The 71,943-nt window shown below is 40.6% G+C and overlaps 4 protein-coding genes across 4 annotated transcripts; 2 read left to right on the forward strand and 2 right to left on the reverse strand.

Moving 5' to 3' along the window:
- The first annotated feature begins 9,721 nt into the window (after positions 1–9,721).
- On the forward strand, positions 9,722–14,734 carry LOC117746505 (spindlin-W-like). Its single transcript, XM_034555687.1, has 5 exons — positions 9,722–9,842; positions 10,452–10,493; positions 11,130–11,389; positions 11,980–12,213; positions 12,908–14,734. Exons 2-5 carry the CDS (start codon positions 10,474–10,476, stop codon positions 13,111–13,113), a joined length of 720 nt encoding a protein of 239 aa, XP_034411578.1. The 5' UTR covers positions 9,722–9,842; positions 10,452–10,473; the 3' UTR covers positions 13,114–14,734.
- A 12,396-nt stretch (positions 14,735–27,130) lies between these two features.
- LOC117746732 (fizzy-related protein homolog) lies at positions 27,131–35,211 on the reverse strand. The gene is made up of 14 exons (XM_034556034.1): positions 35,045–35,211; positions 33,882–33,955; positions 33,357–33,485; positions 33,120–33,183; positions 32,109–32,239; positions 31,931–32,016; positions 31,667–31,850; positions 31,346–31,411; positions 30,938–31,040; positions 30,615–30,799; positions 30,279–30,512; positions 30,010–30,114; positions 28,660–28,752; positions 27,131–28,527 (listed from the first exon to the last, which is right to left on the reverse strand). Exons 2-14 carry the CDS (start codon positions 33,948–33,950, stop codon positions 28,486–28,488), a joined length of 1,491 nt encoding a protein of 496 aa, XP_034411925.1. The 5' UTR covers positions 33,951–33,955; positions 35,045–35,211; the 3' UTR covers positions 27,131–28,485.
- A 603-nt stretch (positions 35,212–35,814) lies between these two features.
- On the reverse strand, positions 35,815–39,095 carry plekhj1 (pleckstrin homology domain containing, family J member 1). Its single transcript, XM_034556366.1, has 6 exons — positions 38,715–39,095; positions 38,460–38,527; positions 38,268–38,334; positions 37,944–38,034; positions 37,556–37,619; positions 35,815–36,934 (listed from the first exon to the last, which is right to left on the reverse strand). Exons 1-6 carry the CDS (start codon positions 38,806–38,808, stop codon positions 36,842–36,844), a joined length of 477 nt encoding a protein of 158 aa, XP_034412257.1. The 5' UTR covers positions 38,809–39,095; the 3' UTR covers positions 35,815–36,841.
- Positions 39,096–39,814: 719 nt separating this feature from the next.
- Positions 39,815–42,718, forward strand: sf3a2 (splicing factor 3a, subunit 2). Its single transcript, XM_034556518.1, has 8 exons — positions 39,815–39,925; positions 40,679–40,968; positions 41,054–41,100; positions 41,309–41,418; positions 41,537–41,586; positions 41,815–41,955; positions 42,035–42,103; positions 42,215–42,718. Exons 2-8 carry the CDS (start codon positions 40,771–40,773, stop codon positions 42,476–42,478), a joined length of 879 nt encoding a protein of 292 aa, XP_034412409.1. The 5' UTR covers positions 39,815–39,925; positions 40,679–40,770; the 3' UTR covers positions 42,479–42,718.
- The last annotated feature ends 29,225 nt before the right edge of the window (positions 42,719–71,943 follow it).

A 71,943-nucleotide genomic window follows, 5' to 3' on the forward strand; every position in this document is an offset into this window, starting at 1 on the left:
TATTAAGACAATGGATGTGTTATCAAATGTTCAGTCCCTTTTTTTCTAATTGAGAGTCATTACAGTGATGAGATGTTATTTTTATGTACAAAACAATTAAGTAATGAGACATAAATGATTAATGGGAGCGAGGAGGGCAGAGGCGGTGATGGAGTACGAAAAGGGCAAAGGGGATAAGGAGTGAAGGAAGCAGAAATGAGAAAAGGGGATTATTTACAAAAAACTCATCTCTGAAATTGCTGAGTCACTAGAAGGGTAAGCTGCATCCCAGCTTCCTTCTGTCTTTTCCTCACCCACAAGCTCCAGACCAAGACACACAGCTTGTGCCCACCCACTGCCACGTCACCAAACACACACTCACGCACAATCACAACCCAGGATGAGGCATATTGTTACTCCACAGCTATCCTGTGGTATAATCGCTGCTTTGTTTACGTCATGCGGAGTCTTACAAACAGACCAGGCTGCATTAAACAGGAAAAATTAACATTTATTCAAAACTTAAGCAGCAGATTGGAGGCCTTGCATCAGATGACACATATTTGATATCACATCCTGATATGTTTTTCTAATCACACAGAGGCTTCACATTATTGCAGGTTCCAATATTTACCAGAAAAAAAGCAGGTTGGAAATGTAGCGCTATTTTAATGGTCAGCCTCTAGTCAAAGCATCATGTTGATCTGACCATATCACTGTTCCTTTTGTTTCTGCAATATCTGGATGATGCTATGAATTATCGTTCACATATGTTGTGCTGTGGCTATAAAAACCTCTGACTTGGTATGAAATTCAAACTCATATGCTCCATTTACTGGAAAGCTTGCTGCCCTCCGGATTAGAAATTAGTGTGTGCAAATCTGTGATTGGCAAAGCTTGATAATCCTAACTATTACACTGCTCAGTGGGCAGAAAGCATTTATTTGATTGGTCAGGATGGATTAAATGTATAGCAGTACTTGCCAACAGTGACTATATAACAACAGCAGTGTGTTGGAAAGAAACTACTGCAAATTACAACAAGCTATAATATATATTGTCATGAAAACTAGAATAATGCTAACTAATTTGGGCTCTGATTTGGTGCATTTATAAGTGATGGTTTTACAGTTGTGGAATGTAACAAAGTGCATTTACTCAAGTACAGAACTGTTTAAAACTTGAGTATTTCTATTTTATGGTACTTTATACTTCTGCTAGTGCAGTGCCCATTCAAAACGTGCTAGTTCAGAGCAGGTTGCTGCTTGCAATTTCCATGTCAGTAAAAAAAAAACAACACTTAATACACACAAATGCACACAAAAATAAATGCACACATACAAACACTATATACAGCCATCAGATTATCTCCTATGGAATCAGCATGCAGCATCAGCAATCCATTGACAGAGATGCACCCCCTGCTGTTTAGGAAACAGTGACAGGAAGAACACACACATCGTGAAATTCAAAAACATACTGTGAGAAACAAAAGGAGAGGAGAGGGGAGAAACAAGAAGAGAGGAGATGAGAGGAGAGGAGAGAGGAGAAAGGAGGAGAGTCTGAATTGAAACAGTATGACTCAGGGCTATGAAGTCAGAGTGGGTTTATGCAGAGATTAAAGGATGAAGAACAAGAGAAAGCGTGGGCAGACAGATAGAGAGTGCACTCAGTCCAGTAGCCCGCTGGGAAGTAATACAGCGCTGTTACTCATCAAAGTAAACTGTAATTAACATTATATGCTATAACACCTCTGGATGGTGAAGTGATCAATACATTCAGTGCTGATTATTATCTCAGCGGGGAATCATAAACATCAACTAATTTCTTAGAGTGCGAGGAGTAAAGGGATGGACGTCTGTGTCCTCTGAGGTGGCTATCATGGTGAATGAGGCTGACCCGTAAACACGTAAACAGACAGTGTCAGATTGCATCTCCACCACAGCTACTTTGTCCATCAATGTCCTGTAAAAGTGTCCTTGAGCAAGACGCTACCCCCCCCCCCCCCCCGCTTACTTCAGTCCCTTGGGATTGGATTGGTAAGAATGGACCTTGATTGAAATGAATTTGAAAAAGTACATTTTGTGCAGAAAAAGCAATATGGGGCGACTATGGGTCAGTGGTTAGCAGGTCCATCTTTCAATCAGGGGGTTGGTGGTTCAATCCCCGCCCTAGTCGATGTGTCCTTGAGCAAGACACTTAACCCTGAATTGCTCCCCGTAGCTGTGGGTATGAATGTAAGATGTAAAGTGTCTTTGAATACCTTAAAAAGCACTAATTAAATGGATTATTATTATGACCTGTTGGTAAATTTGGAAATTGTTTATTTAATTTCCACTATCAACAGCTTTGTTTTATGCTTTTAAGCTAAAATGTTCTAACGACCCACTGTACACTACTTGCTCAGCACCAAACAGCAGGCAGACAGACACAGTTAGCGCCTACTGTGGTAATGTTGTGCTTTCGCCAGGTGACAGAAACACAACTCCAAACAAATGCTAAAGTCACTGTGTTGATTGACCCAATTAATAAGAGGATTTACTTATTATTACACCGACTGGATATAATTATATTGAAACATTTTGTGTTGTGGTTGAGTGCTGGGTGGCAGAAGCTACGGCTACCTTCAGCTCTCAGATGGGACCGCTGTTAATCGTGTGTGTTACGTGCCAGTGTTGTGTGTTCTCCCCTCCCTCGTTTTCCCTTCAGGTGCCAATCAGTTGTCACCTGTACAGGCCAATCCGGCTGCACCTGGGTTCCAGAAGGCAAGCTGGCCAAAAGGGAGGAAGCCTGAAGAGTTTGGGGGGTTGGGTAGGTCCATTACTTGGCCAGATAAATGTCGTTGCACTAAAGAGCAGTAGAAAGAGGCAGTGCAGTTGTATTTATATGGGTACCGGCTCATGTAGGTATCAGAGGAAATGAAATGGTGGACAAGCTAGCCAAACAAGCATTAAAGGAAGACCAAGTACACATAGCTATTAAGCTATCCAAAGCAGAGGGAAAGAGCATCACCAAGAAAAATATCAGCAGAGTATGGCAAGAGCAAAGGGATCAGGAGACGAGGGGGAGGCACATACACGCAATTCAAAGTAAAGTGAACAGTGTGAGATACAGGGGAGGAAACAGGAGAGAGGAAGTGTCAGTGGCAAGACTAAGAATTGGACACAGCAGTCTGCACAGTACATTGCATTTGATGGGGAAACATCCAACGGGTCTCTGTGATCACTGCCAGGCACCAGAAAGTGTGCATCATGTCATCATCACATGTAGTAGATACAGCTCACAAAGGAGGGGCATGCTGGCGGATATGGAAGGACAAGGGATGGAAGGAAGAGATCTGTGGAATATTCTAGAGTGGGGATCAAGTAAGCTGGGAAGAAGGTGCTTGAACAAGTTTTTGAGAGCAACAGGACTGATGGGGAAGGTGTAGGAGGTGGGATCCGAAAGGTGGCAGTAATGCAACAGTAAGGATGCAAGCTGCCGTTAAAAACCATAGAAGAAGAAGAAGAATGAGTTTGGGGGGGTGGGGGTTGGTTTTTTGTGGGATGTACACACTGACACTGCTAGGTGTGCAGGTTTGTGGTGGGAGGTTGAGGACAGTAGGTAAGTTTGGGGTACCCTGTACATTTGTGCACTCACGTAGGTACTTTGTGTCTAGAAACATTAGATTATTGGTTGGTGCTCCCTCTGTATTGTTTTGATAGAACTTTGTTAGAGAAGCAGGTGAAGCCATTTTGTTTTTTCCTAGAGGTAGTTTGCTAGGCCTCGTTTTGTTATCTTGATTTCTATTTGTTTGGCACAACCACAACCCGACCTCTACCACTTCATAGAACCTTTGTTTTTTGTATTAACCGCATGAGAATAAATCTTATTAGAAACCATTAATCCCACTTTTGACTTCTTTTCACATATTCTTTGACTGCCATGTGTTCGTCCCCCCCCGCCCCCAATACATCTTGTAAGCTCGCATGTTCACACACAGCTGTAGAACTAGACGAGCAAAACACCTCAAGGAGACGCTAACTGTCAACCTGACGAAACAGCCCTTCATTACATTAAATTAAACGCATGCAATCCAAAGGTTAATCATTCTCTCATCAGAAATGGTGAATTTAGATCTTTCGTACCTGTATTTATTAGAATACATGAAGATGTGCTGTCATAAGCCAAATACAGGTGCCTCTTTGAGAAAAGTCTTATTTAGACACAACATTTAAAAATATATACAAACAAACATGTGAAACAGTCTCAGCAGCAAAGGGGCTTTAGCTTTCATCTACATGTAGACTAGCCGGCTTCCATCCGAATACACAAGCGCTTTTGTTTTGTATATACTGTTCTGTCTCTGAAAACTATTCATAATGATCAACAGGTTTGATCTTATCTTGGCTCAGGTTTTGTTGAACATGTTCATATTTGCCAGAGGATATAAAATGTGTTTCAGACAGAAAAGCAACCTTGTTAATTAACGTCATCAGCAGCACATTTCTTTTTTAGCTCAACACCTCGCTTCTCTCTCACACGCCCTCACTCACCCTTGCTAAATTTGGTTTGACTTTATAAGTCTGCAATGCAATCTACCTGCAATACTTGACAACAACCATATACAGGATTTCTCAACAGGATGCTGGAGAAGTCATTTCTGTGCAGGAGTGGATGAACTGAGTTTTTCCACTAACCAATAATGGAAATGGTAGCGACTGACACCTGGAAGACTTGAAGAGTTGGAAGGAGAGGAGACCTTTTTTTGGAGACGGTATGGCGTCCCAGGAGAGACGGCCGCTGTGGGCTCCCCTTCTCAGATGGCAGCAGTTGAGAAGCTTAGCAAGAGATGTCAGTCAGGAGTAAACATAATTTCTAAACATTTTTATATTTCCGGGCCTTGCGTATGCAAAACAGTAAGTATAAATTGACAAATTCAAGTGGCTGAGATGTAACAACTAAAATGTGCCGAGTTGCAGTTTCTCTCCATTTGTCATTTTGCCGTGAAAAGTGAGTGACCTCCACTGATTTACTGAATGCCTGCTGAGAGCATCATGGTACTGAATGTAACAAAAAGGAGTCAGCCCATTTCTCCAACATCCAGGCCTTTCTGTTGCTGTGACAACAAGGCCAAAACAGCCAGACAGCTTTGTGTCGATACAACACTGGCTTTCTCTTGAAGACTTTACAAAGCACCAAACTCACCGTACATCAATTTAGTCTGTAAACTAATGTTACCTATATGTTGTGGGATGTCTTGAGTGGTCGGGATCGGCTTGTGAGGCGTGGGTGCACAAATCAGGACGACAAGCAGTAACTCAAAATTCTGTATTTAGCAAAAGATAAACTTAACTGCGGCAGAAAAGCTGCTACACAAAACAAACAAGTATTCTCAGTTTTCTTCTGGTTCATTGTCTTCAACGTAACATAAACATTCTCCTTCATCTCGTCTGCTCCTATCCTTTGTTGTCCCTCATGTCGGCTCCTCCAGGGTAATCAGCCACCTCTCTTTCAGCTGGGCAGCAGCCTTGGCCCCGGCTGCTGACTGGCTATTGAAGTTCATTAACCAGCTGCCGTGATGGGTTGTAGTCACTGCTGCAACCACTGGGAGGGGATGCATCTCCCATTGATGACACTTCCTCTCATGACATCACATTAGTCATACTGTTTTAATCCAGAATTGGATTATCCGAAGGAGAAAACTTCAACTAACCTGCTGCTCATAGAGTACATTTCTCTTTGTGGGTAAAATAGGCTAAATCTAGTTGCCGCAGTGGAGTTGAGACCATAGTGGCTGGTTGATGATGAATTCAAGAAGTGTCGGTGAGGTTAACCTGAACAAAATGACCTTGTTGCATTTGTGTCCAGCCAATGTTTAAGGCAGACATAAGCCCTCCCGCCCGTTCCCATTCCAAATTTGGATCTGCCACTAATGAGGTCAAATTATGTATTCATCATATTTTATTAATTCTGCTAACTTTTCAGTTTCTGTAAATTTCATTCCCCGACATGAAGGTCTAAATGCGGTTGGAATGCTTTCACACTGCCAGGAATAAGATTTGGGGTACTGAATCATTTATTTTAGTCCACAAGGTTTTTCAATTTAAACATGATTAGTCTAAAAATACTGGAATCAGTTTTAAAACATCCATCCCAAACTCGCAAATTGCCAGGTACCCAAGGGCATTCTCAGTGTACACTCAGAGATGTGTCAATGAAATGCACACAATTTGGGTCAACAGCATTTTCACACATTTCAGCACACAATGTGTCCGGATGGATGGACACAGTTCATGTATTCTCTCCGGAGGAAGGCAGATTTGTTTATTAAGATGAATACACATGTATATGTGTTTGAAATTGTAGCAAACCCTGTTACCATTTGGTCCTCATAGAAAGCAGTTGTGTCGGTCAATCTGAGGTTGACCTTGAATGATGACCTTACAGTGAACAGCTCTGTCTATGTTGCCAGCCCCCATGTTGTTGGTGTGCTTTGCCAAGTAAACAACAAGGGAGAAATTGTTCATATTATAGTGTCCATTATTACTGTGTGTATGCACTTTGAACATGTGCATGCCTATGCTGTACAATTAATTTAAGAGTACATGATTGGGCAGACTGACCCTTCAACAGACCTTTAACATTGATTAACTTAAACCCTATATGTACAAGATTGTGTGGCAGATTGTATTCAGCAGCTTTAATATTGTAATCTTTAATATGTAACGATCTTAAACTTGGTCTTGAACTCAAACATACTTTCTATTTAAACATTAAACAAAGTATGTATTACAGTTATGAACCTTTTATGAGGTGAACAATGTTTGTCTGTAAATAACTTTAATCTAAAAAGTATCTGTTATCAGGGTACTTTTGTTTTTATATAACATGGTGATTCAGTTACTTTATTATCAGATTACTCTTGGCTAACTGTTAATATTATTAAGCCCTACAGATTTTGTGTTACCATAATGGTTTTTTTGGGACATTATATCCTCAATAAATACTGTTTGTGTACCTAATCTTGATGAGTTATTGGAATATGTTTTTGTGGAAGCTAGAGTTGATGGGTTTTAGCTTTAGATTTTGTACTTAATACTTTGTATTTTTACACATGTTCACACGTGTTGTCCCTGAACACACTCGCTTGACGTGTTAACATTCTGCACAACGGGTAATTTTGACACCTCTCGTTTGTTACAAAGACTGATTTAATGCAAACATCAGATTGTCTTGCCATCTTTGTCTATATGTTGCTTAATTTGTTTTCAGAAAAGGCCAAGAACATATTTTTCTTTTTACTGCTCTGTTTGTTTATAACATATGTATTACGTATGTTATATGTGTCAAAGTATTGGCATTTTACATTCAAAATTATATAATTTACCATAAATGGGCAAATAAATGAAATAATTAAAATAAATGGGGCTACAATACATGAAGGTTAAGGATTACGCAGTGTGTTCACTTCACAGGTGAGTCATATACACGCAGACACACACAGGTGGTTTGGCACAAGATAAAACCAGACACTTTCACCCTGAAATAGCAGTCAGACAGGCACCCAAGGGTACTGCATCATTCACTCTCCCCACTGGTGAGTCCATCAGCTGAAGTCTGTTAAAGAGCCTGTGGCTGAGTTTTTGTGTTTAGTGTGACATCTTGTGGTGGAAATTAGCATTTCAGCTACAATCTATGACAGCGTTTGAGTATTGAAGCACATCCTGAAGTGTATATTATAATAAGTTAAATGGTTGGGCATTGTAAGCTATGCCTTTCAAAATTGTCCTGAATACCTTGACTGTAATGAATTGCTGTAAAATTACGGTGGATTTACAAATGTATCTTACAGTATTTATACAGTTAAATATCCATCCATAAATTTACAGTTAACCATAGCGGCAGATAACTAATTCATCAGCAAAATACAGTATTTTCTATGAAGTTCAGTGAGTCACGATCCATCAACATCATAGTGTTGACTATAGGCTAATGTTTCTGCTAGGATGATAGCACATTTTATTAATCAAACTGCTCATAGCCCACTAATATTGTTTTGAGTGACAGATGTGATGTTGACTTTGCACAGCACAGCTTCATCCTTCTGAGCATGGCCACGCGGAGATCTACAGAGGAGTCGAGGTAAAGTTATGCTTATTGTCCAGTATTGTTTTGTCTTCATGATTGTTGAACTGTTATCATCTCAGACAATGTTTAATTTGGTCTGTTTCATGACATCAGGTTGCTAAAATTGGTGAAGCGAGCTCTGTAATGTTAACCTGCTCGAGCTCAAGTAGCTGTAGTAACGTTAGCTATAGCCAGCAAAGTTAACGTTTGTAAAGTTAAATGCAATTAGAATATGAAGATGTAACATTGGTTACCTAAGGTTACCTATCTGTGCTATTATAGAGCGACTGTAGAACTGCAAACCAGAAGGAACGGGATGATTTTCAAAAAGTAGTGGTTCGGCAAATGTCAAAGTGTGTCTCTGAGACATTGAAGAAGTGAGGCCGTCAAATCCTCCCTCACTGTTCGCGCTCTTTCCTCCTTCTCTTCTTTTTCTCCTTTACACTCATGTAGTTCATGCAGATCACATTTACATGTGTAAAATGTGTAATTATCTTTTTCTTCTTAACATGCAGTACCTCTACAGTTTTGGAATACTTCGGAATACTACTTAGTTTCTAATATTATTTGTCTTACAAAGTAAACTGTATACATGAGTAAGGGCATGTAATAAACTACAGCAATATTGTATTGAATAGTTGTGCTTTCTAATCTTTATTTTATTTTTTTAGTTGTGAAAAAAGAAATGTAAAAGTAGAAGATTTGATTACTCTTTCTAAATATACGGTAACATGCTGGTACTGTAAAATTACTGTGAAACCCACTTATTCTCCAATCACATACTGTAATCCAATATACGCTAAATTGCCGCTAAAATATATTACAATAGCTGCTTCGTAGAATAACAGTAAAATACTTGTCTCTGTTGTTGTATTGATTGTGTCAAATGACACAAACGATATAAGAAAAAAAGTAACACTAAAATTCCTGAAAATCTCACTCTTGAATTACAGAAGATATTTGAGCTAAAAAGAAAGTACATTTCTAAAACACGTAGCTTGCAGTTAAATTGTATATAAATAGTCTTTCTGCATGCCTTTCTTTTGTTATAAATATCTCTCAGCCTTTAACAATCCAGCTATTTGTTCCACATTCAAAGACTAACACAAAATTAAAATCAATTGGTTTTTTTTAAAGACAACAATTATTTGAAATATGTTGAAATGTATTTATATTTCCAATAAAGATGTAATGGGGGAAAATAAAGATCCGGAAAAAAAGATATGAGAAACCATCTTAAAATAATGATTTAGCATTTCCAAAATAATGAGACACTGAGTCAAACATGTTTCTCATTATTTTGATAAACGAATTCATTATTTTGAAAGAGTTACTTATTGTAATGACTCACGTGATGTGTCGGAAATGGACTTCCGCAGAAGCCAACGACTTAAGGAAGAACTTGCGCTTGCTCTGTGGTGAATACTGGGAAATGTAGTTTCAGGGCTTTTGTAAGCTTCGCCATATCCTCAACATCTACAAGAGAACAAAGTGTTAATTCAAATATACAAGTGGCCGAAAATACATAAAACACTGGAATCAACAAAGATTACACTTTGCTCCAAATCACAAGGAAGAACCAGAGAAGTACATCAAAAAGACTACAAATCCCAGAGTGCTTTGACAGCTGCGCGTTCCTTCTGGTAGTCGTAGTCCACTAACCAGTATCGTTTCCGTGTATCTACCTTACGTTAGTGTTAGGTGGTGGAATCTGCTCAGTAAAGACAAACACATGTGAAGTTATTATTGATCAGGTAGGGCGAACATTTTATTCTGCCGTCTCCCGACAATCGCACCTTTCGATCTTGTTAAACATGATTAAACATGTCAGTTAGCTAATGTCTTGTGTTCAGACGTCTGTTAATCTTGAAGCTACAACCAGTGTGCAAAACCGTCGCATACATGGCGAGGAATTTCCTTTTGTTCAGCTAGCTAATGTGTAGAAATGCTCTAGTACAAATCTCAGAAATGCAACTCACTAGAAACGAACAGCCACTGACGTGCTTCATGACGCTGGCTGTCCGTGTCCTACTTTAGACTCACGGTGGCCTCACATTCTCGACGACACGTCGACATTTATACAGCTCGCCTTGGTGAAGTTACACATGTCCGTATTTGCCTTTCGGTTGGCCGTGTAAGCACATATAACCGGTTAGATCTGCGCGAGGCTCGTTAGCAGTTCCGTTGTTTACATCCGGGAATGCGGGTCTGTTGTCTAATTTGCATGGTTGTGGTTGACTGAGCTCGGGGCAGCAGACCTGCTGATTAACCTTAAAACAGCTGGCACTATTTTAATGAATATGTATTAAGGTTAGAGAAGACTATGCGCGTGTTGGCTAACTGAATTGTGTTGTGTCTCGCAGGGCGCTGTGACTTTATGGAAACATGTCAAAGAAACGGGGCAGGTAGGATCTGATATTACATTACATTAGGATTTGATATAACTCTTTGACCCAGACGTGTTGTATGAAAGTGCACCGAGAACGACACAGCAGGACATAGTCTACTGTGGTCTGTGACAACCCTTCAAAAATAATAACTTTTCACATGATCTGTAATCCAGTATTCCCCCTTAAATTAAAATCACAGGCTAGTGGCTTTAAACTTAATTAAACATTATTCTCAAACTGTTTACCATCGTTTGTACTATGCGCTTTTTTATTTCAGCTCTTGAAGATCAAATCACATTTAGATTGAGTACAGGTTGTTGCAATATATAATCTATTGTGATACATCATTTGTTTGGATTAATAAACATGTTTGCTGTAATTTGACAGCACCATTGGCTCAGATAAAGCGTCACGGTGGCACGTGTAGACACACTAATGTAAGGTGTCATCAGTGGGAAGACACTAAACATGACAGCAATGGGTTAAGCTGTAGCATGACATGTGACTATAAAGGCTTAAACATTTGTGTGCATTTTTATAATGTCACTGTTTGGGACCAATTTGGCACCCTGGATGTTTGAAAAAAGGCCTTTTAGGTCTACAACCGGTAGACATAATCTAATATGGACCTCATTCCCTCCGTGTTCATAGGAAGCGTAGCAGTGGAGTGCTGGGTGAGAGCTCGGCGCCGACCCTGAGCCCAGACCCAGACAACCTGCTGGGCCGAAGGATTCAGCACACCTGGAGGGAGAAGGGTAACTTGACTAAGTGGAAAGGCACCGTTCTGGAGCGCCTAACTGTGAACAGCTCTCTCTACATGGTCAAATATGATGGCTTTGACTGCGTGTATGGCATTGAGCTCTTCAAAGACACCCGGGTGTCCAACCTGCAGGTGTTGACAGAGAAAGTCGGTGAGTGTGACATCGTCTATCTCTAATTATGGACATATTTTGTATTTGCTTGGATGTGCATATTGTAAATAGTAAAAGGCTGAGAAGTCATTTTTAGCTTGTTGGATTTTGGTAATTACTCTGGTCACACTTGGTTTGTTCCTCTGGGATAACGTTGCCTTCAAATAGCACTATTATGGGCTTTCTTAAGACTCACTACCTTGTTATAGTTGTTGTGGCTGACAGAATCATGAAACTCATCACTTATTGTATGTCTTAAGTATGAATGAGTTTGTTGTAAAAAGCAGACAAATAATTAAGAAAGTCATGGGTTAACTTTAAAAAAATAACACTTTAGCCCAGTTGAAGGAGAAGAATAATTAGTTGTATTGGATATATCAGTCAAACATTCTTTCTGGTTAATCTAAAACATTTCTCGACTTCAGTGAGCTAATATAAAGCTAACATTAAGCATATGATAGTCCGTTAAGGTCCTTTGTCAGTATTGTAAGATAATATAATATAATATAATATCATTTTAATGTACTACTATACTGGGATCTATACAGTTTTCCAGTTAACAGGCATTTTAAAGTGTCTTCTTCCTGCAGTGAACAATAAGATCAAGGTGCCTCCCGGGGCGGAGGAGCTGGTGGGCCGGGCTGTGGAGCATCTGTTTGAGAAGGAGGACGGTCAGAAAAACGAGTGGCGAGGCATGGTGCTGTCCCGAGCCCCCGTCATGACCCACTGGTACTACATCACTTACGAGAAGGACCCGGTGCTGTACATGTACCAGCTGTGGGACGACTATAAGGACGGAGATCTACGTGTCCTGCCCGAATCAGGTAAAGTAACAAGAGATTTAGTGCTCGTATGCCTAAAACTGTGACTGTTTTATATTTCAGATGGTGGGAGGAAGAGGGCAGGACAAATTTACATAGTCAGCATTATGAAACACTGCAATCTGTATGCTGCCTTCTTCTTCTTTTTTTCTGAACATAATTTTCTGAGCTTCAGTGAGAGAGTATATTCTGTCATGTACACTTGTGCCTTATCATGAAGAGACAATGCTATGGACAATTAATTATAGGAGACAAGAAGAAGTGAATACATTAACTGGTTTAGTGGAGGACCAGGTTCAGCTTCAGACTGCAGATACTTTATCATCTTAACCTTGCTGTTATCTTTGCACATTTTTAAACTTGGCTGCTTCTTTCATTTTTTGTATTGACACACACAATTTGGGAATTCAATTTGAAGAGGTTGCTAAACACTCACGGTAGTGAAAAAGGCACATATCACACATCTTATGAATATTTATGTCATATACTGTGAGAATGTTTAGTTTCCTGAAAAGTGGAATCGAGGCCTTGTTAGTGTTTGAGAACGTTGCATTTCAAATAGGGATAAATCATGAACTACTTTGAAGTTAATAACGAAGATACATTGATGCAGCATTGTAAAAAAAACCAATAAAAGAATAATTTACTTGCTCCTGTTCCATTGTACTTATTTTGTTATCATCTGTCCGTCACCCAGAGAACAAACATCTGCTACCAGCAGACAGGAAGCCAGGTGAGGAGCCAGAGAGCCTTGTGGGTAAACAGGTGGAGTACGTCACAGATAACGGTCTGAAGAGGACGGGCTTGGTCATCTACCAGGTCCCAGCAAAGCCCACAGTGTACTATATCAAATATGACGATGACGTTCACATCCACGTCTATGATCTTGTGAAGACCACCTAGTACTGACTGTCCCGAATCATCTACAGCTGACGACTCATCTGTGACCCGACCAGTCGTTCGTTGCCTGTAAAAGTGTTACAGATTTCAGTTTTCCTCCAGATCTTCGGCATGTGCCAAAGATCAAAAAGCCTTGTCTTTCATTTTTTTCGGCCTCCAGTGGCTTCTTTCATTCTCACATCACCAGACATTTAATTTGTTGGATTCTCAGTGTTGAAGGCACAATGAGTACGATGTGTCGGTAGCCGGTTTGTAAACAACATTCAAAGTTGGCCCGTCGTCCCTGGCTCAACAAGGGTTATGGTGCAGATTCGCTCTCCTTCTGAAACGTCTTTGTTTGCTAGGTATTTTGCAGGGGGTTTTCAACGCTGTGTTGTAGCGTCCTCTGGGTGCAATCTGACACTTGGTCGCTATGTTTTTATCGAGATTGATGCCCAGAAAGCTTCCAAAACACAGCAAAATGAAAAAAGAAATAAGAAAATACAGGCAAGGGGAAACAGGCTGTGTGCAGATACAGACACCGCCGCACACTGCTAATTATCGGTGACGATTGTGAGGGATTATTTAGATTTGAGTCCATACATTATGTTTTAGAAATATCCTACTCATTGTGCCTTTAAGTTAACTTTAATGTATGACCTTTAAGTCCTCTTCAGTGTAAATAAAGCAGGTCTGAGACCGGTTGTATAGCCCAGCAGATGAAATGGAACTAGGCTTTTGTTTGGGTTATTTCAAACTTGTATAGTGCAACTTTGAAACTCCCAAATCATACTTTTTGTAAGCTACACATCAAACTAAAAATAATTCAGCATTCTTACCTTTACCTCTGTTATATGTCTGTGCTATTTATTTCTCTTGGAATATCTGGCTGTGTTGCTGGTAACTTTGCCTGCTGTGCTTTTATCTGTGTCTCGTGGTAGGCCTCAGTTTGTTGAATATAGAGGTAATATTCATTTGACCATCGCCGTTCTGTGTTTAGCCATTGATGCAACTTGACTGTCTCACATTTTGGAAATCAAACACAAATTATTATGAAAAAGTAATTTATACATTATGATAATATAAGAAAGATACTGATGTTGATGTCGAGTTGTTTCAACAGTTCACACTATGAAGTTAAAATTGGCTCCCAACATTTTTGGAATGAAGTCTGTTATCTGCCAAAAAATTACTGATGTGATACGAAATATTCAAGCCTCAAAATATTGTTCTTTGTGACCCAGAATATGTTTTGTTCTGTACTGTGTATATAACTGGATACATTTTTATGAACTTGAAACAAAGCTGCTTGAAAATGATTTCCCTGTTGCGTTATTGTTAAATGCTGTATGTGATATTTTTCTCATTTGTGTGAATGAGTTCCACCATGGTGGAAAGTACAATACATTAATTCAATCAAATAGTGAGCACATTTATGAAATTAGCATATTTTTTTACCCTGTGATTGCGCTGTCTGAGGAGATTTGATAGTGGTTATTGAATGGCATGCGACACATACGCTATAATTAATAATCCAAGACCATATGACCTGCAGTATTGTGTCTTACTACATATTGCCGATTTAGTGGCACACCTGATCCATTCAGAATGTAAATTCATTTTAATTAAATGTCGTACCTGTGTTCATATTGACCATGTAACTGAATGGGAAATTCCCCTCTTAATGAGAGCCGTTTCTCTTTGATTTTACTTGATACAGTAAGTACTTAACACATAGGGAATAGATACTATAGACATTTTGTCAAAAATAAATCCAAAGCTGTTTTCCCAATAACCATCTTCATCTTTCGCGCTGTAGACATTACAGTATATACTATCTTGTATGAGATTTAACAACCTACTTTGCTCTCAGCGAGAAGAAGTTCACTAACTGGGATCAGTGAGCTCCTACAGCTCAGGTGTGACTGTGTTTTTGAGTGTCAAAACACCTTTAATTGCTTAGGAACAGTTCAGTCAATCTCCCTGTGTAAATACATGTACAAAAGAAAAAAATAGTTAAATTGGATTTGGAAGACACAGCATGCAGTTCAGGTTGATATGTGTAACTGCAAAACAAGAACAAACCTCGGGAATGATGGAGTTTATTGTGAGGTGTTTTTGGGTCCTTTTCATGCTCGAGGCCTGTGTGTAGTGAGCTTTGACTGCGTCAGAAACTTATAGACAAACGATCTCTCTTTTTTTATTTAGCTTATTAATTAAACATTTAGATTTTGACATCGACTTCCATGTTTACTAGTGCGGCAAAAGCTGTTTTGAGGGGCTTAGATAATAATGGTTCAAATCAGGCGATTACACATAAAATAAGTGTAACAAGAAGAAAAACTCTTCTGTGTGGAGTTTGCATGTTCTCCCCGTGGCAGCGTGGGTTCTCTCCGGGCTCTCCGGCTTCCTCCCACAGTCCAAAGACATGCTGCAGGTTAATTGATCTCTAAATTGCCCATAGGTGTGAATGTGAGAGTGAATGGTTGTATGTCCCTACATGTGCCCTCGATGGACTGGCGGCCTGTCCAGGGTGTCCCCTGCCTTCGCCCTATGTCAGCTGGGATAGGCTCCAGCGCCCCCGCGACCCTAATGAGGATAAGCGGTATTGAAAATGGATGGATGGATGGATGGAAGAAGAAAAACTATTTGTGTTGTGTGTCATGCTTTAAAAGGTTAAGTAACTAAGGATATAGTTTCCCTAAACGGTGTCCTACTTGCTCAGCTGCTTCACTTTTTGTGCACCTATTTTAATCAGATTCCTGATTAGCTTCTTTATTTAAAGGCCAATACAATCAGAGGGACAGAAACTATTAACTTACACAGTTGATGATTTGGTGCCAGAATCATTTAAATGTCTGTTTATTTATACAGCAGTAGACACACTGTCGAGATATTGCCACAACCCTTATTGATTACTTTGTAATTATCATAAAGTGGGCTATTACTGAAAAGATGCCACACACATTGACAGTGCAAAAGGCTGCTATTTTGAAATGAAAAGCTTTCCCCTGATTTCTGAAAGCAGCAGTTGTGTGTCCTACTGTGCTGTTCCTTTTCTTGATCATCAACAAAACGATATTAGAGATGACCCTGCTTAGATATTAGTAATTATTTAATGCCAAGCACAATCTACCATAAGGTGGAGCTTATGTATCATAAAAGGGTTGATCAGATGTCAGTCTCACTTTTGATGACGAGCAGACGTGTTCTCCCCTGACTCCTGCTCTACCAGGCCACACATGCAGCCACATGCTGACTACTGACTGCCTCTCCCTCCCCCAGAGTCCCTCCGAGGTGCCAGGGTGCTGGTGCCAGGTGCCAGTACAGACAGCGGGGGGAACAGTTGGCATACCATCACGCCAGGCTTGGTTCCCAGATAGTAATGACAACGAGGAGGGAGTAGATGCACAAGGTCTGTGTTCTTGAGAATGTGTCTGATGCATTTTGTCACCTGTTGTGCACTTCCTTTTACACATCCGCTACTATTTTCTAGCATTTTCATTCTTTGTGAAACCATCAGCCCGGACTCATGGTGACTGCTTTCATTGTTCGGACAGGTATTTCACTCTGGAACATCTCTTCTTACAAGGTATAGTAGCTTTGATTTTTGATCCAGGCAAAACAGGATAAATAAAGCACCACATGTGCCGGGTTATGGCTGTGACATGTGATTCTGTCCTTTGGGGCCCAACAGACTGGACAGCTATGCAACCTGTTCCATTGATGCCTTTATTGATGAAGTATATAGCCAGAGTGAACTATAAAAGGGTCAGATTCACTTAGTGGTTTGTATATGTATATAGCTTATTTCATACATTGTTCTTATGGTCTGTGGTGCTAGAACCAACAATATATCAATTACCTTTAAATCTCTTTTAACAAACGAGACAGAAACGTCTGAAAGCATAACGCTATTTATACACTGGTATGAAAAATTTATATATAAAAGGTTGTAGCACAATATCTTTCTGTGAGTTACATTATTACAGGACCTTCTGCGTAAAACCTTGAAACTTTGTCTGCATTCTCATTGGCCAATAAACAAATGCACTTGACTCTTTTGTGTTGCTTAGCAACGCAAGCCAGTCCCTGGTTTTTATATATGAAAAACCAGCATGCCGCCAATCTGGAGACCTACAGGGTGCAGTGTGAATGAGACCAGCCACGACGCATATTTAATTAAACATTGCAAGCTTTTCTGAGTGAAAAGGGCATTGTGTGTTATTAACGGGGGATAATGACATGATTGATTTCTACATGTAGTGTTAGCGGAGATAAAGATGATTTGTTATTCAAATGTATCTTACATTTGAGTTCATGTCAGCTTTGTATTTTAATGACGCTAAATCAAACAATCCTTACCTTGCATTCATCATCAGATAACATTTCCGTAAATATAGTGCCTTTATTAAGATTGCGTTTTTCCCATTTGTGGCGGGTTTGATTTTCTGTTCTTAGCACCGTTTGCCATTCGTAACAAAAATGAGGATCCTGTCAGGTCACTCATGCAGGTATCGTGAGGGAGGGAGAGGCAGATAAAGTATATGGTGTTTAAAAAAAATAATGTCTGAAGCCTCAAGTCTTGATTTCCTTTTCATCCAATCTTTTTATATTACCATTTTCTAAGAAATAATTGTGCTCACCTCCACTGTTTTTTTATATCTTGAAGCACAGCTGGAAGAAAATTGCACATACTGCAGAAGCATAATGATTTTAAGTCTTGAGTCTGTTACTATGCATTTTTCGGTTTGAGATACATTTGCTGATATGTGAATAAGGCATCAGAGCATTAGACTTCTTAGTGAGTAGTGACTTTAGATATCTTTATATTTGCTCAGGTCTGTTTACTGATATTAATCAAAGCTCAGAAAAGGCATAGCTCTGCATCCACCCTGTGAGCAGAACAAAAACTGACTGCAAAGTGCAATAAAAAGAAAACAATTTACAAAACTGGATGGATACTGTGCATAAGTGACTCATTCCCTAATTACTTCTGATCCTAATGGGCCGTTAGCACTGCCACTATGTGCACTCTTTGAAGCAATGTGTTAATCCCCATGCAGGGAGTCAGGTCAGCCTCCCAACACTTCCTTTAATAATTGGGATGTGTTGCCTGCTTGATTCTGGTGATATATTCAACATTTGGTGGCATTAAACTCAAGTTGCATGCATTCCTGTATTCTCACACCACTCTGAGGACCTCTCCTGCTGGTTGCACTTCGTACACCTGGTCACTCAAACTCACATAAAGGAAACTACCATCACTATGGGAATCAAGTGCTATCCACTGTCCATTACAGAGACTGGGGCAGCAACTCACGTCCACAGAGGGATTTTGACCACTCTTACTGATGGTTGATGTGTATTTCTTCCTCTAAGTGCTCAAAGTGTGAAATAAAGCTTTCTGGAGCAGGCCATCTCATCTAACAGGAGTAATATGTTTGAGTGGAGAATGGAGAGTTAGTAGGACACAAGACCATAAGACCAGGGTGTTTTTTTATTCTTCTTTGGGATTTTCTCAGCACCCGGTGTGTGATGTATATAGTGTACGTGTTCATTTAACGCTGTCATGTTGATGCTGATGTGAGGAAATGCAGAAACACTTAAAAAGTTTTACATTCAGGTTTTATTTCCCCAATATAAAAAGCTCAAAATGCAGATAAATTAATAAACAATGAACAATTATTATTTAAATGCAAATATTACAGTTTCTCCCAGAGGTTTTGGAGTGGTTGTCATTGTTTGTGCATCAGTTTCATGAGTAGCATTGCTTTTGTGGTGCTTTTGATCGCAATTTTCCAAGTAAATAAAATTGTGAAAATTAAGGACCAGTCACAGGGGCATGCAGGCAGGGATCATAACATTTTAAGTAATTTTTTAACGGGTTACATATTGTTTAAACAGGAAACCTCAGTTACAATGCCAACATTGAAATGTGAACACATTCTGTATTGAAGAGCCTTGCAGGTTAAAGCGGACGTGGACTGAAGATCACTGCTTGTGCTGAGAGGTAGACTGGGACTTGTTGTTCTTTGATCAGCTTCACAACAAAATCACTAGTCTTCCACTTAGCACCACCAACCCCTTTCCAAAGAATCTTCTCCTTTTGGTTTGAAGCTCCACATCCACTGCTTCAATCTGTATTAAAAGAAAAAAAAAGTTGTAACACCACAGGGCATATAAATACTTAAGTTGGTATCTTCCCTCCCCAGTTAAACATGATATATTGATTCCGCATTGTCACCCAGAGATACAGAGCATTTCAGGATATACATGTGTCACAGGTGTTGCAGAGCACCCAGTGGCTCCTGGTGTGTTGACAGGTGGTGAACTTCAAATGTCGGAGATGGAAACACTACATGCAATTCTCATCTCTATGTTTTCCTCAACCCATTTCTCTCTGAAGCCTGTTGACATTCCATCCCTCCTTTGTTGTTGTAATGCCAACCTTTCAGCTCCTCTCAAAAGAGGGAGACTGGAGGATGAGGAGGAGGTGGGGGGGGGGGGGGGGGGGGGGGGGGGGGGGGGGGGGGGGGGGGGGGGGGGGGGGGGGGGGGGGGGGGGGGGGGGGGGGGGGGGGGGGGGGAACAGAGAGGATCACAGCACTTAGAATAAACGTTGTTCACCATATGCAATGAACAGAAACCCCAAGCTGTGCACAATTTGCAATTACACCCCATTTAGAATAAGAAAATGGAAATGAGAACACAGGCCGTCAACTCAGTGATATGTGCTTTCTTTCCAATAAGTCTCATTTGGACTGAAAGGGAAAGAGGGAGAGGAAAGAGACAGATAGATTGTCCTGCATCTCCAGTATGTTTCTAAGCTGGTAGCTATGCAACAAGACTGGGAGTCAGTGGAAGAGGGGGATGGGAAGATGGGGACAGTTTAGTGAGAGGAAGGAAGCAAGGACGGAGGGAAGGGGGGTCTGTTAGTGTAAACTAGAGAAAAGAGGAGTGCTGGGCAGAGACAGCACTATATTTAGACCAAGAGGAGACCCAAGAGGAGATAATCAATAATATAGTGTTGATTAAAAACAATTGACTTATTTTTGCTGTTGCTCTTGCAGGCTCACCTTCAGGCATCTACCTCTCAAAAACCGTCCATTATGTTTCCAAGCAGCAGGGACATTTGAATGCTGACCATTAGGTTTTGTTAATATTCACAGGACGTCTCAACATGATTTAAAATGTAAGTTATAATAAAAGCGACAAATAACCCTGTTGTTCCGTCCAGATCGCAGCTAAAGAGAAATCAGGCTCTCATCGTGGGAGCTGTCCAGTGTCTCGGTGCTGAATGACGCCCTACTTCCTCCACGTCCATCTCCTCCTCAGCATCTCGCCTCGACTTCGGCCCGGGAAGAAGAAGAAAAACCCGCCACCTGTTGCTGCACCGAAGTTTTCTCTCAGGAGGTTGGAAAGCCAAAAGACCTCTGATATGTGACACATTTAATGCTCCTCATTTAAAAGTAAGGTCAGATGTCTTTTTTTCTCTCTCAAATCACGGCAACATGACGACATGATAAACATTCCCCCCACCTCGCAGCCAAGGCAGGAAGAGGAGGAAGGGATTGTCATTTGATTTCCAGTGTAGACGCCGTCGGGATTTCGTGTTTTCCTTTAATGACTCAGAATCTATTATTCGTTGTATTTATTTTCTTGCTTCATCATATTAGTTTTTCAACCCTGAAGTGCAAAAGAGAGGAAAGGTTGTGGAGCGAGAGGCATTGCAAACATATGCATATTTTACCATTGAATAGCCTAAACATTGCATTCACATGGATAAAAGGAGCAGGACAAAGGCTGTAAGTGGAGGACTTACCATCGAAAGGAAACAACAGGTGATGCCGACACAATGTGGATGCCGCGTGGGCTGGATGAGGAGACACGTCTGCGTCTCTTTGGACTGTTGGGGTTTGGCGGTTGAAATCAGCCACGGTCTGGGGCTGTTGCGCCCTCCCATCCGAGCTCCACGTACTGGTTATCATGATGTCACTGGGTAGGTTGGAGGAAGATGGATCAGCGTGTTTATATACGTCTGCTGACCGGAGAAGACAGGGAGGAGGCGGGACGAGGCGGAGTGACGACTGCAAAGGGGAGGCCAATTGACGCGTTTTTTTCTCCCTCTCCTCCAGACCTTGTTAAGGGTGGCGGCCCCAAACCAGCAGCCCAATTTGCCAAATTATATTCTATGAAGGTTTAGGATGCATATGAATACAACATGTGTTGGTTTAGGATGTTTGTCGATGATACATACCTTTTTATTTGGTTAAATCAAGGCCGTTTTCTAACTTTATGTCAGCGCGTAAATTGAAATCTGATCGAGGAAACATCACACACGTACACAAAAATACACGTTCAATTGAAATGTGTCCCAAGCGTGCAACATACTGAGCACCATGGGGTGAGGAGCTCAGAAGTAATTGAATTAAACCTGAATTGTGCAGATCAAGATTATGCATCAGTTTAATTGGTGAGGGGAACAAGAGTGACGTGTTACATACCTTAAGGGCAGTGGAAATTGTAATTGGTAAAATGAATTGCTTTGGAAACAACGACTGGGCTGAATACAATTTAATTTATCTTCATGTGCAGACACATTCACACATTGAGTTGTACATGCTTAGTTTGACCCTAATTGGTCTTTTATGAGATTCAATACATTGTTGCCATTTTAACAAAGCTGTCTGCTTTTACCTCAAAACACAACACACAGTAGCCACACTGGGACAACAACTTAAAATGACCATAGTCAACAATAAAACCTTCATGCACAAAATAATAATACATGGTTAAACAAGCATTCCCAGGAGTATCCATCAGCATCACAAACTACGCACAACTATGTATATTTGTTATACATGTCAGTGTCTTGTGGATAACAACTGATCTAATTTGTCTAAATATTTGATATTATTTTTTTGTACCTCATTATTTAGTTGTAGGCTTGTATAGGGAGTGATTTAAATGTGCGATTGTTGTACTCTAAAGAGTTTGAGTTTAGTATTATTGGTGTAATGATTTATCATCCAATGAGCATTTTCATATAGCCAGCAGTGGTGTCTGGGATCCTTCTGGGCTTCATAACTGACCACTCCTCACTCATCTGAACCAGATGAAAACTGCCAAACAATGAAAAGAAATGCTGATGAAATTTAAATTGGTCTATGTAAGGATTAGATTATCTCCTTGTGAATTATAATTCACAATTATAATAATCACCAACAAGCCATAGGTTATTAAGAAGCTTTTAGACACTTGGCCTCTGCCTTATGAAGGTATGAGGAATCATTCCTGTCACAATAATTAAAAGATGTTCCCATGCAGACAATGACTTGAAAACTAATACAAAAGAAACCTGTTAATAATTCCATGTGAGTCGTATGGTTACTTGTTCCCAAGTCTACATTTTAGAGCTCCATCGAACTACTGTTTACGCTTTAACTATAGAAAATATCAAAATGATTCTTAAATTCTCTTCACAACTTACCAAAGTCCTCTGGGGTGTTTTGTTGTTTTGTTGTCAGTATTCAGTTTATAGTAAATTGCAGAGAAAGTGAAGCAACTATTCATATTTACAAGGCTATACATTTATTTTATTTAAGGAATCTCTGTATGTTTGTTTGTCTGTAGTATAAAGTAAGAACCTCATCTGATGTATTCTATACAACGTGGGTGCTGCAGACCAAAAGGAGTGCCTTGTCGAATTAAGTGTCATTTGGACACACTTTTAATACATGGTTGGTTCAATATTCATACATTTTGAATAAACCAGGGAACAGGGGCGGATTTTCAGGGCTTTGTGTGCTCGAGCACGTCGTCAGCGACATGCAGACGCTCATTGACTGCAACTCACTTTTGCTGCAAAATAACTTTACAACCAAACTTTTCTTCACTTCCCTGGCGTCCAGGAGCACGAGCAGATAGCCTCCACAGGAACAGCACCACTCTGCCAATGCAACTTAAATTGTGAGTAAAACAAAACAACTTGTATACAGTCTATAGTTTTTGCCATACTAATTTAGAAGAGGAATAACTTTTCTACCGGCATCATAAGCGGGGCCCGGCTGTCTTTGCCCCACAATGGCCTCTGCTCTGCTCTTTGCTCACACTGCGGTTACCGCTCACAACCACATAATACTCACAATCCTCACCCACAACATCGCCGCGGAAGCGTAGCGCCCACCCTCCGGTCCCCCCCATGCTATTACTGTTAGCTCTGTCAGCATGTATATACTACTCTGATATACTCTAAATGGGTTCATAACTTAATTAATTGTAAAACCAGTGTTTATGACCACCATTAACTGCAACTTGGGTATGTTTTGGGGCGGATTCAGTGATTTGAAGACACAAGCATGCTTTTGAAGTTTATTATTACATACATATAACAAGATTAAAAAAGTTTTCATATCTAAACATCATAATCTATAGTTGTTGCGGCCCCTTTTAATTCTAGGCACTAGACCGTTGCCTATGTTTCTTTCCCGTGGACCAGAGTGTATTTCACTACTATATGACTTGAATCATCAATTCTTGTACACTGCACTAGTATTGATCAATTAATTATGTAGTCATCACAGCCGGGCTTGTCACAGTTTGGCTGTGGAGGAACACCCAATCAAATCCCAGTTGATGACTGCAAAGGGGCTGCTGGGGTGAGTGAGTAGTGTCTATTTGTGAATAACGCTCATGAGTGACCCCCCTGTGCTCTGAAAAAATGACAAAAGAAGCCTGGGTGGCTGAAGCCATTAGTTCTCACAAAAGCCTTGTTCCTTTGATACCTCTGTAGGCCGTTTATCAATACAACTCAAGAGTCTGGCTTATGGAGGAACCTGGGGGAAGATCCTGCTCTCTGTGTTGTGAGGCTTTAGTTGTATAACGAACACCACACTCCGTGCCTCTTGATAGAAACATCAGGAGGTCGGATTATGCATATTAGCAATCCCCCTCTGTCCTACTGTCTGCTTTCAGGGCTTAATGTTAACATCTGCCCACCGAGAGCCACAGATGAGCTGGAAGACTGTGTTGAATGTCTTCCATTCAGATGATTTATCTGATCACTATAATGGACTACGTTATTTAGATGACATTATAATGGAGGGCAGAAAAGCTCAGGCTCTCTGATGTTGAGAGGAGCTGAGTCACAGAGGACTACAGCACCTGATCTTCATCACAATGAAAAAGACTACAAAAAGACCTTTAGTTTTTTCAGTCCACCTTATTAATAACCAGCCAGTTTTCAGTATTAACCATTTTCTGGTGTGTGTAAATTGTAATCAAACCACAGGAGCGGATCCATTTAAGATCATTTTTTTTGCATTTTAGTCTGTAGTCTCTCTGGAAATTGACAGCATTAAACATACAATACCTCATAAAGTTGCTGCTTAAACCAACAAGAGGGAGTTTGGTTAGACCACAGGGCACAAGCAGAGGTGTTGGGAGGCGGTGCGCATTTATAATTGTTTGTGCTCTGGGTGAAATTAGTGTGGCCAGGACTTGTAATATGACAATTAGCAGACTTGCAGGCAACAAGGTGAGACAGGATGTTTGCAGCCATTAAAATCTCAAATATTGTATGCGTAACTGAGGATACAATGAAACCAGATTTTAAAAATGTGGGATGTTTCACTTTCTGCATAGCTTGTTAAAAAGACAGGATACTCCTTTAGTGAGTGTTACATCTGATTATCACCTTCAGGGCCTCGTGGTAAGGCTGACAGTATGGGTGTGGTAGCAGCAGTGTAGTGTCTGCTCATAGGATGGCTCCCTCTGGTGGTCACTTTGAAACTTTGGAAAAACAGGTCAATTGGGTGGAGAAAAATCAAATGAAGACAGATTATTGTAAAAGATGTGAATTATTCGCTATGGCTTTCACAACCACTAGAACCTATGACTTTACAGTAGAATGCTACCACTAACAAATAGATGTGAAGATATTCGTGTGTCCTTGAAGAACAGAACAAAGGTGTGCCATAATTCAGATTAACTTCTTTTGGGATATTCTGAAATCACAATTGAATTGAAACATTTAAGAAAAAGTGTGGTGATATTCTGTTTGTTTTCTTATAGTTAACAAATACCACGAAAAACATAAAACCAGCAATTATTTAGTCCTGTGTACCTTTCTGAGTTATTTTGACTGCATGTGGCATTCAGCATCGAGCTCATTGGTTCCTTCCAAAGATGTTAATGGTTAAAAATGGGTAAAACAATGTATAGTTTCTTTTCTTCTTGAAAAGGCAAATCATTTTTTATAAAAAAGCTGGGCACTGTAGTTTCTAGCTAACTTTTAAAGGTGCCATTGATAACATTAATAACATTCCACCAAGAGATGTTGCACTTTCCCTCCCCTGGACCATTGCATTAACCTGAACAGCCATATCAAGACAATCACAAAATCAGCCTACTATCACCTGAATAATATATCAAGGATTAGAGAACTTGTGTCTCAACAGGATTTGTAGAAACTTGTCCATTCATTTATCTTCAGTAGACTTGACTACTGTCACGGTGCGTTCACAGGTCTCTGTAAAAAGTCAGTCAGAAAGTCCTCACGACTTCGAGTCCTCACTGAGACCAGGAGAGTGGATCACATCACTCCAGTTCTGAGGTCTTTGCACTGACTTCCTGTCCAACAAAGAATTGGCTTTAAAATCGTGCTGCTGGTTTATAAAGCACTGAATGGTTTGGGGCCTAAATACATTTGTGATCTGCTGCGACCTTATGAACCATCGCGACCCCTCAGGTCGTCTAGTCTACTTTCTGTTCCAAGAGTCAGAACTAAACATGGAGAAGCAGCGTTCAGTTCTTCTGCTCCACATACCTGGAACAAGGTCCCTGAAAGCTGCAGGTCTGCTGAGACCCTCAGAGACCCTCAGCTCCTTGAAATCCAGATTGAAGACTTTTCTGTTTGCTGTTGCCTTTAATTGAACACGATTCAAAGATATCAATCCAGTTGTGTATCCAGGGTTTGACAGGATTGCTGGAAATTCAGGACGTACACAGCGACTTGAAGAGAGTAGGCTACACATGTTCTGCACAATCATTTAATAAATGAGATAAACCGAGAACAACGGCTCATTACTTCTCACCCACCCTCTTTTCAATCTCCACTGACACACATATTTGTTGTTTGAGAGAAGAATGTAGAGTATTCTTAATTTTTACATGTAACTGGTGACAACGCATTAGTTAAGGGTGTAAGGACTATGTTGGTTGTTGTTGGTTTTGTTAAAATATGCAATGATAGCTAATAGCTAATATGTGCTAACGTGAGTTGTCCCTTTTTGACCGGATTAGTATCCACGTAGTCTGCAGCCTGATGGAGACCCCATAGTCAGTGAGGCAGAGATAGCCTCCTTTTGTTCCTCAGCTCTTGGGATTGCAACTGAAGTAAAGCTTCGAACCGTCAAATTCATCCATTTATCTTTTTTATTCCAAACTAACTGGCAATTTGATTACTGACGACAGAGATGCCACGTGATACCGACGTCATTATACTATTGGCTCATTAGTCTCGTCAGAAGCGGCAACCCAACATCAGATATCTTCCACAGAGATAAACAAAACATTTATTTTGGACTAGTCTATGTTTTTTAAATAATGAATTCATAACCATGTTTTTTAGGAAAAGCTAATTTCTAAAAGCTCTGTGGAGGTTATCTTTTATTATTATACGTCTACATAAAAATGTTCAATCAATACGAGCTTTCGCCAGTAATACATAGTGCATTTGTTGAGAGAAATACATATTTTGTTCTCCAGTGAATATTTACAGTACCAAAACACAATTAGGAAAAGCTGCAGTGCCCCATGTTCATGGTAATGAAGGAACATAGTGAAGCATTGTGGATTATTCATGTTTTTTATAGTTATGAAGCTATATAGTTTGGCTACGCACCAACTACTTGTTTGTCAGATCGGTTATTGATCTTGCCTGGGGGAGATAGAATGATACAACGATGATATCGCCCATTTTACTCCACAGTAGCTGATTTTACTCTCAAGTTGTAGCACAATAAAACAGCGACGATATATAAAAGGTACAAGATATGATCGTTTAATTGTTGATTATCTCTCAGTTCAGAAATATTTATTTTTAAACATTCTTTCTGTAATTCAAGTTTGCAGCATTGTCTTGATGTTGAAGTGGCATTCAAATAGATTTCCTCAGTCTAGCAGTGAAACTGCCCATCAACTTCCCCCAGATATCGTAAACAAACATGCCCTTTCTGTACAATAACCTTTCTTCACAACACAAATAAATAGCATTCGTTTTAAACGTGGCACGCTAATTGACTCAAACAATGGGAAAAAAGATAATCAAAATTGGGGGGGAAAGTTGCAGATATGAAATCTTTTTTTTCTGATATATAACAAATTGCGTGACTTCTCAACACGGTATGAAGTAGCAAAAGACAAGTGCCTCGAACTTGAATATCTTAGCAGACACAGCACAAAGCAGCATTTCCACTCTGATTTAACCCAAAAATGTTTTTACTGTGTGCTTTAGTTACTGTTACAAACAACACTGTGTGTATTATTTTGGATTCATTTTCCACTCAAGAAATTAGGAAAAGATGAATGAAACACAAGTCACATTCAAATCTCCTAATTTACCTGTGGATAACTTTTGTAACCAACTGCTCTTATCTACAGTGTTACCAAATATTTATTTTCTTCTAAGATGTGCCATTTGCAATTAAAAGATGATTCTTGAGATTATAAAAAAAATGAGCCGATACTGCTTAATATTAATAGATTAAAATTAACTTAATAGAAGATTTACAAAAGAGATCAGGCCGATTTGTCCGAACCTAGTTAAGCATTTACAGTTATCGAAACGGCACAGGATTATGTAATTGGTTATCAGTGTCCATGAAACATTATTGTCTCTTAGTAAAATTAAAAAAGACAAGCCTGGAATTTTTTTTTGCAAACATACTCCACAGATCACACCAAAAACTGCAACAAAAAAAGCGCAAAATAAAATAAATAAGACAATCAAAAGGACAAACTCAATATTTGGCAGGAAAGCACAATGTCAATCTGTAAACAAAACATAATCACACTGGGAGAGAAACGCCTCCCACATTGTCCTTGTCATCAGAGATCCCTGGTCTGTTGGAGGAGCCAGTGGCTCCATCATTAAGGAGGAAGTGGAATACTGTACATGCGTATCTCCTCTGCCCTCGACACTCAGGCTGTGCATCACTCCAGCTCCTTCCCACCTCCAGCTACAACTTGGCTAAACAACTAGGAGCGATCGAGGGGGGCCCTCTGCAGACTACTGAGGTAAATACTCAAAAGAAGGGGCCCATTTATAGTTTGATACATGCAAAGTTAAATTCCCTTCCCGACATTATGCCCTCGTAGTAGACTGGCGCGTCAACTACCGGATCCTGGTGAAGAGGTTCAGCACTGACACGGATTCCTAAAAGAGGGAGGACGATGGAAGGAGGTGGTGAGACAAAGACCCCTGTGAACCAAACATTACAGACAGAGAACGGTAGAGAACAGAGAAAGGGATCTTCAACATGAAATGAGAAATGGAGAGGATAAATACCTTAGTGGATCTCATCTTACTAAAGACGTTCCAAAAACGAAGTGTTTCATCCCCAGCTCCCGTTACAATGGCCTCTCCATCAGGGGACATGGCCTGCAAACACACGCATTATTACACACTGAATATACAGTATTATAACAGTACATCAATGTAAGGGGTATTGTTTGGGGTTCTGTTCCATAATTTTTTGGGACGATTAACAATTTAATTTTCACTTCATTTCAATTCTTTAAGTTGTGACGTGTGTGAGAACTTAAAACAATTCTTTCGAATTGAAATTGTCTCTGAGAAATTAATATAATTTACAAGTTATCCAGACCTGTTGTAGTAGTGTGCAAAGTATATTTCATTACTTTATTCATTTATGTAGGATTTGAAAACCCTGCATAAATGATCCTTCAAAATTGGGATGACATTATCCTATTTAACTCAACATTAATTCAAAATTCAACATTATTGCTAATATAATTCTAAATGTAATCATATAACCTAACAAAATCGGCAAACAACATTTTACAAAATGTATGCTATTGTATAACACTACAATATGAACATCTCAAACTGCAAAACGACAAATTATCTGACCGCCTCCCATTGATTTATCACCTTGCTGTGGTGAGGTGTTTTTCATATTTAATAATTTCTTCAGCATTAACAGGACTTGTTATTTTTCCCCAATCCTTGGCTTTAGCAGGTGCCTTAATTCTGCTGCTGACACTGTTAAATAAATATATATATATGCAGTTTCCTTTATGTAGCAGGGTTTCATTATAGGATCTATGGGGAAAGACATGTAGTATATAGCAGTGGTTCCCAAACTTTTTCTGTCAAGACCCCCTTTGATGATATAGGAACATCGGACGATTTCTTTCTAAAATAAGTACATATCACTTCACAGTTTATTCTTCAGTTTGTCTCTTCCCTCACTCTCTCTCTCCCTCGCTCGTTCGCGCTCTCTCGCTCGGGCACGCGCTCGCTCTCTCGCTCTCGCTGGTTTTGCCACAGTCGGTCTGTGACATGAGCCGCTCTGGTGGCGTGGTTGGAACACAGTGCATGTCACGTCGGTTATTTTATATTGTTTTACCGGTGTATGTGTGCGTCTGTGTGTGTGGGTTGGTGATGAAGCCGCGACCCCCACTTTGGGAACCACTGGTATATAGTATGTTTGTGTCGTTAATCATGCTAGTTCTAACACAGGTGGCATTCAACATGTTTATGCTGGTCTAACTCCAATGTGGCACACAAAAGAAGTAAGAGGAAGTTAAGATAAGAATACGAATACGAAAATGTCCTTGTATATGGCCCATTGTTCTGCAGACAGACGCACAAATACACAGAGTATATACTGACCAGGTAGAGTACTCTGTAGGAATGTCCAGTAAGTTTGGCCACTTGAGTGAGAGAGGGATACTTCCACACCAGGATCTGGTTCTGGGAATAACCATGTGTGCTGACCTGCAGAAAACAGTGTTTTTCACATATTTACCAACACACACACACATTCAGGAGACACCTCAATTTAGTTGAGAGTTACTGCCTTGTGCAAATAGCAGCTTTACGATGGAAATGTAATTCAGAAGATGCTGTATGATCGGCGAGCAAAACGTCCGGCGACTCACCAGTTCATTTGTGTGCTTGGACCAGGCCAGGTTGCAGACCTGAGACCCGGTGTCGGTGCACTGTAAGGGCTGGCCAGTCAGAGTGTTCCAGAAGCGGATGCAGCGGTCGGCGGTGCCGCCTCCGGAGGCCAGCAGGCCGTGCTGGTGGGGAGACCAGGCGATGGCCTTCACTGCAGCCAAGTGCTCTGTGTACTGCTGCACCGGGAGGACGCTCGAGTGGTTCCACACAAGTAACTACAGGCAGCAGGTTGAGGGGAGAGAAATTCTGTTTTATGACAAAGTGGTCCCGATACAGACGTGTAGGTCACAGACAGGTGAGATTCTCCGTCTACATACCTTGTTGTCATTTCCACCCGAGGCTAGCAGCTGGTGGTCTGTGCTCCACTTGAGCCCACAGACCTCCTGCCTGTGTCCTTGGAGACGGCGCTCTGACTGGAGAGGCGGGGCCCTGATGTCCCGCTGGAGGATCACTCGATCGCGGCTCCCAGACGACAGCTGGTCCGCATTCCAAGCCAACGCACCTGGCAGCAAAGAATGAAATCGAAGGAAAGATGATTCACCAACCGGGAATGAGAGATGTTGCTAAACAACTGGGAAAAGGTGGTAATATCTACTCCAGGGACTGTCTCCGCCTTTATCGCTCCAGCCACTTAACTCACCCACTCTGGCTGTGTGTCCCTCTAGTACGGAGAGCTTTTTTCCTGCTGCTGCATCCCAGATCTGTACATAGCCTTTATGAGTCCCCACTGCCACCAGGTTACCCTAAAGATAGACAGCACACTTTGAATACCAGACTCACGATAATGACCAAAGAGAAAACGAAGAACAGAAGTTTTAAACAGAGCCTACAAACCACAATACCATTTGCTTCTTTACACAATGTCTGCTCAAGTAACCGCCTTTTTCCATGATCCATCTTTGGCAGGTTAATAAGAGTAACTTTGTCAACAACTCGATTAGTAAAAATGTGAAAAGCATTTTTGTGTGCAGGTTGTACTACAAACGTATTGGAGATAATGGATTTTTTTTTATGTAAAAAGATGATAATAGAAAACAGACAAACTCACCCTCTCTGACCAGCCCACCGACGTTACAGAATCACCTTCTACGGAAAGGTCGCATAGACGTGTCACCTAAAAAGATGGCGAGGGAAAAAAAATGACGTCCAAGAGGCAGCTTACTTACATCTTCAGACTCTTTTAGTTAATGTGTGATACACAACCAGTGGAACCTGTGATTCAGAGCTCCAGTGTGATTGCAAACATTATTTGAGAGACAGAAATGTATACTCTTAGCTCCTTTTCAACCGCAGTCAAGACATCTGCTAGATGCCTCGCTGTCTCATTGCTTTGTTCAATGCACTCTTTGTGTTGACAGATCACACACACCTGACTGGTGCAGGCACTCCACAGGTAGACACAGGTACCCAGTCCAACACTGAGCACATTCAGAGAGGACCAGTCCACTAGGTTGAGGTAGAAGTCGTCCTGAAGCTCTGGAGCATCCAAGACTTTGAAAGGTATTTTAGATATTTTGCGCGTAGGTTTCCTTGGCGACCGCAGCAGCTTCTGGCTGCAATGCACAACACAAGTAAGTGAGGAATACGATGCTACTTTTCCAAAACGGTAGAGATGACATGGAAACATTATTACCTGTTGCTACTGACGGGCGATAGAGAATATGGAGAGACTGTGTTTCCATCCTCTTCTGGCAGAGCCCTCTTTGCACTTATAGAATACTACAAAATAAAAATGGATGGTTACTGATTCAGAAAGAAAAGTCCCCATGAAACTAGTGCATTCAAAGTTGCAGCCATGTGAACTATTTTACACTAAAAAGGCTTCTCTTGGCTGGAGTAGATGGCTGCAGACGGCGGTCTTCTGACTGGGGGTCCTGGACTTTCTCGATGCCCGCTCCTAACAGCTCGTTCTTCAGCAGAGCCGAGTAAGCCAGACCATCCGCTGGAGGCAAAGGAAGCGACAGAGGGGAAATCAAACCAGGCTGTCGAAATGATTAAGTTCAAACACTCCTCCCTTTGCAATTTTACAGCCCTCTCTCCCATTTTGAAGATCAGAGAGAATGTTTTCACAAAGCGTTGTTTCGTCCTTATCTCCAGTTTCCATGAGCCTGTCCAGGCTTAGTAAACAAGAAAAGGTCAAATTATCAACTTCGACTGTAGCAGACAGGCACATTTAGAAATAAGGGGACAAGAATCACACCAGAGAGTATTTGTCTTATTAAGGGCAGTCATAGGATAACTCAGGATTGCAACCCTATCATAATATCTTTCCTATAATAACTTAAGTGTCACAGTAAAAGGTAATTCTGAAATACATAATATTCTGAAATATTCATCTTTAGAGACGATCGACATGATAAATCTCCATGAATTTTGATAATCAATTTGATATTTCAGTAGTTTTTCAAGAAAACATTCAAAGCTTGCAAATGTCTAATTTCTTATTAATTTATGAGAGTAAATTTATAATAATAATAGTATTCTTTTGTTAATTTGCTGACATTTTTTATAGACCAAACAAGTAATGGATAATGAAAATATGTGTTACTTTAAGCACTATCCATCCCATCCATCCATCCATTTTCAATACCGCTTATCCTCATTAGGGTCGCGGGGGCGCTGGAGCCTATCCCAGCTGACATAGGGCGAAGGCAGGGGACACCCTGGACAGGCCGCCAGTCCATCGAGGGCACAACTTTAAGCACTAGTCATTTTCAATACATCACAGTAGCAATGAAACTGAAGAGAATAACATTGTATCACAATCTATTATTAAAACATGCCCCATGCCTAGTTTCTCAATAGAACGGTGGATTGATTACCTTTGTTGCTGTCGGTTGTGCCATCTTTGGTTTTTCTGTTTTGATTGTGTGACTTTTCAATTTCCTACATGAGAAAATTGAATAAAAAGCAATCATTGAAAACCAATTATAGACAAGCACAAGAAGAGTAAAAAGGGGTTGGGTCCCTTTGGGAGCAATAATAAACACGTTGATCTTGAGAACACTGTTCTTTTGGTAGAAAAGACAGTGAAGTCCTGGGTGTATTGCGGCACTCACATTGATGCGGTGGAAGTTAACACTCCAGTTGGCTCCAGCCCGGGAGGGAATAAAGCGATCACCGTGCTTACTCGGGGAGGACAGCGGGGAGCTTGTGGGTGTTAGAGCCCTCACTGCTCCTGCCGCTTTCTACACAAGTTGGGTGAGAGAAGAAAACATTTTCTGACTACGCCAAATGCAAACAGGCCTTGGACAGTGATGTGAAAACTTGGTCAAAGCAGGAAGATCATTTAGGTGGCAGATGGTGCATTTGTCTGAGGTGTCAACAACAGGAGGCATCATTCACAAAACCCAGTCATTTGGCTGGTGAGGTCTTGTTTTCACTCAACACTCGTGACATTGTCAAAAAATAAAAAGAGACTGGCCTGTTAAAATGTTTGATCTTCCAACACATGGAGAGCAACACCATCTCCACCCATCTATGTCCTTTGCTAGTTGATAATCCTCTTTGGGAGGCGCTATCATTGTGCAATAGTGGAGGAAACAAAGCTCCTTTATGTACAAGTGTGTGTATAATTTACTTACTGTGGGGCTTGCGTTCTCATTTTGAATGTTGATCTGCCTGAGCAGCCTGCACTCATAGTCCTGATCCATGATGCCTGAAAACAGGTTAAGACTGATCAACACATTTGTAAAATCATACAAACAGTCTATTTAACTTACAAATGACTGTTGTGCAAAAGATTTGACACCATGTAGGTTTTTTAATAAATGATCATTTTCAGTCAATCAATTTTGATATACTTCTTATTTCTGTTCAATTAATTAAGCAGTCTATAGTATTGTATGTATATATATATATATATATATATATATATATATATATATATATATATATATATATATATATACGTTTAACAACATCAAAACAAGAACATTAGTATGTTCATATTTAAGAAGCTGGAACTTGCTTTTTTTTGCATTTAGCTTGATAATTAAGTAAATTAATTAATAATAAAACACATATTTCAATCTAAATACTGTATTGTATAAAGACAATAAAACCATGGATGGTTCGTCAATACTTTTGTTATTAGTTTTCTGTAGATGAACTCATTGATTAATACACACATTGACTGCATATATATATGTTGACAAAATAAACGATCCACTAAACTGACTACTGGAAGCTAACCTGAGCATCACACTAGGCGGAGGAGGTTGCTCCGGTATGGACGTATACTGTTGCGCTAAAGAAAGCAACAGTACCTTTAACTGGGTGGTAATAACAACTTGAAAAGTGACCTTCAAGGAGCAATTGTGAATATAATGGCAAACAACTGTTAAACTCCCGTGCCTTCATTTAAACCCGACTTTAACTCGCGGCATATCCAATGACAGTAGTTACAGAGTTACAATAGTTACTACAGTAGCTAGTTACATGTGATCAGCTGCGCGGAGGCTCCGTCTTCTGCTAACAACATTAACGTATAGTTAGTTAACTAACTAGTTAACGTGAGCAACTTGTAACGGCAGCTGTAAAACCATCATGACTGAATGTTTTTACTCGCTGGTTCCACGAAACAACAAACTCGTGTGTGGTGGTACTTATGGATCTGTAATCGCAAAGTTATTTAAAACCCAAATGATTCAGTCATCCAGCATACAAAGCTACGCTAACACTAGCTTTCCAGCTAATACATTAGCGACATTGTTTGTTCACAATCTCCTCTTTCATTAACACCCACCGTGCCCGGAGTAAATCTTCGTGTTCCGCACCGTTAAAGTGTTTTTATTTGCAGTGTTAATTCCAGTTTAAATGTCTTGTTTTATTCGTTTGACTCTTTAAAACAGAGCATGTAAAATACAATTGTTTTTCTTTTGCCGATCGTTCAATTTGGGTCCGCTAAGCATCACGGGAAGGATGTGACGTCACAGTTTTTTGAATCACACATTTTGCGTTGCTAAGGAAACGTGTCCCTGTCACGAAGACGGACAGTTATGTCCTCTCTTTGTCCAACTGTTTTGACAATTGAGAATATTGACAATTGTATGGCCTAAACATGATGAAACTAATATTCCGAAACAAAAATCATTTAACATAAAGCTAATAATATAGCTTCAGGTTTTTAGTTGCTTATCAGTCCCCTTATAATGACATATATTTGAAACTTAATTATTTCTTTTTTATTTGCTTGTATTAATTAATGTGTGCATATTAGTGTTGTTAAATGCATTTAGTGTTTTAATCAAATGTGCACATCATAACTGATTTGTCAAATGATCAACTGAACTGGCACAAAGGAGGGAAGAAGCCTGTGTTTTTCATGACAAAGTAGACACGGTGGGCATCGTGCGGCTTCTTATCGTTGAAGATGACTGTCATATGGACACACGTTGCAGCACCATTGCCAGCCGTCGAACGGTATTGTTGTACTGACCATTATACACAAATTTATAAAATAACCTTTTACTTTTGACGAATTTATTCTAGTTAACAGACGACAAACCACATTGATTTACAGTATCTTTTTAATTGTTTTATTAGTATAAAAGGGATGCAAGGAAAACACAAAATCTGACATGATGTAAAAACAGACTAAACACATTTCATGTGCAAAAGCTTAAAATTAAAGACACATTCTGTTTGTGGGTGGACTCTGGACTGCTCGTGAAAAGTGGTGTCAAGAGCCCAGTCCATCAGCTTACCTCAAGGAATCTGATTCAAAGTGCCACAGAAAAGATACAGTACTTTCAAGTAAATTATTGGAAATCTAAAAAAGAAAACCCTCAACACCCAGTAATATGTGCAAAAGTATAGTTTTTAAAACTGAATAGTCTAAATGGGCAAGATGATAAATATATAGTGGTATAGCTAAAAATACAATTCCATCTTAAAACAAAACTGAAGTAAAATGGGTGGCTCAACTCAGCAGATCAAAAGGGCCCATGCAGTTTAAAAACTGAATTGGGCAATAATCATCAGCTTCTTAAAACAGCATACATTGACTTGATTAACATTATTCATATGTCCAGATTTGATTCTTGTTAAACCCAGTCATGCTCATATTATGAAGCGTCCTAAAAGAAAGTCACAGCCTCAGCTCTACAGCAGAATTACAATCAGACGCTGACAAATCCCATCGTCTAACACTAGAGTATGTCCAAAAGAAAACATAGTATAAAACATGTGTTGTACTGACAAACAAGTAACCAAGAAAAGGTCTGAAAAAAAATACAGAAAATGGCTTGAAAAATCCCCTCAACCGAAAATAACAAATTGTCAAGTTCAACAGTCCTGTGTTGCCTGTTATGATTTCGCGTTATCAACCCATTACTTTGCATGGCTGCAGATACTGTATTATAACATGTGCATAAGAATGTCTCTGTAAGTCTGGAGCACCACTAAATACATTCAGAGCAGTGAAGATCTAAAACAAGGTGTGCTTATGGTAATGCCATGGTTTTCACACCATTGAGGATTGTTGGAATGGCAGGGCGAACTAAAATGAAAGGAAATGTACATCTGGGCACAGGTCTCTGGTCTACAAGGAGGATGTATCCCGAGGCATAAGTTGCAGGCCATTGTTGACCTGGAAGCGAGTTTCATCTGATATACCGTACTGCTCCAAGGGGTCCTGGGGAGAAAGGAGAAGATGAGTAAAGACTGTAATAAAACAAATGTTCAGTGTACAGAGCAAATTCCGTTATTGACGCAGAATCAAACTTTATATGAAATGTTCAGTTTGGGTTTTGATATCTTTAAGACTTCTGCCTCCTTCTTTCTCCTCCTTCTTATTCCCTCCTCAGGCTCCTCCTCCTCCTTCCTCTCTCCTCCTCCTCCTCCCCCACACACATGTCACTTTAACATGCACTTTAACTTAAACACACGTCACATGTAACATACACTTTAACTTAAACACAGATGTCACTTGAAACACACACCTAAACACTTTAATGTTATTTGTTGTCCGAGCACTTTATCTTATACTTAATACACACATTGCACTGTTGCTGTCGCGTTGATTGTTGTTTGTCATGTCTAATGTTGCACCTTCCGCCAAAAAAAATTCCTCGTTTGTGTAAACATTCCTGGCAATAAACGGTTTCTGATCTGACAATACAGGTTAGGGGAGTGGAATTAGTGGAGTGCAGTAGCATGGCACAAATACACTTTCACAACTCCTATCTAGTACAACACTGTTTGATAGAAGCACCATCTGTGTGGCGTTTAGTGCCTCTGCTGTGACGGACCTTACCTTGCCAGTGAGCCTGTGGATTTCAGTTCGATAGAATATCAGGTTCTTCCTCATGAACTCGTAACTGCAAGATGAGATGACAAATGTATTTGACTTTAGAGGAGGGAAATCATCCAGTTTGAGAGCATTATTGCTTTCCCAGTAAACACAAACAAAGTGGTGATGAATCATTTGAAAACTATTCAACTCAAGTCACATTTTTGACAATGTGTCTCTGGAAACAGCTACATCATTCACTTGTGACAGTTTCACCCATGTGAGTCTATTACGGCAGGCTAAAACACTTCTAAAAAAGAAGTGTAATCTTTCCAGATTAAACCGAACATACCCAGACATGTGTATATGATTATGTTGTATGCTGTATTAGGATGGAAAGAGTCAGTCCTACCTGGCCTTGATAATGGAGTCGACCCACTCCCCACACTGCTCTTCTGAGTTACACTCAAATAGATATTTCCTCTCTGCTTCATCCAGAAATACTACAAAGAGAACACATAACATTACTCAGAAATACATTTTAAAAATGCACAAACTGTAACTGTAATATACAGTCATAAATAATGGATACATGTTCAGTGACATGTCAACAATGCATTTTGAATAGCATCAGCACAAACGTGAATCCACTCATTTACACTGACTTAGAGAGATGTTAACTCAGTCAGCAAATGAGAAAGTGAGGGTGAGACATGAGAAATGTAAGTAAACTCACCAATGGAGAAGACCTGAGTGTCCTCCCTCTCCACCCGACACTGCTCCAGCAGCAAAGCTCCAATTGGCTGACGAATAAAAAGTAACTTAATGTTGTTGGTTCCTCTTTCTCATAAGGAACAAGTAACAACAATAAAAACAGAAGGCAAATGCCGAGGCAATAAATTAAATAAGGAGTATTAATCCAACTGACCTCCTCCTCATCAGTTCTGAAATAAAAGAGGAAGTTAACGACGAGTTTCACCAGCCTCTTCTTTACAACTGTATAATAACAAAAGATAACCGAGATGAGATATCACAACACAGACTTTACACAGCCGATGAATAACATGAACTTGGCATATGTTTGATGGTTGCTGGTCCGAGCATTAGCTTCCTGCTGTCCATACTAGCTACGTGAAACGGAAGTGGATGTGATAAGAGCTGGAACAGGAATAAACCGTGTTACCGTCTCCTTTCTTGGGCCCTCGCATTCCCAGCTCGGCTGCCATCTCTGAAGGCTGGCGGCTCAGGGACACCATCTCCTTCTCGTTGAAACGCATCGCGGTCACTGACGCAGTCAAACAGGTTAAAGGGGAAACTTCGGCTACAGCCGAACCTTTCCCACCGACAGCATAATAATAATAATGGAGTGAGATAACAACGGTACGTAGTGGCAACGCGTCAATACCGTCGGCTCAACGTCGCTGTCTTGTGTTCGCGAAATGCGACGTGGTGCATTTAGTAATGTATGTATCAAGGAAATACAGTGGAGACGGACTCCTCCTTCATGTCACACACCAGACACACACACCTTCCTCCCGGCTGGTAGTGACACTCCTCTGTAATCGTAATTTACGGTGGTCGGTGAGGGTCAAACTAGGCGAACTGTGCGTTTACAAACCATACACGCGTACACGAGGCAACCTGATGTAGTGGCAATACAATGTCATGTTTACTGACACCGTGTGTGTATGTTTGTATGTATGTATGTATGTATGTATGTATGTATGTACGTACGGATGGGTGGATGGATGTGCAATTAAATGTGGAGTTACTGCAGATTCTCTGTGAATCAGAAATAGTTGAATAGTTGAAAAATCAAAACTCGAGGTGGAAAAGTAAAGCTCCTGATGCACAATGTTTATATGTGTGGTTTAATACAAGTTGCAGGTGAGCTAGGAAGCGGGAAATGCAAGAAGGTGTTGAAAGCCAAAGAGGAAATCTGAAAAGAAAGGAGTGGAGAGCAAATAGGAATTAATCAAGAATATGAGACTAATCAGATCTATTTTCTATTTTTTTTTCCGCTTGAATAGTTTATTTGAAAGGCCATGATATAATAAAGAGTATTGTGCATGGGTACAACAAGTACCACAGATCATAGCCACAGATTAAGCAACAGTAAGAGCCCTTACGTGGATTTATTGAGTCATTATTCATTCTTTTAACGAAGAGCTGTTTGTGGTAGTTGTCTTATAGCTAAATAAAAGGAATTAACTCTAAGAAAATATACGGTCCATCATTATTTTATCAGGAAAATCCAGCCAACCCTTGCTCCACTCCAGGAGGGGGCGGTAATGCACCTGAAGCCGTTTGCAAACCGTCAAAATCCCGAGAAGAATCTTCTTGGACATGCGCACTACAAACCTACGTTGGCATGAGCCTAACGTTGTAGAGTCGGTGAGTGTTTTCAACAAATGAAACTTTTAAATATCGTTTAATGTGTAGTTGTCGTTTTGCTGTGTAACTACCAACTCTATGATCATATATACAACACTGGATGTGTTTATTTTGTCGTTAGACCATTCGCATTTCGTATAATCCATCAACTATTAGCTGCTAACACCGCTAGCTTAGCATGAGCCGTGTCGTATTGTATTGAGGAGCGAGCGTTGCTTTAAAATGCTGTAGCTCACTGGAGTTTGTAAAGAGCACCAGGGTACATTTGAGTTGTACCTAAGATCTAAGTTATAATGAATGTATTGGCTACAGGACTGTTCTGTTAACTTCTTGCTTTACTTCCCAGTAGTTAGACCGATCCATTGCGAGGGAAGTTAGCATACATAATCCCAGTCAAAAGGGGTCTGAGGAATCATTGCATTGTAAAAAGCTAGAGTAGAGACAAGTGAAACATGTGACCAGTTTCCACCATGTTCCGGGTGTATTTGTTTTGTACATGCCTTTTACAATTAATGGTGCATTTACTCTACTTAATCTGCTTTTTAAACGGTGTGCATGCACATAAAACAGGCAATTGCATACATATATGTATTGTCTATGTTGAGAAATTAAGTAAATGATCAATACAGCAAATACAGTCATGTCAGCAGTCTTCTAAAGTTTACTCATAAGTGGTGTTGCAGGACGGTGGTAATTTGTAAATATCTTTCTTTATACATGCTTTGTAAAAACGAGTGCTTTATTTTTCTTCAGATAATCAAGAAGGATTTACTTGGGGCACCTTTCCAGTGTTGACTGGGAAAACACGTGTGTGTCTGGGTGATTGATCTCATCACCTTGCAAAGATGGATTTCCAGCATCGAGCTGGAGGGAAGACGGGGAGCGGTGGGGTGGCATCTGCCTCTGAGAGTAACCGTGATAGACGAGAACGGTTACGTCAGCTGGCCCTGGAGACAATTGACATCAACAAAGACCCCTACTTTATGAAAAATCATTTAGGGTCATACGAGTGCAAACTTTGCTTGACACTTCATAACAATGAGGTATGGAGGTCAAACACATTTTCCCGGTTTATGTTATCTGTTTTTTTTAGTCTTATTTGACAAACTGCTCTCCTCTGAATTACAGGGCAGCTACTTGGCTCACACACAAGGAAAGAAACATCAGACCAACTTGTAAGTGCAATTTCTATATGTTGTCTTTTGTGGGACTGATTCCACTTCACTTTCCACATGACTGACAAACTTATCAAACCACAGGTCCACATTCCATATGCTGGACTTGTGGTGGATCATCAGCTATTTCGTGGTTGCTGTGAATTGACAACAACCCATTTGGTCCATGGAGTTGATTAACAATTTTAAACTATTTATTTTGTTACAGAGCACGGAGAGCAGCCAAAGAGGCAAAAGAAGCTCCTGCTCAGCCAGCTCCAGCAAAAGTGAAAGTTGAGGTCAAGAAGTTTGTCAAAATTGGCCGACCAGGATACAAGGGTAAGCTGCCTGCGTGGTTATGAATCAGTGCAGTTATTATTTACTTTATGCTGATTGATGTTTCACTGCAAATGTATTGCAATTTAACATATGGTCCATGTATTTCTTTTCTTTATAGTAACCAAACAGAGGGACTCAGAGACTGGACAGCAGTCTTTACTTTTCCAGGTTAGTGTATTTTGGTGGGAATCCCTTTGTCGTGTACTTCTAAGAAACTGACCGTCAGAAACAGCTGTCTCACCTTTTTGTTTTTTGGTATATTTTCTCTGATTTACAGCAGAGCAGATGTAGTTGCTTTTTATTCTAAATAGTTTGTATCAAACCTAAAATCCTAAACAAAATTATTGTTTGCCTCGTTTTTATCGGCATCTGAAATCCACTTTGTCTGTTCATCAGATCGACTACCCAGAGATCGCTGAAGGAATTGGACCCCGGCATCGTTTCATGTCTGCTTACGAACAGCGCATTGAGCCCCCTGATCGTCGCTGGCAGTACCTGCTTTTGGCTGCTGAACCATATGAGACTATTGCCTTTAAGGTGAGTGGAAGCTGCACTTCTAATGTGCTCTTATTGTATTGGTATTCTTGCTGTGACATAACATCTTTGCTTTTTTTAGGTCCCCAGTCGAGAAATTGATAAAGCAGAAAACCGTTTCTGGACCCACTGGAACAGGGAAACTAAACAGGTAGTGATATGTTGATTAACATTTGTTACCACAAAGCCAACCCGGGTATTTAATGTGAGGAATGTGGAAACATGGTTTAACTTGTCCTCCATGTTATTTTTTTCCCACCAGTTCTTCCTACAGTTCCACTTCAAAATGGAGAAAGCTGTTCCCCAGTCTAGTGGACCCCCACCTCCTGCAGGTGTGAAGCGCCCCCCTCCTCTCATGAGTGGAGTTGGACATCGCCAACCAAATGATTCTATGCCCCCTCCCCCGCCAGGAGGGATGCCCCCTCTCCCACCTGGGGCTCCGGGAACCCCCCATATGCCTCCTCAGATGCCCATGCCTCCCATGCCAATGAGGCCCCCTCCTCCTGAGGGCCTTATGTCTAATTGATCTAATTGATCCCTACCAGTGAATCATGATTGCTTTCTTTCATGGTGTTTTTAATGATGTTTAAATCTACATTTAGTAGATTTTTATACATGTATTTGTTTTATGTAAATGTGGAGGGCAGCTCAGCTGTATGACCACACTGTTTTGTATAAATGCTTAGTTTCTGGATTTGGAGCTATGATTGAAAATGGCTAAACTTTAGCGTTCTGTTTTTGTAATTAAATTCTGTGGAGAAAATCATTTGACTCTTGAAGTCTGTGTTTTGACAAATATATCACACAGAAAGCTCAATTCATCGTGTGATGGGTCAGAGCAGAAGAGAAGAACAACACTGGAGGAGTTCTTAAAATATCTAGATGGAGGTTGCCGATCAGGATAAAAGCTTTACTTTACTGGGGAGTCATAATCCACAACCTCAATCTTTAGTTTGCCACGTTCAATACCTTCTAGCATTGTAATATTGTCAATTAACTGCAGTTTATTTAAGATGTAGATCTTTCAAAACTAAAGGCAATCAAACGATTACATGGATATTTAAGATCAAGCCGCCAGAAGATTAAATGAAATGCAAATGTGTTCACAGGTAACTCAGTGTTTCATTACTCAGAATCACATATGCTATGCAAAGCAACAACATAGTTTGGAGTCTCGGTGGTGGTATCTATTACTGAATTCAACATTACCACCATAAATATTATCAAATCAATTCTGGTGTAAATGGATTAGAAAATACTTTGCCATCTGCCACAGTAGAAAGAATCAACTCATCCCTTCTGAGTGTTTTTCTTCTCTTTCTTTTCCTCCAGCTTTTTATTCATCTCGGACTCTGCCTCTTCCTTTCCTCCATCCTCATCTGCTGCTGCTTCAAGGTCTTTGATGTCTTCGTCCTTGTCTTTTTTGGCTCTCGTTTCCTTAAATTTCCCCTCTCGTCGTTTCATGAGTTTTTTGTCCGGCAGTGGCTTATTTCTGAGACCTCTTGATGCTCGTGCTGTCGCTCCTCTCTTTGACTTTTCTATTTTGACTCTTACATCATCATCATCATCATCGTCGTCCTCCTCTTCATCATCGAGGTCTGGCAGCCACCATGACATGACCTCCCAAAGAGTTGTCTCGGGCTGAGGGGGAGAACACATGACGTAGTTGATGTTTATCTTCATGTTGGTGAATAAACGTGTCAAATGGGTGAATCCAAGTTATTTGTGGCTGTCATTACCTCTGGTGGTTGTCTCCTGTGTCGTAATGTGCCTGTCCGTCTCACTGTCAGTTCAACTTCTTCCTCCTCCGCTGCCCCCTGACCACGCAGGGTTTCTGCTTTTTCAAAAAGAGACCACTCAGTCACAGTAGGCATGTCATTTTGTAACTGGTTCTACTTTGAGTTTACTTGCCATGAAGCCTCTGAAAGCTGGAGGTGAGCACCAGGATTGTAATGGCCACAAACAGACAGCGGTTGAGGGTGACATTCTCCCACGGTGTTTCAATCTTGGTCACGTTTTGGATGGACGAGGCTTTGTGCAAGGCTGCTGAAGGAAATGAAAGAAAGAAAGAAAGAAAGAAAGAGGAGACGCTTGTATAGTAATCCAGTAGAGGAAACATTGAAAGCTGACACGGGTTGAGGAGAAAGATGGGAATGACTCACTTGTTCTGGGGAAGCTGGGCTCCCTGGGGAAAATCTTGGGTTCTGCTCTAGGTTGCTGTTCCTGTTGGAGAACAACATGTAGCTCAGAAAAAAAAGATGTGTTAGGAATGTGAAACATGGTTCATGTTGGTTGTTTTCCAACTAACCTCTCTGACTTTTCTTGTTGCATACATTTCTGAAACAGACAGATGGAAGGTACTGAGGGGTAAACAACAACACTCTCAAATCCATTTATCCACATACATTTAATTCATATTCAACTTTATTGTTAGCTGACTCTAAAACCTCTAGTATACATAAAATAAAAGTCTACTATGAAAACGTTTTCTATTACAGACAGCTAGACGTGCTAGCGACTCTGTGAGGCTGTGCATTGAGCGACATGCTAACATCCACCATGCTGAGATAATGTTTACCACGTTCAACCTATTGGTGTGTTAGCATGTAGAACATTTACTAATTAGCACTAAACACAGTAAAGCTGAGGTCCCTTGGAATTTCAATACTTTTACAAGTATTTTGTCATAAAAGTATTGGTCAAATTAAATTGTCACTTGGCAAAAACTCATTGTCTGGGGATCTTGAAAGGCTGTACAAAATGATTTGAGTCTTGACCAAAACGTTGGCAAATATACAGACCACATGGTCTTTTTAGACTTTTTAGGGCTATGCCTCACAAGCAGGACTTGGTGTTTGTTTGTAGAGAGTGAATCTTATTACACCCACCATCCATCAGCAGTATCACTGTGTTGCCTTTGACAAGGGGTCATGTTTCAGTGGCTCAGTGCTGCTGTTCCCATGTATTTATAGAGTTGTACAATATATGTACAAATACTTTTATGTGCAGGCATTACAGAGTGTGTGTGTGTGTGTGTGTGTGTGTGTGTGTGTGTGTGTGCGTGTGTGTTGTGTGTGTGTGTGTGTCGCCACCTGGTCTAAGGATCTGTCGAACAGGCTTCTGTGGAGGAGGATCTGCTCTTGGTGGCCTTAACTCCTCTTCAAATGTCTCATAGCTCTCTTCCATCACTTCCCTGAGAGAAAGAGATGGAAGAAGATGGATGTGGCTCAAAACTGAGTTTGTTTTAAAAATGAGTCACCAGATTTAGTGCATAATTTGCATGTAATATGCATATGAGCCTTGATGTAGTCAGAGGCCAGCTCATCCTATGTTGTTAATTTTTTGTGCCAGCTATTACATCCCAGAAACAAAACGATTCACCGGACCAGAATGTCTATGTCTATTCTTCCCTTTGTAAAAGTTATTTCTATTTCTCATCAGCGTTTCATTGGTTTCACAAAATGATAAGAAGTAAAAGGTCAACTTTTGTAGTTTATGAATACACTTAAAGCAGTTTCTTGACCTTCACATTTACAAATGAAAGCTGTGAGGCCTAGATGTCTAACATGACATTTCTACCCAGAGATTGAGCTAATGTCCTAGCAGCCCTATAAATAGATGAAGCAAAGCCACTGGAGAGACAGATGGATACAAACTGAATATTCGGGCTGATGTTACCATTACACGCCTGGCTAGCCTTCCCCTGTGATGCAGCATCACCTTTGGCCCTGATTGAAATAAGGACCTACCTGATTCGACATTTAGGGTCCCTCCGGGCAACGTCTGCAAACCTTTGTCACAGAGCCTGTTGTTCCTCGGCAGAGATGGCGGCAGAGTCAAGCTCTGGATGTCTGACAGCCAAGCACAGGTGCTGGAGAATGAAAAAACAAAAAAGAATTGAGTGTCAGAGGCGTTGACTGAGGGAGGGTTGACATTAACATGTGCCATACAGCTGTCGAATCCCACGAGAGGGCTGAGAGCTGCAGAAGAAAGACACTTGTACACCAAGTTTAGGAAAACTCTGAGCCATATGGGAAACATCTTATAAAAATCGTATTCGACACAGATTTTGAACAACTAGGGCAAGATATCTTATAAGAAAAACTGAAAAAATGGTATTGAGTTTTGAAAACAGGACAAACATTTAGAGTTGTGGATGGTTAAGATTTTATTTTGAGAGGCTTTTCCAACTTTTTGCCTCCTTTTTAGAAATTATTTTGACTTTCACAAGTCACCAACAGAGGGCGGCAGTGTACTAGTAAGACAGGGTGTCATGCTGCTCCGCTCCACAAATCACAAAAAAAGTCTGTCCTCTGTCAAACAGACTAGCTGACACTCTTAACAGAAGGACTGACACACTTTTAATGAGCTGACCATCAGCCGTAGCCTCTACATCAAACACATATGACAATGTTGTCAATCAAATTATAATCTTATGTTTCCTTCGGACATTATTGCAGAAGGTCATTACTATTCTCATACTATGTGTGTGTGTGTGTGTGTGTGTGTGGGTGGGTGGGTGTCTGTGTGTGTGTGTATGAGACAGAGAGAGAGAGAGAGATGGAGGCCGCTAACAGGAAGCAGTGTAAACAGATGATTGGGTTATATCAGGGTGAGGTGGTTGCAGGCCACATTCATGTGGGAGGATAGAGGAATTGTTGACAAACAGACTTGTGGTGATGTTGATGACTCATACCTTTGCTAGGACTCTGCCCAATTCCAGTTGAATCACACATTGATGTACACATCAGTATTCACTTTGAAGTGGACATAAGCTCTGTAACCTTTCGCTGTGGGTAGACTGACTGACCAAGAGAAGGCCCGGGTCTCAAATAGTACTCAAAGCTGCATCACATGATGTTATCTCCCAAAACTGACACAACCAATCTCTGTCAGTTGTGGTGTTTCTTTTAAAAGTGTCTCACCACTTTGGTTCAGACTGGAATATCTCAGACATCTAAGTTCCCCTTAGGAATATGGATTGATTGATTACTGATGGTAAAAACTGGTGATTCTCTAATCTTTTATCCATCAGGTCAAGATTTTAATTGGTCCAATGCAAAACAAAACAGTTGGTTGTCAAAAATAGTTTTGGCAAAATACAATACCTCATCTTAACTCATCAGTTGGTGAAGTTTAATCTCCATTTGCCCGGGGCCCGGGCAAATGGAGATTGGATTATTTTTTATTTTGTGATTGGCGTTGGCTCCTGCTCTCCACCACTGCGATCTGGTCAACTGGCGTTGGCTGGCTAGCCGACAGTCTCTTGCTGGCTGGCTGACGGTCTCTTGCTGGCCGGCGGCTGCGGGCGAGCCGGCCGACTCCCTGCTCCGTGCTGTTGCTCTGAGGCTGGTCGCCTCTCAGCGGTCCTGGTGCTCCGGTGGTCCGGTCCGTGGTTGGCGATTGCATCCTCCCCGGCTGGCATGGTTCTGCAGTGTTCCACCTCGCAGCTCCTTGGGCTCAACAGCTTCTCTGCTCCTCCGTTCGTCTCGGCCATCGGGACGCTCGGACTCTTTCGTCGGCTCCGTTGCATCCACAGAGCCTCCCGCGGAGGGTTTGTTTGCTCCTGGCCTGATCGCTCCATGCTTTCCATCCCCTCCCTCTGGTCGGCCGAGCGCATCGCTGCAGCTCGTCATCACAACAACAGTCTCCAAGAGCGAGATGGTGGCAACGAAATTAGGAACTGTTACAGCTCCCCCAGCACCCTCTACTCTTCCTGCTGACTCCACTCCCCAAAACCGGACTGGTACACTCCAAGATGTCGTCCTTTTATGCAGTTCTTTGGTTCCCCTATTTTAGTTTGTCTGTTCTTCTTTATTTTGTATTTGTAATTTTCTATTTCTCTATTGTGTTCATTGCCTATATGGCATTGTCTCCTTTGCCTCATGTATTTTCTGAAATGTTTATTTGTATTGATGTTATGTTTTTACCTTGGTTCTATGTAGAGCACTTTGTAAACCCTGTTTTTAAAGGTGCTATATAAATAAATGTATTATTATTATTATTATTACTGCCCTGAATATAGCAACAAATAACGTGCGGTGCAACCCTCAGCTGATTATTTAACTCTATTTCTTGTTTGTTTGTTTGTTACATATGTTACCTAAGTTTACAATATGTTATGCATGTATTTGTATATGATGTGCTGTGGGTTCTCATATTACAGCATCCAGAACACACACTGACGATTATAGTGGCATCATGTGTTAATTGTGTGCTATTCTTGCCTATAATGAGCTTGTCTGCAGATTTAATTGACTAAGTGCACACCCTCACCCCACTGATTTGTCAGTGCTTACACTGTAGTCCCAAGGAAACAGCTTCACCACTAGTTAGTGCTTCATCTGAGGGAACAGTTCTAATTGAAAAGCCCATTTGATTTGGAGGAATTAATTAAGTCTTCCAACATTAAACAGAGCATTGAGATGTTCTCCTGAATGTCAATAAGTAATCTGAGCTCCTTCTATCTTATGCGCTGAGGTAAAATAGTGCTAAACTGCCAAGTCTGTGCCAAAGTCCTAAAGAATGTTTCAAGGGCAACATAAGCCCCGTGTGGACATGTCGTGCCCAATAAAGTGAGAAAATGCTGCTCGCGGACATCTACATTCCAAATGAAGTCAGTGGAGAGATCCCAGCTGGGTCATGCTTTCGGCCCCCTTTTTGTCCTTACATTTTGAGGACTGTGCACCAAGGACACACTGACCGTACCAGCACCTAGTGGGAGCTGCTCTATGCTACGTACACTGAGGAGTACAGTGGAGCGTGCCACAATATTAACTGTGTAGACGGTTTCAAACTCACGGGCTTAACTGACTTGTGGGGACTTCTATTGGATTTAAATGTATGTACTTTATATGAGATTGGCAGCATTTTGATTGCCCCTCAACGTCTCAACATGGCAGCGACTCACAGCTAACGTTACCAACAGCTCAAACGGTACAAACTATACGGCAAAAGTGCGGGCATAGCTAACAGTGTTTACCTGAGAGGGAACCGGGGGGGTGGGAGCTACGATTCTGCAACGACGCCATTGGTCAGGATGGCGTTTACAGCTGTAACAGCCGTATGAGAGCAGTGCAGAGCGGCTAACCAGTGGGGCACTCTCACATGCACTAACGTGCACTAAACTTGAGGGGTGGTTCAAACAAAATGCTTCTCCCGACGGTATAAGCGTAAGAAACAACCTCACCTTACACCGTTCCATTGTGAGGAGGGCTGCAAAAATCTTTTTAAAAGGTACAATGAGAAAGTGTCTGTACTTCTCTCACATGCTCACTTTTTTCATTCTGCCACTTTTCATGTGTACAGAGTTCAACACCATGAAAGCTTGTTCGGTTTGCACCGTTGTACAATTCGTCAAATCTCATCCCTCTCCATGATCAAAGTATTTTTGTTCTTCCTCCGAGTGTGGCCATTTGCAACAGCTATAAAGCCTTTTGCCTTAAGACATCTTCAGATCACACTTTGTTCAAACTAGGCAATTTGTAGCATACTGAACCCTTCAGTTCACAAAAGTGAGGACCTAACTTTTACTTTACTTTTCTGAGACTTGATTTTCTTCAGTTTTTACTCTCTGTCCTCGAAGACTGTAACTTGAGATTAGAAGATAAACACATTAATGTCTCGTGTTTTTATGTGGTTAAATCAGGAAACATAGAAAAGTAACGCTCAAATAGGCCTTGCATGTCCACAAACTAAAAAAGTATTAACACATATGCACTTGAGTTCTGTCTTGACTTTGCAAAGTTGGACAAAACCATCACAACTCGAGGTCTACAAAGCCCTCAGCCGTATCTTAAGGTCTTTATCAATGGATGCAGTTTTTCTTTTTTGACATGCATATTGAAATGAAAGTGCCGTTTTCATTTTATTCACATTTCTTTCACACTTCTAATTCATGTTGACATGAGAGCTCATTCTGGACATTGGAAATAGCAGTTCAATAAAACAACTCTTAAAGCTATAGGTTAAATTGGGCCTTGATTCGAGATAGTTCTGTAAAATAATTAACAGAGCTTAGAAAGAAAAACAACTCAAAAGCTGTGTCATCTTAATGATCAGCATTCAGAGACTTTCATCTTGTCTTTCAATTTGAAAAAGGCTTATCTTGGACTTGTCTTGAAGAATTTGAGTTATGACACTAGTTGTTGACTTGGACTTGGACAAAAAAATAAATCATAAGAGTGGAGATAAAGTTAGGCGGAACTAGAATTGGATTGGCATGGAGGATAAATGGACACTATGGGGGTGAATATGACATCATTAGATAATGTTCAGCTCTTACTGGAGTACTGTGCTTCAGTGAATCAACCATCTTCGGAGCAGAACAAGTTTTAAGACCAGATGAAGGATATGGAATACATTTTATTTACAATACAGTGCACAATATATGCTTGTATAGAATGACAGAGTTTAGACAACATTATGCCTTTGCCTTGTGTGTGAGTGTTGTGAGTTCTGTCTACACACACATTTACAAGTGCTTTTGTGCTCATTATGTTGCTGACCTAGCAGTACACTTATCCTTATATACTTTATATTGTGGAGCATAACCCATATATATATATCTTTTATTTCTCCCATAAAGCAGAGTTCAACACCATGATAAATGAAAGGACCAAAACAAGCAGCTGCCATCATGAGAGTAAGTCAGTGGCACTGAACTCTCAACTGTGAGCTACCAGACAGCCTCACAAGTCAACCCGCCTGCCTTTCGGCACAGACATCTGCCTGTGTTAAACACCCTCCTTCTCAGATGTGCTGACAGCGTAAAACCTGTATTTGAAGAGGAATGACACTGGATCCACAAGGATTCAGTCATTTGTCTCAGTGCTGCTCACCTTTCACTTTGAATCTCAAACCAAAGCCTTCATGCTCTCTTGGAGTCACTGTGGGACTTGTGTGTTTCTCTGTTTCTCTTCAGGTAGCTTGCTCAGCCTTTTGATCTTTCGGACAACATGTAACTGACCGGCTCATGAGTGCGAGCTCTAATGTTATCCGACCGTGCCCTCAGGCAGATAAATGTTCAAATGTCCAAACAATGTGATAAACGGTAGGTGTAGCGTCCTGAGAGATACGTCTGAGAGAAAGGAGCAGGAGCGAGAGGCTGACCCAGAGGAATGCTCGGTGGATGACTCTTTCAGAGTGGATTGGATGGTCTCAGAAATATTTCCCCCATGTGCAGGCTATGCATTTCCCTCCATTGGTCTTTGCTCTAATATCTTGAGGCCTTGTTTTATCATTATGTGACGAGCATGCATGAGATAGAGGGAAGCTGAGAAGCAAAGAAGAGAGAAGAGACATTGGATTTCTTAAAAGGCTTGAGGATTAATAGTGTTTCATTGTGAACATTAAGTTAAATTTTATGATCCCCGTGCTACAGAGCACATTGTATATTTGAGGTGTTTTGATATCTTTTGTGTTAGCCACAAATTATCTTACCTTCCATTTCACCTTTTAAAACTCGCTTTTGTGTTTATTTCTCCAGGGAGGCATGACTGAGTGTCTCTTTATTAAGAAATGAACCACTTCACTTTCACACCTGAGAGTTGCTTGGCCCTAATATGGGGCCAATAGTTGTATCCCCCCTCCCTCCACTACTCTCTGTCTCTCATTGTCTCTATAGGCCATTTTATTGATAGGGTAATTTGCCCTGAGACTGTACTGCAGTCTTGTGTGTGCGATGTGTATTAATTACCATCTATTCATCTGAGGCTGTTCAGCCTTTCAGTATGCTCCAGAGCAGCGGTTCCAGGCCGATGCTTCACAGCTTCTGTCACAGCCCTTAATGCTCTGGCAGAAGCTTGCGTGCCTGTGGGAGACGAGTAATGTGCAACCTGATATGCTGAGGAAGAGTGTGATATATTACTGCTGCTCGCCGATGACCATGTGAGTCTGGACAGCTTTGGTCAGCTTTGGATTATAAAATGCTTTTTGTCTTCATTGAGGTCTTCAGCCCCACCACTCAATGCATGTACCTTCATGTTACTTGTTGGCACACAGGCCTGTATAATCAATAACTCATTCCAGAGTGTTAAACTGATTAGGAATTTGTGAAACTGCTAATCCCTTTCAGATAAATCTATCTTTTGCACACAGTAAGAGGTCAGAGGACGAAGAGGAGGGCTTTTTGTTTTGTTTTTGGAGACTATTTGATGTATAAGCCCTGATAAAGAAGCAATTTTCACTCCACTAACACCACCAGTGTGTCAGTTACACACACACAAGATGTGTACATTTAATATGAAAAACATGCAGAGCTGATTATCGCAAGCTTCTCTGTTTACTATTTGTGCTTTCTTATTCTCTCTGAGATCCAGCATTCAGTTTGTTTACCTTGAGTTGGACATCTGACAACAGCACATTTGTCTTGTAAAATTGTTTCATCTTGCTAAAACAGTTGCCTCTCCTTTGCTCTAATATCATTGCTGTTAAGAGGAATGACTGCTGCATGACAACATCCTAAAACGTTCTCCTCCATCAGCCTTCTTCTCCGAAAAATATAAGAGCCTACATGCTCTTAGTTTCTCTCTGCCCGTCTGCGCGATCAGTAGCAACCTGTGTATTAGGAATATTATTTTCACAGGCTTTATGGGTAATATTGTGGAAGTGGCAGGAGTGAAAGTGTCATAAAATATCCTGCACAAGTGGCAGTCTTGTGAATCGACTTAAATGTTTGACTAAAGTTGGGCTTACATACTGTGAAAAGTATATGTGTAAAATTGTTTTCCTTTAAAACAACATCCTCTGATAGAGATGGATTTTTTAGAGATGTTTTGTTGGAGACAAAAAGCGTTCAGTCAGTCCTGTTGTCATTTTGATTCTGATTAGTATTCACATCAGCTGCAGCTTCATTTGTGAACTCAATTATTGTGTGATTTTCACAACCATTATTGGCTGATTTTAAAAACTAACATCGCTACCATTTTCTTTTTCTTTTCCAGACATATTAGAGCCTCCGCCCCTTCAATGCCTCTTTCCCTCTGCCGTGTTTGTGTGCTCGCAGCCTTTCAGCCGGCCCCTGATTGTCATCTGATTGTAGATAATTACAGCTATTTGACTGCAGCTTTCACAGCCAGTCCTTTCTGGAGGCACTTAAAGAGGGAGAACATGCCAAGCAGAGGCCCTTAACTGCCTCTGCAGATAACTACAGACACAATGGGAGAGAAGCTGAATCATATGCAGTATCTGGCCATGCTGCTGCTATGAGGTATTCCACATAAAGCTGTACTGGAGTCTGTAAAACCTCAATCTCTAAAGGGCTGAAATTTGCATTAGCAAAGATGCAATATTAATATCTTATATTAAGTGCTGCAACGTTTAGTTATGAAGAAAGACGATTCCCTTTATTTAATGTTTTTTCTTCAAGCAGGTCATTGCAATGCAACAATACATATTTGCACTGAATGTCTAAATGTTACATTGAGGAATAAAGTAACTGCACATGATTTGGTGGCAATCTCAATCGAAATTGAGTTATTTATCTGTGTAGTTTTGAAGAGACTGGCTCGTTCTCTCACATATTATGAAACTAATCCGGATTTGAAGGAATGTAATTGTTCTGGAGCTGTCGTACATGCCTCTCAGCTCAGTGCTATATCCAGAACAGTAGGAATGAGTCAGACTCTTTACGATGACAGCTCTCCTCTCTTTCTCTATCTTCTTCTCTTTCTCTTTCTGCTTGCCTGACACAGTTTTCTCTTCCCCTTCTTTCTCTTTTCTCTGCTCATTGTCTTCTGCGTCTCTATCTCCCTCCGCCACCTCCTGCTTACATAAGCTGCATTGTGTGCAGTGACAGCGAAGACTTCAGGACCCATCGCAGCCATCACTCAGCATTCCCCCTTTCTGTCTGCCTCCTTGTTTCATAGGGAGCCATGACAGCTGCACACTTGACCGCGGGCAAAAGTGGATAATAGCAAGAGAGATCAAAGCAGAAAAAGATAACACCGATGCTTTCTCTCCCACATACGGTACACTCCTTCTCGTTGACTCTCACTTGACATGCATGAGGAACATTACTTTCAAAGTAGGCCCAAAAGTTCAAAGCAAAAACTTGTATATTCCTCATGATGAAAGCAGATGCAGGGTTGACAGAAATCAACCAACAGGACCCCCAACTCCTCTGCAAATGTAACACTCTTTTGTTTCAAGAAAAACTGAATGCTAAATAGATTGTTATGAACCCATCACAATTAAACCACCAGATATACTAAATGGTTAAAAAGTGATGTTAGAGACAACCTGAACCATTTGGATTCATGATGGCAGGCAGTGATGTAAGGTAAGCAGAATATCTATTGTGCTCATTACAGCTGACAGAGGTTTAACACATATTTACAGCCCAGTTTATTTTTTTCTAATTTTTGTCATGTTATTTTTGTACAATATTTATTTGGGAAGGTGGTCCTCAGAAATGTTCTGCCAATCAGAAGTTGGTCTCAAGTTACAAAAGGTTGAGAACCCCAGCTTCAGGTCATAGCAACTTACAAATAACTCAATTTGAACAAGATATAGATATCATAAAAAATCGGAAATATAACCATCCCAAAATAAACAAAAACCTAAGGCACATTTTGCTGTTTTTTTCTTAATTATTTTATTTTAAAGAAGTGCTTTCTCGCTGCTCTGGCCGATCATGAGCAGCGACTCTCCTGACTTCAGAGGTTACAGATAACAAACCTGACCAAGAAGGTCTTCAGAGTGACCAAAGGGCAATGGTTGCACTGGAGTCTAGGCTTGTATTGTATATGTAATGTTTTCAAGTCTATCTTAATACAATTCTCACATCCTCATCTGTACATTGAACAAGTTATTGCTGTAATAATTTATCCTGTCCATGCTGGCAGTGAAAATATCCCTTCCTAATGCGACTCCACTGTAAAAGATAATACTATAAGTTATAATCACATGATTTTTCTTTTCTTTTTTTTCTCTCTTTGGATTAACCGTGTACATAAAATCAATGTAGTCATACAAAAATATGCTGGTGCATTACCAGTCCTGTCAGATGTTTAGTTTAGTTAAGCAACAGAGCTCACATCATAAAAGGTAAATCAGAATACCCTGATTGGATGTATTTAGTTTTTCTTCTTGCTGTTTTCAGTTTGTATTTATGGTCTGGGAAATGAGGCATCCAGAAGTGAAGCAGGAGATAGAAGAACCATTGGGGGAAAAGATGGCAATAAGTATACGATTATTGAACTGAAATGCTCCCCTAGTCTCCTTCATGCTTGTATCATCCTGGAAGGTCGAGCACGGATGCGGATGCACACACACACACACACACACACAGACACACACACACACACACGCACACACACACGCACACGCACGCACACACACGCACACACACACACACACACACACACACACAGAAAAAAGGGCAGGCCTGGCTGTTCTGTTTATCTCGCCACTGCAGGCACTCTGATTTCCCATGCAAGCTCACATATGTGATTGCTATGCCCACTGAGTGTCAGCTGGCACCTGACGGTAGATTTCTTATTGCTGTCTGTTGAGCACATTGTGAATGCCTGTGCTTATTTGTGTGCCGTGATGATTATTCTTTCAAAAAAGAACTGGGGCTCGCAATCATGTTTGAATATTTGGGCGGAAAGGATGCTTCGGCCAAATGCCTTTTTGCATGTGTGAATGGTTGCATAGATGAGAAGGATGTTTACTGCCGTTTCCTTTGATTCATCCCAACTGGGCTATTTGCATGATTGTGACCCTGTAGTGCCATCACAGAGCATCTAGAAATTCTGGTGATTATTTATGTGTTTTTTTTGTCCTTGTAGAGTTGTGCTTCTATCTATGCCTACTGGTATTTAGTATTTACAGCAGCCAGTTATGTACAACCCTGTTCAACATAGAGCTGCAGCAAAAAATAACTATGCAGGAGAGAGATGTGTGACAGGCTGCTTGTAAACTGTTTGTATAATGGAACGTCTGCTTGATTCTGAATTTATTTATGTGTGTTTGTGTGGTCCTGCAGCTGGTGATAAGAGGGTGATCAATGTATAGCTCCTAATAACAGTCCAAGACGGTTTCCATTTCAGCTGCGCGCAGGAGTCCCACGCCAGGTGCCAAATTAATTAAGATTACCATTTACTTTCTCAGTGCAGTTAGAGAGCAGTGATTAATGCAAACCTGAGCCTCATTTATCAATGTTTTCTCATGAAATACCATTTTGCTTGTTAATATATCACAAGATAATTGGTATCCATTGTGAAAGTAAACAGATCTCACACTAGAATCAACTCTCTCTGCAGATGCAATGCATTATAAAACAAACTGTGTTTTTCTGTTGTTACTTTGGCAAGGCTTCTACTGAGACAATAATTCACTGTGTATGTGCTCTTTTTAACAATGAGGCCTGTATCAGCTGTAGCTTGCTGTGTTGCTATGACCCTGGTCTCAGGTGTTAGGCGGTCATGAGAGATAGAAAGCAGCCCAGACTGCATCAGAACACATCATCTATCCCCCTCAGACTCATTCTCCGCTGGGAGATAGAGCTCTCATCACTCAGCGCTCTCCATCGGCCATGTTGATTGGCTCATTATAATATGTCCTGCACAGACGGAGAGTGGGCCGTGCACCACTGCACACATCTACACTTATGAGCCCCTGTATGAAAACACACACTGACTACACAAACGTACACATCAAGGAATCTAAAATGATAACACCTTTTTGTGTGTCTGTCTGTTGCAATCTACTGATGGGACACAGGCACTACACACACACTGGAATGTCAATACAAACTGGTGCGCACACGCTCGTAGTCATAGCTACAGAGGTAGCTTGGTCACATCTAAAAGAATTAACCCTGAGGAAGTGATGGTTATCTCTTGGAGAATTCAGATTCATTTCCTGCATTACAAATGACGTGGTAAGGAGAGTGCAACAACAGATGATGTTGAGTTGCATTATGGGAAGGATCAAGCTTTTTGGACTAAAGGACTTTTGCCATTTTTACTATTTTATTTGATTAATCTGTCTCATGAGTCCCTATTGTATGGACATGCAATAACAAATTACTCCCTGTTCATCTTTTGGAGTGCTCTTCATGAACTACAAATCTCACCATACATGTTTTTATGGAGCCATACGTACCATCGCTGTATATTGCAATGCTGCAGGAGGCTATTTTTAAGCAACTATAATGCTGCATTACATCACATCATTGAGTTTATAGAGAAGTCGAATGCACAGTGTGCCAGCTACAGCCAGTTACTGCATGGTCTCTGTTTCTGAAAAGGTTTGCTGGCCATTTGCTAACTGGCTCTTCACTTGGCTAAGTGCACCGTCTATAGGTTTATTCTCTACCTTATAATATTTATATAAAATCATTAGCAAAGGGAAAACAACAGCAATGGGTCAAGTGGTGAGGGCCTGTGCAGTGTGTTGGGAATGCTCTTCACTGGATGCATCTGCAGCAGAGCGTGGTTTTGGTGTAATAAACTGCAGTGTGCTGGAATAATCTCTTCGCGTTTCAGGCCTGATTTCACTTCCGCCATAAAGGGACAGAGAGATAAAGACAGAGAGAGAAAGTTTGGTGACACAGGCTCAATGGTTGAGTCAAGGGTCAAGGGATCAGCATCCTACCTTGTGGGTGTTTAAGTGTGAAAGGGAAAGAGAGAGTGAGCACATGGACGTGGGTGTGTTGTTTTGCTTATAGCAGAGGATATATTTTTTTAGTCTGAGGTGAATAGAGCTATCCACCAAAGGCTTCAACAGTCTCTCACTTTCCTTTTTCCTTATCCTCTTTGCACAATCCTCTCTTTTTCTGGCCTCTCCGGCACCGTGTCTCCAAATGTACTCTGACTCTGCAACCAATTTCATACTGTATGTCTGTCAAAGCCTCCATTTTTCCTTCACTTCTACCCACTCACTTGTCAATCCTCCTCTTGTTCACGCTTTATATATTCTTATTTAGACCTCCTTCTTTCAGGCCGGTTAATTTCTCCCTCTGCTACTTCAATCCCCATCCACCTTCCTCCTTTCCAGGATCTTTTCCTCTTTCTCAGCTCCATCCCTCTGTGCCCTTCTCCCTGACCTCCTCCAACCTCGCTCTAAGCCTTGCTTCTTTAAACCCTGTGAGAGGCCCCAAGTGCTTAAACAACCGTTTTATGAGGGTTCGAAGAGCTTGACAGTGTTCGAAGAGCTTGACGTCTTGAAAGTTTATCATCTTTCATGTTTGTGTGTGTGTGTGTGCTTCAGAGATAATCAGGGGAGTTGCAAGTAATACCATTGGTGATTAATGCAATGTCTTATCTTTCCTCGTGCAAATTGGACATCCTAGGAGGGCAAAGGCAGTACAAGGACAGGAAGTGGAGCAGCAGGAAAGAGGAAGTAATTTCATTAAATAAATAGTTTCCACTCATTTCAGTGAAGAAGTGTCCATGCTGGATAGAGCACAACCTATTAACATTCACTACATCCGGTTTTTCATCGCAGAAATGTCTCTCCTTATATTCTTGGAGTGCTGGGCAGCAGTGGAGGTTTAAAGGTGGGCAAAGGTGAAAGAATCTGGAACATGTGGGCGGCCGAGTTGAATAAATAAAATGTGCATCGATTTCGACAACAGTGTCCCTGAGCAAGGTCCTCGAGGGTCAGTACAAGTTGTTTTGCATGTCTGTCAAGTGCAAACTTCACATACCTTCCCTCCCTTCCATACAGCTGCCGGTTTCCACTCATTTATCAACTGTTTGAAATCAACTGTAAAACAAAACACGTTGGTTCCGGCCAGGGTAAGATTGTGGTGGTCGTACACTATATAAAAGCAAAAATTATTTATTTCAGGTCTGTGATTCGGCGAGAACTTCAAATTGTGACCTGCAGAATTGTACAATACGAATGCTTTTCTTAGCCATAGTGGAAACATTAGGCTTTCTAAAATATTTTGTTTCCCTTCTAAAGGACACGTCAGCAGAACAGGACAGGAGGAAGGAATCGGCCCACCAAATCTAGAATTGAACCATCAACCATCCATGAGCAGACAACCAACTCTACAACCCAAGCCACACTAAACAAATGGTTTACTATTGCATATTCATTTTTGCAAGAAAAAACGTAATTGATAATATTCTTGTCTTTTCGTCACATTATACATGTTTCCTTATTTTGGCCAAAAAAAGAAACCTCCCAAAAATGTATTATATACATAAACAGATTAAATAAAGCAGAGTCAGGGTAAATTGTGTCACATGCTTTCGATAATGGACAACAGTGTAGAAAAGCAATGTAGCCGGCTATTTAAAACTCAATTTGTTGTTAACTTATCCACATAAAACATGTTTGGTCTATCTATGTGTGACTACTCCAGCCATCAGAGTTTCAAGGTAGTAAATGGAGAATTTTGACAGACTGGGTAACACTTTGACGTGAATATATTTATTTATTTATATTTAAGTTTAAGAGCTTATGGAAAAGTGTATCTGTGCTCTGACCTCAATTTCTAAATGAAAGCTTTAAAAAAGAGAACTTGGGTGGACGAAAATGATTATGAGGTGTGATAAGAGTGTTGAAGAAGTAATTGCAATTCTCCCGTCATGGATGCTTGGGCTTGACTCCAGGTTACATTCTGCCTGCTAGGACTATAGAGCAGGTGGATGGAGGGAGATATATACGTGAAAATTAATTTAGATTCTCCCTCTCCTCCCCTTCTCTTTTTATACACAACCACACACTGCTCGTGACCACAGGGTTGAGAGAAGGAGGAGGAGGACCGAGAATGAAAGGTTAGAGAGGAGATACTGAAAGGCAGAGAGAAGGAGCAGAGTGATGAGGGTGAAAGATTAATAACCACCTTGTCCTTCACTAACAGCCTACTAGATGGAGTTATATCCACAGACATCAGTATGTGTATGTTGGAATTACATGGAAGTATTACCATATGACATCTGCTTCATCTTTAAACCTGGAAACCGCCCAAAACATCCACTTGAGTCCACAAAGCAGCTGTTTTGGGAACATCCACTGCACTTTTTGTAACTTTATTTTACACGTACATAATTACCTAAATAATACAAATGTCTTCTATTCAATACATAGCCATAGTTGATGACCAAGGGACATTCATGGACCATAGACAGTCCATGCAGTACAGGCTCCTTTAAGACATACATGACTACATAACCCACATCTACCCCTTCGTCATCAACCCTAAGCAAAACAATAGCTCTCTGGCAATGGAGAACCAGCAGCTGAATGCTCAGATCAGCCTTGGCTGAGTGGTGGAGGAGCAGGCATTTGGACACCTGCAGTGTAAGTGTGGCTACGGGATCCTCGGCAACACCCATGTGGACAAAATGGTGAAGATCATTGTGGCATCATGTGCTCTGCACAACATGTGCATTGGACTAGATGAGGCATGCAATGTGCATCAACATGGATGTCTCAGGCATGAGGATAACAATCATTAGATGACTGAGGAGGATGATAGCATATAGCTATAGCATTTTAGGAGCTATTAGAATCACAGCCGTTCTGGGATTCAAACCACAGACACATCATGTGCTAATCACATGTTACCATGCACACTGACTACCTTACTCAGTGCATACCATCTCTAGACGTGGTTCCCTGTACATTAAAGACATTATTTTCACCGAGCAGAACACACTATTGGCTACACTGAAATCGGTTTGCGATATAGATGTGTCTTTTTCTGTGTACCTCCAACGTAATGTGCTTTCATCTAAGTGTGTAAATTAAGCAAAGAGAAGGTTTAGAGAGTTGTTGTTTTCAAAGCATACATGGATGTGTGTGTGTGTGTGTGTGTGTGTGTGTGTGCGTGTGTCCGTGAGAGAGTGCTTTTATTGGGTTTTTAATCAGGGCGTCACGCTCTCTGTTCCGATTAGGTACAGCCGGCACTGCTCTCCAGCCGGTTGCTTCTGAACAACAACACCCTCTGAAAAGCAGATAATGCTTCGACACTCAAAGAAAATCAACAGCTCTTCCTCTCTCTCTCTCTCTCTTTCTCTCTCTCTCTCTCCCTCTCTCTCTTCCTCCTCCACATCTGCGGTCCAAATCAGATCGATGTTGTGAGAAAAAGAAACCCCATGCACATTAACAAGGAAGGTGAGAGCAGCCTCAGGTAGGAGATGTGTCTTGTGTCACGTGACAAAAAGAAAACAAGAGAATCTAATATGAGCAGCAACCATTATGATTCAATGATGTGTCCTCTGGCCTACCACATGTCACAAACCATTTTCAAAGATCAGCCGATGCAAGGCACAAACTCACATACACACACACACATTCTTCAGAGATGCATGGTCACAGTAATTGTGTTTTTGTGTTTGCGCATCTGGAGTAACAATAAGTGAGCCTCAGACTTCATTCCACATGCCAAAAGACATTATTCTTGTTGCATCACATTAATTGACTCATATTTCTTTCGTTTCATCTCTATCTAGCGCGTACAAGAATTTATCTCCAGGCTGCGCTCCCGTCTACTGGAGACATAACGAACAACAAAAGGAAAGCAATGAAGATGAATATGTGCATAAATTATTGTGATTTATTTGCGTCTTTTTATGAATAGAAAAACAAAGTTTCAAGTGTGTGAAAAAAGTTATGTTTATTTCCGTGTTCCTGCAGCTTTGCATCCAATAAAGTTGGTATAGGACTTTAATAAAAGTATAGCTCTTACAACAAAGGCTGTTGATCCATTGTCTTCCAAGGATGATATTTGTGAATACAATTCAGCACCAGACACAAAAGATGTACACATTGGCATCCACACGGTATCACTCAGCGTAATCAGAGTAGAAAACACAGATTGTCATGACACAGAACTTTAAAATGCACTTTCTTGTTTCAATTTCCCAAAAAAGCAACAATTACATACGTTCATCTCTGACTGCTTTTTGATAGCTCATTACAGGTCTTAATATCTTAATGATTATTTTTTGTACAAATAACAGATTTTGGGTCCATTTATTGTTAATCGATCTGTAAATCAGTTATACACTCTTCATTTTAAAACTACACAGATTATTTGAATGCAATAACAAGACTGAGTCTGCAGCCATGCTAGCAGCTCTAAGAATCACTTATAAGCACAGTGGTGCTTTGAGCTAAATGCTAACATCAGCATGCTAACATGCAGGTATAATGTTTGCCATGTTTACCGTCTTAGTTAAGCATGTTATCGTGGTAACATTTGCTAAATTACACTAAAAATAAGTACAGATGAAGCTGATGGGAATGTCATTAGTTTTCCAAAAATGTTATCATAACTCACCAGAGTTAACACAATTTGTCCATCCTATATTTGGTGAGCTCTTTCATTCTGGTCCAAAGAGGCGGACATACAAACAGAACGCCATCCCTGTAGCAAAGCAAAACACAGTATTGCCTGTAGCTGTGGATGTGAGTGTGAATGTCCGTCCCTTTTTGTGTTGTGACCAACCGCAACTGTGTCACACTGGACATTTTAGTTATTTTTTATTATTTCAAACTCTGTGTCACTTTGAAGACAACAGCAAAGTCACCTGCCTTAATGTTTGTTACGGCTACATTATTTTTCATGTTGTAAAGGTTTTGTGTTCAGTGGCTAATATAAGCAGCCTTTTGTAGGGATGTCTTGGTAATTAATTTTATTAATTTAATTATATTATATATTATATAATATTTATATATTATATAATATTTTTTTACTTCGTTATTTATTTCTGGTTATTCCTAATTAGAGGGAAGTTAGCCCAATCTGACAATTTGAAAGCAGCAAATAAAAAAGCGACCATGATCCATCCTTTTTCTGTGTTTTATAGTGCACTAACATTATTTGGATGGAAGTTGACATAATCTGGCGTGTGTGTAACTCCACCTGTCTCACCCTATGCTGGGATAGGCTCCAGCCCCCTGTGACCCTGCACAAAATAAATTGCTGTATCGAGTGCTGTGGCACGTCCTCAGCATCTTCACTTCTGTTGCAATCGCAGCAAAGAAAGACAACATACTGTAATGAAATGCTTCGTTAAATTCCCAGAATTAGTCGATAACTGATATGGTCCGGAGTGACTATGTGACGGAATACTGGATGAGCTACTGTGTCAGATGCCCTATTTCTGGCTCTGACTGGAAACTGTTGCTTCACAGGGAGGAATGCCTTCTGCCGTCTGTGTATTTGCGCCATATTTTTGATGATATTAAATCAGCAGGTGATGTTAAGAGGTAGGCAATCAGCCACAACCCCACGATCGACCCACCGACTCCATGCACACTAATGTTTTTTGAGTCAATGAGGAATTATATCCCTCAAACTGGACAATTGAGATGTGAAAGCTGAGACAGACACTAGATTCTCCACGTGTGTCCTACTGATGAAATCTAAACACACACTAGACTCTGCTGCTCTCTTTCCCCGCAGTGGCCTCAAGTGATTTTCAGACTTGATAGTTGCGTTTTAATTATCACATTAAAAGGCCTCACTAGATCTTCTGGCTGTCTCCTTTTTTAAGTATGCTATTTCCTTATTTTCAATGAGACAGCCCACGGGTCCCCGCAGGACGCCTGACCATTAGAGTCGATATGAAAATCAAGAAGCAGCCAAGCCTTTCTTTTTTACTCTCTAAATCAAACAGACTTGGACATCAATCTCACACAGTATGTTTATTCATTTGTCTCTCCTCTAATCACTGTTGGTAGGATAATGTGGGGAGAAAATTAAATACCACAACGTTTTTAATGATATACCTCTATATTGTCTCAGAGAAAGCATACATTTAAGTCCTGCCCACACTGGAAGGGCCACAATGGATCACTCTCCATTGTATCCTTGTCATTTTAGTCTGCCAGCAAACAATAGAAAAATGTCTGAAAGCGTCTGTGTGGTGGGATGCACTAGCTACAGGGTACTGAACCCAGAACTACATTTTGATAAGCTGCCCAACAAAAAACAGAGACCTTAAGAAAACAAAAGTGTGGCATCAGCAGCAAGAATGGAAAAACTGTGGATCTTGAATCTCAATGTGCCTAACGTTACGTGAGCAGCAAGCAATTTGTCCAAAGGTCAGTTTTAGGTCGACATTTTGCAACTTGTGTTTGTCATACACAGAGTATGATGTGCTTCGCTCTATCTCTTTATAATCTGATCATATTTTGACTCAATGGATGGCAATGTCTTTCGGCCTGTCCACCACTTTGGTCCAGACTAAAATATTTTAACAGCTATTGGATGAGTGTCATTGAAAATAAAAATATATTTTCAAGACATTCATGGTTCCCAGAGTATGAATCTTTGGTGAGCCCACGACATTTCGCCCAGCACCATCATCAGGTCAACATTCTGATTTGTCTAATACTTTTGGTCTATGACTAAAATTACCCAAAGTAATGGTAATCCCATTAGCTTCAGTTGCAATTGTTAGCATGCTATCAAGCAAAACTAAGACAGTAGATGGTAAACATTCTAGCTGCTAACATTGTGAGCACGCTAACTATCATGCAGACATTTGCAGTTTGCTTAATGCACTTCTACTGAAATAATGTTAACGTTACAGCCTCACATGGCTGTATAGTCTTGTTTACATTTAACATAAAGTGATCTATGCTCACCTCCTTCGGTGATTGCAGACACACAAGGGTGTGACAAGACATTGGTAGAATCACAGTTTTAGCAAGTAGCTCCATCATCAGCTTTAGACACAGTGCATGCTGGGAAGCTGTCTCACTGCAGACTCTGCTCAGGCCAAACAATCAGTTTGGTGGAATGTTTGGTTGATTCTGATGGTCTGTGGGTCGAAGAGTAAAGACAGGTGGGGTAACTGGTATTCAGGCCATCCGAGGCCCAGTTTAGCCCTGTGTGAGGGTGAAGCAGATGTAAATGAGCTTTTAAGCTGTAGCTAGTGAAGCAGCATTCTCTGGAGCTACCTCATTTATCCCCCTCATCCTCTCCTAATCTGGGGATCCAGACAGGCGTTGGAGGCTCGTGCCTGAGTTTTTGGAAGCAAGAGAGTAATTTGGACAGTGACCTCGATGACGTGATCTTCTGCCCATCAAGCCTCTATTTCAAGCCTGATATACACTCATCCCACAGAAGCTAGGCACGTCACTGTCTGGGAATTGTCAGGAATTTTCTGAGTAAGAAGAGCGTTGTTGTCTGCAGCAGCACGATAACAAAAACATCTCTTCCCTGTTAGGCTGTGAGCTCTTCTCTCTTCTGGATTATTAAAGAAAGATATATTTTTGTTGATACCTGAAAATATATTTAGCATCTGTAATTGCATGGTCACACCTATTATTGTATGTTCCCTCTATGCTGGTGGCTGTTGGATTACAGTTGCCATGGTTTCCTCTGTTTTGATCATTCTTATATAATGTTATTGGTGGCTGGTTGCTGTGAAAAATGAACACACGCACACGCTCACAGTTTGTGTCAGTAAATGTTGCTAACCACCCCCACATCCTTGTCCTTCCTCGGAGAGAGCAGCCTGAGGACAAACAACAGCTCCTCTCACATCATCTTGCGCTCTCTTATATTCCTCACACCCTCTCTTTTTCTACTTGTAACCCTCTCATCTCCTCTCTCGCCCCTTCCCCCTGCCTTCCTTACTCTTCTTTGAGCTTTATTGTCACCATTCTCCTTCCTCACATGCCCCTAATTCCCACACTCACTCCATCGTTCTCCACCTTGCAGGGTTGTTTCCATTTCCACACACAAACAAAATCCCATAATCACGCCCTCCCTCTCTATCACTCTTTAATCTCCAGCTATCTCTGCCAGACATACACTGGATCTGCCTTTCCCTTGCAGATATGATATTTTTCGTAATCTCTTTTTCTACTTTTCTATGTCCTCTAATATTTCCACCCGACTTAGCTGTGTCCCACTCGCTTTTTAAATGTGTTTGACACTCCTTTTCATCTCCCCTCTCCTCACCTGTCTTTTTATGTCTGCGTTTTTGTTCTGACTTTCTGTTGGACTTCACACACACTGGCTCTGCTGTGGCTTCTGAGTGAGGCGATGTGTGTTTGTACTGCCTTCAGGGCGCTGCATTGCTGCAGAGCGTTTGTCAGGCAAAACGCTGATAATGCCTCTTTTCTCTCTGATGGTATCACTGGAAAAAAAACATTGTGCGTCTGTGCCATGCTGAAGATTTACATCCAGTTCAGAGAGTTTGAACTGCTTATTGCTGCACAGCGGTTGCTGTGGAGGTAAAGGAGAGACACATTGTACAGCTGTGAATTCACGATTGTGCCTGTACTCAAGGTCTGTGTAAAGCCCATGTGTGAAACATGCTGAAAAATGCTTCTGCTAAGATACCACTTTTTTTTGCACAGCCTGAAACAGGTTTTTGGATAACATGCATGGCTTTAAAAACTCAACATTACATGCGTAGCTCCAGTATATCAAACGATTGGTTGAGAAGGGACGGATAGGTGGCACGGAAGTTGAGCCAATAAATTAGAAAAGCACTCAATTCTTCATTTTGTAATTTATTGCAACTTAATTATTTTTCATAGTTGAGAAGATCTTTTGTATGCATGAAATTCTTCATTATATCATGGAAGAATGACAAGTGAGCAAACCACTTCATCTGATATTCAAAGACTGTATGATACCATCAAGAGCATGTAATGTAATGTAATGTTTGTGATGTTTTATTTGTAGTTCTTAGTATCAGGCCTGGATGTGTTGGCTGAGACTTTCAGACTATTTCTTGGATACACACCTGCACCTGTTTGTCGAGGTGCCAATTTGTTGTCAAAACATTATACTATTCTTAATGTAATAGAGAATACATTTCATTGGGAGCAGATGATGTTGTGAGTAGAAGGAGATATGAATCACAGTGTTTTAGACTGAGCATCTGAACAAGATAGATGTGCATGTGTTTTCACACTGATTGTTTGGAGCAAAACACACACACACGCACACACACACACACACACCTAACTGCACATAGTGTTCACAAATGTACAGTACTTTAGCATTTACAACTTTTACAATATGGGACATGAGCGTGTTGTGGATACACATTGCACTGTTTAATAATTTAATGGTGTCTTCTGAGGAACACTGCCTGTCACTTGTGTTGAATTATACTTTAGATGCTTTTAGATGTTGTTTGTGCCCTTGTGAAAGCAATGAAGGCAATTCGTACATATGTTTTACTTAAAAAATAGGAGTGATTCCAGCCACCATTTTGTATGCCAAGGTTCAGAATACTTTAGACATGATGTATATTAGAGCCTTCAGGCCAGACTAAACCAGCATGGCAATACTCTGAGCCATAAGCGAGAGATTAGTGGCATCTGCCCACCCTCTAGGCACTCACATGGAAGATCAGTCCATCAGAAACCTCATTTCTGAAGCCTGTCTCCTCTTGTCCAGTCTTCCTTATCTTTGGCATCTTCTCCCTCGACCAACTTCGTTGTCCTCCTCCTCCCAGTCCCTCCCTCTGTTCCCACTTTCCACCCGACTCACGTCCTATTTGCTCCCCATTTCTCTCCCACTATCCTCCTTTTTTTTTTTAAATTGATCTTGCATTCTCCTCGTTCACAAAGCATTATACCTTTTTGATATCCGCCATGTGTCTATCGTCCTTCTCCATTTCTCCTCCAGTCTCCTATTTCTTTTCTTGTCCTTTAATTTCACTGTTGCTTTGCTGTTCCCCCTCCTCCCCCCTCAACATCCTCCTCCTGCTCGGCACCCTGCTCACGTCCAGGTCTGTTTCCACTGATAAGACTGTCAGCAACACGCAGTGGAAGAGATAACGATGTTGCATTGCCAACATAGTTAGCATCATAGTTAACTGCTATTCCTCTCTTACCTAATATCATTGCTAATGAATGTGTCAACAGTGATCTTTCTCTCTGAGCCAAACAGAAGTGGTGAGTAGATGAGAAAAAAAGAATGGAGAGAGGGAGAAGATTAACACAACAGGACAAAAAGTTATTTTATTTTTTTGTAAATCCATTTTGTTTGGGTCTGCACTGAAAATTAAGTTATTACCTGACATGTCATGTTTGGCTCAGTTAGAGAGAGTGGTGAATATGCTGCTCTATCTGAGACCACAGGCGGAGCTACAGGTCAGACAGTTTATTGTTGTCATTATCTGTCCGAAGCTTTTGGCCTTTTCCAAAGAAGACATTTTGACTGGACACAGAAGGAAAAACACAGACATAAATAATTCAATTAATGATGCTTTGATTTCAGGGTCCTGGTATCACGCATGCTTGGTGCCTGTCCCAGGAACACTTGGATAGAGCCATCGTTAGTGTCTCAATTAACACAACATTTATCTGACCTTGTTGCAGGCATTCCTGAGGAGAATGACGCAAACATATTGTATACAAGTGTCATTTTTAAAGTGATAATATTTTAATTTAAAGCATACTAATTACGCCAGTTTTTAATGTCGCCAGCTGTAACTTGGTGCTGCTGTTGAATATGACACAAATGCAGTTGATTTGGGAAGTCAATTTTAACTTCAGCTGAACTGTGGATTTTGCCCCATCCCTGTAGTCGTGTTAGAAAGCGATCTCTTAACGGCCAGTATAAACAGGAGGTATAATTACAGAAACCAATAACTCTTTCGATGCACAGCATTGAGATATACTTAGAAAAATGTGAACCTATTCTATATGGCTTTTTAGAACTAAATAACTTAAATATATTACATGTATAATACATCTGTAGCTTTATGTTTTGGAGCTGTTTCCAGAGCACCACATGCTCAGTATCGAGTTACTTGATGATAAATAGTTCAGGTCATATGAGAAGTGTGTGGTATTTTTGTGAGTGTGACCACACTCAGAGATGTAATTCCAGTTGGCTCTTGACTGTCGGCCTTTGAACAGGCTGAAATGCAAAGAAGCTGCCAAACGCAACAGCAATGAACAAGGCTGTGATTAGTTTCAGGGCACAGCTGCTGATACGGAGCATGTAACATCTAGAGGTGCGTAAGCATAAGGTGACAAGGGAAGGTAAGTTCGAGCATGAATCATAACCATAACGGAAATTAAAACGTCCCTTTGATGACAGACTCAGAAGCTCCATCTATTACCTATACTTTCCTCACATCCCGCTCTCCTAAACCGGTATGATTTGTACCAGTTAGTTTCCTGTAATATTCCATCCAAGCCATCTGATACATTTATGTCCGACCCACGTCCCCCCATACTCACATCTCAAATGTCATCCTATTCAGTCCTAAATGTCAGTGCAAATGAAAGTCCTCCCAAAAGAGGGGCTTTGAGAAAGGAGGCTGTCACTTGGCTGCCGTGTAAGACCCACGCTGGTATCAAAGTCTTACTTACATTTGCAGCCATAATCTTCACGCTCTGCACCCACTGTGAAGACATCTTGTGTATGCAGTCACTCTACACCCACCAGGATGCCTTTGCCATCTTTCAAGGTGGAGCCACAAAGCAAATACCAGAATTGTCAGTGGAACTGCATTTCATGACCTTGAATTAGAGGGAAATGTTCCAGAAAGATTGGATTTGTCTGTTTTAGCAATGATGGGTCAAAACATACTTCAACACTAATATTGTTTATAAAACTATCTGGTTCAAGTAATGTTCAAACCTGAGACACAAGTACTTTTTTCATTTCATACATGTAGTTTACCGGAGCTCATTCATTTATTTATTTATTTGTTGTCTGGCACTCCATTTAATTACTTCATTATTTAAGCACAGCGGGAAAACAGTAGAAAAACACCACCTGCTCCTCTGGTGTTTGTGTCAGATGGCGTAACATCAATAATGTCTAAATAAATCTGAAACAAAAGGGGCCCGACTAACAAGTGTTAGAGCAGATTATGTGTTGCTCATAAATCAGTGTGTAAAGCAATTGTACAAAAATAATAAATAAATAAAGTTATCAACAATTTAACTATTGACCTAATTCAATGCTTTTATTTCTCATATTAGACTCTACCGTTGTGATCACTTTCACTCATTACTGTTGCCAGTTACTAACAGTAGTTTTGAAGTGCAGTCTGCAAACACAAATGAAAGGCCCAATCTCAATCTCCACACTCACAGACTCTCGCAGACATTTTTAACCCTTTATGAACCGTTTTCATAAGTCAGCATCAGATGCAGAGGCCCAAAGGGAATTATTACAGTATTTAATAAGTACAATTGTACATCATATTTCTTTACGTTGTCACGGTGACGTGATATGTTGCAGCAAAGTGCGGTCCCATTCCTATTTACACCATGTCAAGCCCTCACAGTCTCTCACACTCAACCATTTAACAGGTGACGTCGGTCCTTGAGGGTTCAGGGTTTAAGGCCCTACGGGGGACATGGGGATTGGACCTAAGTCCCGTCCCAATGTAGATAGAGAGTACTTCCGAGTCGCCATGTGGAGTTGGAAGGAGAGGCCTCTTGTACCAAGCTGAGAAACAGTAGGAACTATAAGTCTAAACGGCCATTGGAGTCGAGCAGCTATCAGATGACAGTGAAACGGTTTCCCTGCAAAAGCCACGAAGCCGGGAAGCTAAGGTGAGCTTCTCAGTTCTGTTTTGTTTTGTTATGTGTTAGCAACAACCTTATTTCCATATTAAGCCTATAGTGTTTTAATGGAAATGTACTTTATGTTTCAAGTGTATGTTTCTTCTAATATTCACTTTGTTACTAAAAGAGAAAAAACTGAAATATATACTTTACAGTTACTGTTCGTGTTGCAAGAGGTAATTAGATAGATAGATAGATAGATAGATAGATAGATAGATAGATAGATAGATAGATAGATAGATAGATAGATAGAAAGATAGATAGATAGATATATACTTTATTCATCCCCATGGGGAATTAGTTTGTAGCAGCAGCAAGCATGGTTACAATATACAATACAATAAAATAGCAACAGTAAGTGATTTGTCAAACAGTATGTTTGATAAGAAATAGTGAACTACGAACATTAGTTTAAGTGTTACTGCTAAGAGCATTTGTAAAAATTATTGTGTTTATTCGATTGATGAAACAGGTCTACAGAATAATACCATTTAGCTTTCACTGAGAGAATAAGCTTTGTAGGATTCATGTGGAAGATATATGTTTAAGTGCTTACTCAAATATTGGGAGTTTAATAGTTTATTTGATTTTAATGTTTTACTACTTTATGCTAAGCATAATAACAATATAATTATATAATTTTAGAATTTAGAAGTCAAACTCGAGAGTAACTTAATTTTCAATATTTTAAGTATTTGCCTTCTGTCAGTGCTTAACTGTCATGTTTTATGATCATGTATGATGTTGTTCAACATAAGAAAAGCATTTCTGAAATATGAAGGAAAGCAGAACAAAGACCATCAGCCTGATTGTAAACGCAGGTCAGCTCTTTCATTGAGTGAGGAGATCCAATGACTCCAGTATGACGAACCTCCCAGTTTGACTTCCTAGAAACTGTATCTACATTGCCTCTGAAACAGCCCTTTGTGGAAATTAGCTTTGTGGTAGGATTGTGCAAGCCACATGGATTCATATAAGCCCGAACATACAATATCTTAGAGGATGTACTCTGACTCATCAGCCGCAGACAGATTAGACCTCCATCTGATCGGAAGTTGGATGATCATCAGATATTGACTTGGAAGTTACTTGAAATGTTGGAGAAACCCCACAAAGATTCCCAGAGTGACTCAAGGTGATCACTCCAAACCCCAGACAACTTTCTTTGGTTTAATGTAAATGTTGGATTTGTTTCATTATTCATTACTATTCATGAGCAAACTAAAGTAACAGTTAACCAAATTAGCTGTTTCTGAACCTTGACTGAAGTGTACTTAGCCTGGAGTGGGCTACAAAAGTATCAACATTTATCAGCATAAATACAACTATAAAAAAAACGGTATCGTCGGTCTGGAGCAATATAAGACAGTAAGGAGTGTAAGGAATTACAATTTAAAATGTATATATATGGACGGACTCGTCCTGGGTGAGCTGAAGGCAGCTAACCTTTCCCTAAAGAAATAAGTCTTCTGGTATAAGTCCAAAGTGTTCTTATTTAAATGTTGTGTGATC

The sequence above is a fragment of the Cyclopterus lumpus genome, chromosome 17 (assembly GCF_009769545.1).
Source record: "Cyclopterus lumpus isolate fCycLum1 chromosome 17, fCycLum1.pri, whole genome shotgun sequence".
NCBI classification, from domain to species: Eukaryota; Metazoa; Chordata; class Actinopteri; order Perciformes; family Cyclopteridae; genus Cyclopterus; species Cyclopterus lumpus.

Excerpts from the sequence above, each read along its gene's own strand:
- LOC117746732 (XM_034556034.1), bottom strand. The coding sequence starts at position 33,950 with ATGGATCAGGACTATGAGTGCAGGCTGCTCAGGCAGATCAACATTCAA. Across the intron at positions 32,017-32,108 it reads CCAAGAGAAGCCTTTTTAGT|TATTCTATAAGTGCAAAGAG; the intron begins GTAAAATAGTTC and ends TTTATTTTGTAG. Across the intron at positions 31,041-31,345 it reads CGGTGGGCTGGTCAGAGAGG|GGTAACCTGGTGGCAGTGGG; the intron begins GTGAGTTTGTCT and ends GTCTATCTTTAG.
- LOC117746505 (XM_034555687.1), top strand. The coding sequence starts at position 10,474 with ATGTCAAAGAAACGGGGCAG. Across the intron at positions 10,494-11,129 it reads ATGTCAAAGAAACGGGGCAG|GAAGCGTAGCAGTGGAGTGC; the intron begins GTAGGATCTGAT and ends CCGTGTTCATAG. Across the intron at positions 12,214-12,907 it reads ACGTGTCCTGCCCGAATCAG|AGAACAAACATCTGCTACCA; the intron begins GTAAAGTAACAA and ends TCCGTCACCCAG.
- sf3a2 (XM_034556518.1), top strand. The coding sequence starts at position 40,771 with ATGGATTTCCAGCATCGAGCTGGAGGGAAGACGGGGAGCGGTGGGGTG. Across the intron at positions 41,419-41,536 it reads TGGCCGACCAGGATACAAGG|TAACCAAACAGAGGGACTCA; the intron begins GTAAGCTGCCTG and ends TTTTCTTTATAG. Across the intron at positions 41,956-42,034 it reads ATGAGACTATTGCCTTTAAG|GTCCCCAGTCGAGAAATTGA; the intron begins GTGAGTGGAAGC and ends TGCTTTTTTTAG.
- plekhj1 (XM_034556366.1), bottom strand. The coding sequence starts at position 38,808 with ATGCGTTTCAACGAGAAGGAGATGGTGTCCCTGAGCCGCCAGCCTTCA. Across the intron at positions 38,335-38,459 it reads TCAGAACTGATGAGGAGGAG|CCAATTGGAGCTTTGCTGCT; the intron begins GTCAGTTGGATT and ends TTTATTCGTCAG. Across the intron at positions 37,620-37,943 it reads GACTCCATTATCAAGGCCAG|TTACGAGTTCATGAGGAAGA; the intron begins GTAGGACTGACT and ends CTCATCTTGCAG.